The sequence below is a fragment of the Haliotis cracherodii genome, unplaced genomic scaffold (genome assembly GCF_022045235.1).
Source record: "Haliotis cracherodii isolate W230 unplaced genomic scaffold, xgHalCrac1.p SCAF_19, whole genome shotgun sequence".
Classification (NCBI taxonomy): Eukaryota; Metazoa; Mollusca; class Gastropoda; order Lepetellida; family Haliotidae; genus Haliotis; species Haliotis cracherodii.
Genome location: NW_027266274.1, coordinates 4,617,397 through 4,689,485, shown reverse-complemented (window position 1 = coordinate 4,689,485; position 72,089 = coordinate 4,617,397). Strand labels below are relative to the sequence as shown.

The following is a 72,089-nucleotide window of genomic DNA, read 5'->3' as shown; positions in this document are numbered from 1 at the left end:
ACTACTTCCGCAGTAGGCCATTTAGTTTGTTTCAATCCTTTTAACGTCTGACCTGATATGACTAGTCTTCGGGAGACATTATCGTATATGTCCAGGTTAAACGTGAAATGTCTGCTTGATTTAACAAGCAAGGTTTACGACGTGAAGGTATTTAGCAGGGTTCATTATTCAACGTTAACGTGGAGATCTTTTGAACAGTTAAGTCGACAAATACACGTCTACCTTATCTTTCCGTAACAAACGGAAACACTTCAAAGCTTACATGTATGAATCGGCTACAGTGGATTTATTTCTAACGCGTGTGGTCTACACTGAATACAACAGTCTATCGGTCTCTGTACATCGCGTCTGTATATAAAGCGATTGTGTTGCCTTGTGGTTTAAGTGTTCGAACACTCGGGTTCTATTCCCCACACGTTCAATGTGGTGTTTCCCCGACTTGATATGGCTGGATTATATGCCTTAACTTTGTGTAATTTCTAGCTATTTGATTGGCCTACGAGAACAACTCGTGAATCGGTAGGATGAGTTGATTATGGGACTTTTAACCGCCTAGCGCCGTATAGGCAGCTTGGGTGTCTATTCCCCAAATTATGACACAGTAAAGGAAGTCATCGAGCAGCACCTAAAGGCTGAAAGACCTAAGATAACACGTGACCTAACGTGTCACCAGCTACCTACTAACATCTCACCTCACATCACGTCACACTGCCCACGTGATTATTTACGGTAATTTGTGGTAGAACCAGAAAATGAACGGTTATGATAGACTACTTTTTCTGACGATGTTTGTAAAGTGAAACCTTCGTTATCCGAATATTGCTGTTTACAGTGATGTCCTTTCATAAAACCCATGTACAGATTAAAGAAGCATGGACATGTAGTAATGTCCCTTTGTAAACACGAACAGTCGAAACAGTTAGAGTTCTGAAATTGAGATTTCCGGATAAACGAGGTGTCACAGAACAAGGGCTTGACTGTCGATCTTCAGGTCTTGTCGGTCATTGCGATATGTAAATGACTAAGCTTAGTGAACAGTTGTGTGGGATTGATGTGAAACCTCATCACTGAGGACCCCGTTAATCGTGAAACCCCTCCGTCCAGGTTGGGAACGTCTAATTACATGTCACATTGACCTGACCTTGTCCCGGTGTTAATCCAGTCTAATGCTTGCACTTGCACTTGCTTCAAACAAACACTGTATCTCGCGAAGGCGATCTTATCGATAATCAAGATCTATACTGTTATAAAACGGGTCTTACCTCGCGAAGTGCATCAAATCACTTGAGCACCTTGATTAGAAACATGAAAAGATTTACAAAAAATATCTGTCGACGCCGAGTTGGCGGTAAACTGCTTTGCAAATCCTGCAGTCGACCGAAATCTGCACGTTGAAATCCATGTTGTTTACGAACCGGATGTCTCGTTCATTACGCGATTTTGATTGGACTGTGAATGGACTCATTAGTCCAGCCAAACTGTAACTCTGGACTTTCAGCCTAGTTCGGCAAGGGTGGAAACTGGGCTTTTGCTGTCAGTTAACTCCCTTGCCTCGGGAAGATGTGTTGAGTTGTGTTGGCCTGCTATGTAAGTCATCGCTGCTCATTTCATTTACAAAGTAACCAGACGGGTAACAGATGAGTAACACTGTGGTTAAACTGCTCGCTTGTCACACCGACCTGGTTTTAATATTAAGGTGAATGAATGTTGTTTTACACCTCCTAGGCCAGGCAATACACAGCATGAACATATGCAACGGTCCACGACCTCGGGGTCTCTTAATCAGCCTGGTCACCACATGACTTCAAAACGTCAACGTCAGAGAACAACTATCTCGACAAAGATATAGTGATGAAGATTATATGAATGGATCACTGAAAATCAGCGATGACTGGACCACCCCTACCGGCCCACATATTGGGAGTTAGGGCGGATATGGGATATTGGGGACCTATGGAGACATCCGGGTGATCGCTCAGCATGTGAGACTCGTGTGACTTGAAAAGATGAGCGCATTGATGTAACCAGCATTATGCTGAAAGCGGCGTCAACCTCATCTCACTCACTCACTCACCGCGGGGCGACTGGACACCAACTAGAGATTAAGAAGACACAGTGTCATCAAGCCCACATAGATATTTTCTCAATTTCTCTCATCATATTTTACGTCACTGAGATAGGAAACAAAAATTTACCGGCATACGATCGTCTAAAATGTGGTGAATTAGCGACTGAGTTACCCACCATTCACATTTGAGTTGAAACCTTCGCATGAATGCACGTTAATCCGAGCCCCGTTAGTCCGAGTTTCGTACTATTACAGTTGGAATTCCAATTTGTGGCACATTACCATGGTTCGTTAACTCGGGTACTCCTTAATCCGGACGTTCGTTAATTCGGAATGTCGTTAATCCGGACATGTGTTTACCCGGAAAACTGTTAATTCTGACATATGGTAATCTGGACATTGTTAACCCGTGCATATGCTAATATGAACATTTGTTTATACGGATATCTCAGTTGGTTTTATTCTATGTTTATTTATTCCATTGAAAATAACTTTTCTGACATCAGCATTGAAAGAATAATTAATTATTTTTTAATTTTTAAAATATATTTTAATTTAAAACTTTAACATTGCAAAATAATTTGCATAATACACATCTGCTACTGGGTATCTAAACTCAATAACAATGTTTTTTTCGGCACACATTTACATTTCAAACACGGTAGGGTCATGTGGTTGCAAATTCATTTCTAACCCCAATCTTCATTGAACCAATTTAATTTCACAAAAGCATTACCCAGCCAGGTTGCTCTTTACAAACTGTTGCAGGTATGAATGTTGGTCAAATAGAAACAAGAGTTTGCCACTAACGTGGCTATATCCCCCGCCCCTGTTGCAGGATTTATGACATAATTAAATCTAAACAAACCCTAACCTTTTTTAACCTAGGTGGAACTTGTTGTCATGGAAATTGTAAAAAAAGAAGATTTTGCCACTAACGTGGCCAAGTCTCCTGCCCAGCAAATGAAGCGTATATTATGTCAACAATAGTGAAATTTGATCACACAAACACATACATTTTAAAATATCTCAAATTTTGTAAGGTGTAAAAGGCAGCAGGGGAGCATCTACTTGATGTCAATGCAAAATATCCTGAAGAAACAAAATAAAATGTGTAGGCACACAAAAAACCCTTTATTATGACTTATAAGATTCCTTAAACAGGTTAAATGGGTATGTAGTTTAATCTTTTGTTATTTAAAAGAAGAATTCATTAATTTCTAAAAGTTAAACTTGTTGCCATGGAAAAATATAAAAAGTTATAAATTTCTAACATTTCTAAATAGCAAAAGGCACCAGTTCAGCATGTACCTGTCAGACCTGCAAAGTTTCATGAAAAAATATTGAACGGTTTATGAGTTATGCTCCGGAAACGAACCCTACCGTCACAGAATCTAAGTCCATCTTTTTGCCATGGAAACGTAAAAAAATATAAAAAATCGAAAATTTATAAATAGCAAAAGGCACCAGTTCAGCATGTACCTGACAGACATGTAAAGTTTAATGAAAAAATATTTAACGGTCTCTGAGTTATGCTCCGGAAACAGTTCTACAGTTCTTTCAGTTTCAGTTACATAAAAAAACAGACTCGATATACTTTCTTTTTCCCTTCAGTTTGTATTAATTTGGACATTCGTTAACCCGGACATTCGTTAATCCGAAAATATGTTAATCTGGGCATATTTTAACCCGGACATGTGTTAACCTGGACATTTGTTACTCCGGACCATCCTTAATCTGCATATTCGTTAACCCGGACATTTGTTAATCCGGACATGAGTTATTCCAGACGACTGTACTCGGCAAGGTACAGTCCGCATTGATGGAGTCACACTGTGTATGAATTTTTCTTATAACTGACGTCATTTCGTTTAGTTGCGGCTTTCAAAGAAGTACCTATGATCACACCTCGTTCAATGAACAACCTTTACTCCAGAGGTCGGAAGGGAGTTCCCTAAAACAGCGGAGCTTCACCTCGAGTCTGTTTGATGGAACGGTCGTCGCCGGGATGTGCGACTGCGACGACGACGGGTAGGTTTAGATTCAACATCTGTTCATCTGCAAAGAACCGCGCGTCTCTGGTCGTAGTTTGGTCTACTAACGACACCTTTAATCTAACCTCTCTCCCCAACGTTTGTCATATATCAAAGACTATTGAATGACGCCTCGCGGCATATTACATTTTATCTGTGTCGCTGAGAAACGCCAGTTCACTTATCTTCCTGGCTTTCATTTCTCGTGTAGTCAGTGAGATACAGTGTTCAATGTGTCTGGGGAGATGCTTACCGGCATTGTCTACATCATGATCAGGCGGAACGTTTTGTACAAGTTGCTCTTTCGGTAACTCCATATGGAGTGATCATGTGTAAGTTCTTCAGCTCGGTAACTTTAGAAGTAACAGCAGATTGTTAGGGCCCTTCACAAGTAACAACGGATTGTCCGGCAACTTCAGAAGTTACAGCAGATTGTTAGGTAACTTCACAAGTAACAACAGATTGTCCGGCAACTTCAGAAGTAACAGAAGATTGTTAGGTCACTTCACAAGTTAAAACAGATTGTTAGGTAATTTCACAAGTAACAATATATTTTCCGGCAACTTCAGAAGTAACAGCAGATTGTTAGGTAACTTCACAAGTAACAACAGATTGTCCGGCAACATCAGAAGTTACGGCTGATTGTTAGGTCACTTCACAAGTAACAACAGATTGTCCGGCAACTTCAGAAGTAACAGCAGATTGTTACGTCACTTCACAAGTAACAACAGATTGTCCGGCAACTTCAGAAGTAACAGCAGATTGTTAGGTAACTTCACAAGTAACAACAGATTGTCCGGCAACTTCAGAAGTAACAGCAGATTGTTACGTCACTTCACAAGTAACAACATATTGTCCGGCAACTTCAGAAGTAACAGCAGATTGTTAGGTCACTTCACAAGTAACAACAGATTGTCCGGCAACTTCAGAAGTTACAGCTGATTGTTAGGTCACTTCACAAGTAACAACAGATTGCCCGGAAACTTCAGAAGTAACAGCAGATTGTTACGTCACTTCACAAGTAAATCCTGATTGTTAGGTAACTTCACAAGTAACAACAGATTGTCCGGCAACTTCAGAGGTAACAGCATATTATTAGGTAACTTCACAAGTAACAACAGATTGTCCGGCAACTTCAAAGGTAACAGCTGATTGTTAGGTCACTTCACAAGTAACAACAGATTGTCCGGCAACTTCAGAAGTAACAGCAGATTGTTAGGTAACTTCACAAGTAACAACAGATTGTCCGGCAACTTCAGAAGTAACAACAGATTGTTAGGTAACTTCACAAGTAACAACAGATTGTCCGGCAACTTCAGAAGTAACAGCAGATTGTTAGGTCACTTCACAAGTAACAACAGATTGTCCGGCAACTTCAGAAGTAACAGCAGATTGTTAGGTAACTTCACAAGTAACAACAGATTGTCCGGCAACATCAGAAGTTACAGCTGATTGTTAGGTCACTTGACAAGTAACAACAGATTGTCCGGCAACTTCAGAAGTAACAGCAGATTGTTAGGTAACTTCACAAGTAACAACAGATTGTCCGGCAACTTCAGAAGTAACAGCAGATTGTTAGGTCACTTCACAAGTAACAACAGATTGTCCGGCAACTTCAGAAGTAACAGCAGATTGTTACGTCACTTCACAAGTAAATCCTGATTGTTAGGTAACTTTACAAGTAACAACAGATTGTCCGGCAACTTCAGAAGTAACAGCAGATTGTTACGTCACTTCACAAGTAAATCCTGATTGTTAGGTCACTTCACAAGTAACAACAGATTGTCCGGCAACTTCAGAAGTAACAGCAGATTGTTAGGTCACTTCACAAGTAACAACATATTGTCTGGCAACTTCAGAAGTAACAGCAGATTGTTACGTCACTTCACAAGTAAATCCTGATTGTTAGGTAACTTCACAAGTAACAACAGATTGTCCGGCAACTTCAGAAGTAACAGCAGATTGTTAGGTAGCTTCACAAGTAACAACAGATTGTCCGGCAACTTCAAAGGTAACAGCCCATTGTTAGGTAACTTCATAAGTAACAACAGATTGTCCAGTAATTTCAGAAGTAACAACAGATTGTTAGGTCACTTCACAAGTAACAACATATTGTCCGGCAACTTCAGAAGTAACAGCAGATTGTTAGGTCACTTCACAAGTAACAACAGATTGTTAGGTCACTTCACAAGTAGCAACAGATTGTCCGGCAACTTCAGAAGTAACAGCAGATTGTTACGTCACTTCACAAGTAAATCCTGATTGTTAGGTAACTTCACAAGTAGATCCTGATTGTTAGGTAACTTCACAAGTAACAACAGATTGTCCGGCAACTTCAGAAGTAACAGCATATTGTTACGTCACTTCACAAGTAACAACAGATTGTCCGGCAACTTCAGAAGTAACAGCAGATTGTTACGTCACTTCACAAGTAAATCCTGATTGTTAGGTCACTTCACAAGTAACAACAGATTGTCCGGCAACTTCAGAAGTAACAGCAGATTGTTACGTCACTTCAGAAGTAAATCCTGATTGTTAGGTAACTTCACAAGTAACAACATATAGTCCGGCAACTTCAGAAGTAACAGCAGATTGTTACGTCACTTCACAAGTAACAACAGATTGTTAGGTCACTTCACAAGTAACAACAGATTGTCCGGCAACTTCAGAAGTAACAGCAGATTGTTACGTCACTTCACAAGTAAATCCTGATTGTTAGGTAACTTCACAAGTAACAACAGATTGTCCGGCAACTTCAGAAGTAACAGCAGATTGTTACGTCACTTCACAAGTAAATCCTGATTGTTAGGTCACTTCACAAGTAACAACAGATTGTCCGGCAACTTCAGAAGTAACAGCAGATTGTTACGTCACTTCACAAGTAGATCCTGATTGTTAGGTCACTTCACAAGTAACAACAGATTGTCCGGCAACTTCAGATGTACCAGCAGATTGTTACGTCACTTCACAAGTAACAACATATTGTCCGGCAACTTCAGAAGTAACAGCAGATTGTTACGTCACTTCACAAGTAGATCCTGATTGTTAGGTCACTTCACAAGTAACAACAGATTGTCCGGCAACTTCAGATGTACCAGCAGATTGTTACGTCACTTCACAAGTAACAACATATTGTCCGGCAACTTCAGAAGTAACAACAGGTTGTTATGTCACTTCACAAGTAAATCCTGATTGTTAGGTCACTTCACAAGTAACAACAGATTGTCCGGCAACTTCAGAAGTAACAGCAGATTGTTACGTCACTTCACAAGTAACAACAGATTGTCCGGCAACTTCAGAAGTAACAGCAGATTGTTAGGTAACTTCACAAGTAACAACAGATTGTCCGGCAACTTCAGAAGTAACAGCAGATTGTTACGTCACTTCACAAGTAACAACATATTGTCCGGCAACTTCAGAAGTAACAGCAGATTGTTAGGTCACTTCACAAGTAACAACAGATTGTCCGGCAACTTCAGAAGTTACAGCTGATTGTTAGGTCACTTCACAAGTAACAACAGATTGCCCGGAAACTTCAGAAGTAACAGCAGATTGTTACGTCACTTCACAAGTAAATCCTGATTGTTAGGTAACTTCACAAGTAACAACAGATTGTCCGGCAACTTCAGAGGTAACAGCATATTATTAGGTAACTTCACAAGTAACAACAGATTGTCCGGCAACTTCAAAGGTAACAGCTGATTGTTAGGTCACTTCACAAGTAACAACAGATTGTCCGGCAACTTCAGAAGTAACAGCAGATTGTTAGGTAACTTCACAAGTAACAACAGATTGTCCGGCAACTTCAGAAGTAACAACAGATTGTTAGGTAACTTCACAAGTAACAACAGATTGTCCGGCAACTTCAGAAGTAACAGCAGATTGTTAGGTCACTTCACAAGTAACAACAGATTGTCCGGCAACTTCAGAAGTAACAGCAGATTGTTAGGTAACTTCACAAGTAACAACAGATTGTCCGGCAACATCAGAAGTTACAGCTGATTGTTAGGTCACTTGACAAGTAACAACAGATTGTCCGGCAACTTCAGAAGTAACAGCAGATTGTTAGGTAACTTCACAAGTAACAACAGATTGTCCGGCAACTTCAGAAGTAACAGCAGATTGTTAGGTCACTTCACAAGTAACAACATATTGTCCGGCAACTTCAGAAGTAACAGCAGATTGTTACGTCACTTCACAAGTAAATCCTGATTGTTAGGTAACTTTACAAGTAACAACAGATTGTCCGGCAACTTCAGAAGTAACAGCAGATTGTTACGTCACTTCACAAGTAAATCCTGATTGTTAGGTCACTTCACAAGTAACAACAGATTGTCCGGCAACTTCAGAAGTAACAGCAGATTGTTAGGTCACTTCACAAGTAACAACATATTGTCTGGCAACTTCAGAAGTAACAGCAGATTGTTACGTCACTTCACAAGTAAATCCTGATTGTTAGGTAACTTCACAAGTAACAACAGATTGTCCGGCAACTTCAGAAGTAACAGCAGATTGTTAGGTAACTTCACAAGTAACAACAGATTGTCCGGCAACTTCAAAGGTAACAGCCCATTGTTAGGTAACTTCATAAGTAACAACAGATTGTCCAGTAATTTCAGAAGTAACAACAGATTGTTAGGTCACTTCACAAGTAACAACATATTGTCCGGCAACTTCAGAAGTAACAGCAGATTGTTAGGTCACTTCACAAGTAACAGCAGATTGTTAGGTCACTTCACAAGTAACAACAGATTGTTAGGTCACTTCACAAGTAGCAACAGATTGTCCGGCAACTTCAGAAGTAACAGCAGATTGTTACGTCACTTCACAAGTAAATCCTGATTGTTAGGTAACTTCACAAGTAGATCCTGATTGTTAGGTAACTTCACAAGTAACAACAGATTGTCCGGCAACTTCAGAAGTAACAGCATATTGTTACGTCACTTCACAAGTAACAACAGATTGTCCGGCAACTTCAGAAGTAACAGCAGATTGTTACGTCACTTCACAAGTAAATCCTGATTGTTAGGTCACTTCACAAGTAACAACAGATTGTCCGGCAACTTCAGAAGTAACAGCAGATTGTTACGTCACTTCAGAAGTAAATCCTGATTGTTAGGTAACTTCACAAGTAACAACATATAGTCCGGCAACTTCAGAAGTAACAGCAGATTGTTACGTCACTTCACAAGTAACAACAGATTGTTAGGTCACTTCACAAGTAACAACAGATTGTCCGGCAACTTCAGAAGTAACAGCAGATTGTTACGTCACTTCACAAGTAAATCCTGATTGTTAGGTAACTTCACAAGTAACAACAGATTGTCCGGCAACTTCAGAAGTAACAGCAGATTGTTACGTCACTTCACAAGTAAATCCTGATTGTTAGGTCACTTCACAAGTAACAACAGATTGTCCGGCAACTTCAGAAGTAACAGCAGATTGTTACGTCACTTCACAAGTAGATCCTGATTGTTAGGTCACTTCACAAGTAACAACAGATTGTCCGGCAACTTCAGATGTACCAGCAGATTGTTACGTCACTTCACAAGTAACAACATATTGTCCGGCAACTTCAGAAGTAACAGCAGATTGTTACGTCACTTCACAAGTAGATCCTGATTGTTAGGTCACTTCACAAGTAACAACAGATTGTCCGGCAACTTCAGATGTACCAGCAGATTGTTACGTCACTTCACAAGTAACAACATATTGTCCGGCAACTTCAGAAGTAACAACAGGTTGTTACGTCACTTCACAAGTAAATCCTGATTGTTAGGTCACTTCACAAGTAACAACAGATTGTCCGGCAACTTCAGAAGTAACAGCAGATTGTTACGTCACATCACAAGTAAATCCTGATTGTTAGGTAACTTTACAAGTAACAACAGATTGTCCGGCAACTTCAGAAGTAACAGCAGATTGTTACGTCACTCCACAAGTAAAAAGAGATTGTCCTGCACAAGTAATTCTTGATTGTTAGGTCGGTTCACAAGTAACAAGAGATTGTAACTACATATTGTCTGGTAACTTCAAAAGCAACTGATTGTCCGGTAACTTCATATGTAACTGATTACACGGTAACTTTCCAAGAAGAACAGATTGTCCGGGAACTTCATATGTAACTGAATACACGGTAACCTCTCAAAAAGAAATGATTGTCCGGTAACTTCATATGTAACTGATTACACGGTAACTTCCCAAGAAGAACAGATTGTCCGGTAACTTCATAAGTAACTATATATTGCCTGGTAACTTCAAAAGCATCTAATGGTCAGGTAACTTCAGAAGTAACTTCCGATTGTCTGGTAGCTTTATAAGTAACTGATTACACGGTAACTTCCCAAGCAGAACAGATTGTCCGGCAACTTCATAAGTAACTATATATTGTCAGGTAACTTCAAAAGCAACTGATTGTCCGGTAACTTCATATGTAACTGATTACACGGTAACTTCCCAAGGAGGCGTGATTGTCCGGCAACTTCATAAGTAAGTATATATTGTCTGGTACCTTCAAAAGCAACTGATTGTCCAGTAACTTCATAAGTAACTGATTACACGGTAACTTCCCAAGAAAGCGTGAATTGTTCCGGGAACTTTATAAGTAACTGATTACACGGTAACTTCCCAAGAAGAACAGATTGTCCGGCAACTTCATAAGTAACTACATATTGTCTGGTAACTTCAAAAGCAACTGATTGTCCGGTAACTTCATATTAATTCCCGATTGTCTGGTAGCTTCATATGTAACTGATTGTCCGGTAACTTCATATGTAACCGATTAAACGGTAACTTCCCAAGAAGGCGTGATTGTCCGGGAACTTCATATGTAACTGATTACACGGTAACTTCCCAAGAAGAACAGATTGTCCGGCAACTTCATAAGTAAGTATATATTGTCTGGTAATTTCAAAAGCAACTGATTGTCCGGTAACTTCATAAGTAACTGATTACACGGTAACTTCCCAAGAAGAACTGATTGTCCGGTAACTTCATAAGTAACTCCCGATTGTCTGGTAGCTTTATAAGTAGCTGATTACATGATAACCGCTCAAAAAGAACTGATTGTCCGCTAACTTCATAAGTAACTGATTACACGGTAACTTCCCAAGTAACTGCTTCTTTATCAACAGCTGGTGTGTATGTAATTTCCTACTGTGTAACTGATAGTTCGGCAACTTCATACTGACTTTATAAGTAACTGCTTCTGTATCAACATCTGGTGTGTATGTAATTTCCTACTGTGTAACTGATAGTTCGGCAACTTCATACTGACTTTATAAGTAACTGCTTCTGTATGAATAGCTGGTGTGTATGTAATTTCCTACTGTGTAACTGATAGTTCGGTAACTTCATACTGACTTTATAAGTAACTGCTTCTGTATCAACATCTGGTGTGTATGTAATTTCCTACTGTGTAACTGATAGTTCGGTAACTTCATACTGACTTTATAAGTAACTGCTTCTGTATGAATAGCTGGTGTGTATGTAATTTCCTACTGTGTAACTGATAGTTCGGCAACTTCATACTGACTTTATAAGTAACTGCTTCTGTATCAACATCTGGTGTGTATGTAATTTCCTACTGTGTAACTGATAGTTCGGCAACTTCATACTGACTTTATAAGTAACTGCTTCTGTATCAACATCTGGTGTGTATGTAATTTCCTACTGTGTAACTGATAGTTCGGTAACTTCATACTGACTTTATAAGTAACTGCTTCTGTATCAACATCTGGTGTGTATGTAATTTCCTACTGTGTAACTGATAGTTCGGTAACTTCATACTGACTTTATAAGTAACTGCTTCTGTATGAATAGCTGGTGTGTATGTAATTTCCTACTGTGTAACTGATAGTTCGGCAACTTCATACTGACTTTATAAGTAACTGCTTCTGTATCAACATCTGGTCTGTATGTAATTTCCTACTGTGTAACTGATAGTTCGGTAACTTCATACTGACTTTATAAGTAACTGCTTCTGTATCAACATCTGGTGTGTATATAATTTCCTACTGTGTAACTGATAGTTCGGTAACTTCATACTGACTTTATAAGTAACTGCTTCTGTATCAACATCTGGTGTGTATGTAATTTCCTACTGTGTAACTGATAGTTCGGCAACTTCATACTGACTTTTTAAGTAACTGCTTCTGTATCAACATCTGGTGTGTATGTAATTCCCTACTGTTTAACTGATAGTTCGGCAACTTCATACTGACTTTATAAGTAACTGCTTCTGTATCAACATCTGGTGTGTATGTAATTTCCTACTGTGTAACTGATAGTTCGGCAACTTCATACTGACTTTTTAAGTAACTGCTTCTGTATCAACATCTGGTGTGTATGTAATTTCCTACTGTGTAACTGATAGTTCGGCAACTTCATACTGACTTTTTAAGTAACTGCTTCTGTATCAACATCTGGTGTGTATGTAATTTCCTACGGTGTAACTGATAGTTCGGTAACTTCATACTGACTTTATAAGTAACTGCTTCTGTATCAACAGCTGGTGTGTATATAATTTCCTACTGTGTAACTGATAGTTCGGCAACTTCATACTGACTTTATAAGTAACTGCTTCTGTATCAACAGCTGGTGTGTATGTAATTTCCTACTGTGTAACTGATAGTTCGGCAACTTCATACTGACTTTATAAGTAACTGCTTCTGTATCAACAGCTGGTGTGTATGTAATTTCCTACTGTGTAACTGATAGTTCGGTAACTTCATACTGACTTTATAAGTAACTGCTTCTGTATCAACATCTGGTGTGTATGTAATTTCCTACTGTGTAACTCATAGTTCGGCAACTTCATACTGACTTTATAAGTAACTGCTTCTGTATTAACATCTGGTGTGTATGTAATTTCCTACTGTGTAACTGATAGTTCGGCAACTTCATACTGACTTTATAAGTAACTGCTTCTGTATCAACAGCTGGTGTGTATGTAATTTCCTACGGTGTAACTGATAGTTCGCTAACTTGAAAGATTCTAATTCCGGACATTCGAAAACATATATATGCCATTGTTGTTTGTTACTTCACGAGTAGCTGTTACTTTTGAAACATATTGCTGGAATACTGCAGATTGCAGCTTTGAGAAACATTCCGCACGGTACAATGTATTCATCTGCTAATACATAACTTCACCGGGTACCATTTCTACCTATCGGACTGGCACCAGGTCGTACAGAGATGTGACCACTGGTGCTAAGTAATCGAAGACTGGACAGAAGCAGTAATCCACATATACCACATATTTGTGTTGCTTTGTTTGCTGTTTGTAAATAATCGAGTCTGGACCAGCCAATCCAGGGATTGCCATCGTGAGCATCGATCTAAGCATTTGACATGCATCAACCAAGTCAGCGAACGTGACCACCCGGTTCAGTAAGTCGCCTCTTACAAGCACATGTAGCACTTGGGTAATTACTTTGATCGAAATATGTAAATCATCTAGCGCCTCATAGTTAGCTTGGCTTGTATACTCCCCAGGGAGCTGAAAATAAAACTCGAGTGTCCACTGATCCATTGACAGGGGTAATGATGTAGCGCTTTGAGCGTGCTATAGCTAGGTTTTGGATTTGGCACATTATAAATATGACAATATTATGATTATGATGATGATTATTATTATTAATGATACGAAATACATTGTGTTTGATTATGAAGTGCCAAACCAAATCTCACCTAAACTATAAATGTACAGTTTTAAAAGGCTTCAAAATCTAACAACGCATATGAGGTAACTTCATGGAAGATCTGCAAAACTGATTAAAGCTCGTCAGACATTACGCCAGCCGACCTTGACCCTGGAGGTTAACTTAAGGTAAAGGTCACAGACAATAAACGTCAAAGTAAGTCCTGAGAGTGTCGTTCACAACATTATCCTGAGTTTTCTTTGATAATTAGTCCCAATCGCCGATTTGGGGCACCTTCAAGTATTCCGTCCCCAGAGAGAGTGAGGCCACGGCCCAAATTCTTCTTTTGATGTTTCCGACAATTCTACCTTTTCCTTACTGAGGTGGTATGATGAACTCATAACACCTTCTCGGCGTGCGGAGGGTCGAGTTGGCAGACCCACAAACACCCGAGTCGTTACTTATAACTCGCCAACTGACTGTACACAAGAACAATAGAAGGATCATCTTTCTTCTTCTTTTGATAAGAAGATTATCACTTTTAGAACTGCACAGTTCAAAGGACACTCATGGTAAAACGAGAGAACCTGGCTTAAAGTCCGGCCAATTTCAAGCCCTGCTATTATTTGTAGTCGGCAGGATAAGCTGTTCACCTGTCGTGTAGTATTCTCCCTGCTAACACGGAAGCGAGTACAGCCTAAACAGCTAACGCTGTTTCTTTAGGTTTTATCAGTAGTAGAGACGCTGAACCTAAGAGACCCTCCACCCCACCCCTCAATCCCCCGCCACCCCCCAACCTCCTCCCTATATCCCACAGCTCGTCTGTCTGTGAAGTTTGTAATATCGCTACTCATATACAGTAGCACAGTATTTGAAAGTGGGGTGTTGTGATCGGTTTTGTCGATCAAGCAGTAGACTTCTTAAGATAGCGACTTGAGAAAAAGAACCAGTATCAAAGACTACAGCAAGGGACAGTGGCGGAACCCCGGCAGTGGATGTACAGTGACTGTTTACACGTCTATTGTCATGGCCTGCTTGCCTGTAGCTATCGACTGTAGAGTGTCTAATACATTTGATAATATCAGTTTCAGAGGCTCAGTCCTACTGTTCTACAGAGTTTGACTACACGAATTGCTTGGCCTTTATTTTGAAGTGGGGAGCGAATTCGGCCGTATGATGTACATGAGGACAGAGATAAGACTCGATAACCCGGAGCAAATCCCGCTATGGGAGGCTCCTCTGGTATACTTGACACGCACTTTGATGATGGGAAAATCTATCGAGAAATAGACAGACTAAGACGCAAGCCGGGGGATTCAAATACAAATAAGGAATCGCGACACAAAGGAGCGAGAAGGTAAACCGAGTTTAAAACATGAGTCGCTCGGCCGCTACGCGTCAGAAATTGTCGATGTGAATGATAGAAACAAATCGCCTATCCCCACCGTGACTTGTTTGTGAAGGAAAAAATTGGAGGACCTGATTGGGGGTAAGTTTGGAGGAGGGATACTCCCCGTCAGTGTTGATCCCGCCCTGCGTTACACGAGGTACCCGATACACACACCGCATGATGGACATTTTACCTCGCTTTGCTTACTGTCGTCTGTCACTTGTAGATGTGCACGAGACGAGCGCGCGCGGAACTTGAGTTGCCTAGAGTGACCGTTCTTGGATAGGAGAGCAGACGACACTTTGATGAAGCGGATCGTTTTCGGAGCAAATTTGTAAAATACATTTGAACAAATGTTGTTTCTTTGTGGAAGTGAAGTATGGATTTCAAGGAATGACACTTAAGCACAAACGATATTGGATGTAGCAGTATTTGAATCTGAATATTTGCATGTGATTATATTTTTTCTCCATGTGAACGCACATATACTTTGTTTTGAATTTTACATACTTGTACAAACGGACGATGTGTATACGGACTTTGATTTGTTTAAAACTTCTCTTATCTCCTCTACTTGTTTCGTTTTCGATCGGAGAGGCATTTATTGACCGTCTCGAGCAATGCGAACCTATAAAAATCCCGCAGTGCCGTTCTATGCCTTACAATATGACGCGCATGCCGAACCTGCTTCACCACAGCAGTCAGGAAAATGCAAGGCTCGCCTTTGAACAATTTGAGATGCTCTTAAACAAAAACTGCAGTGAAGCATTGTTGTTTTTCCTATGCTCCATATATGTGCCAATATGCACAGTCTCTTTCCAACCCGACCCAATCCCTCCGTGTAAGGGGGTTTGCGAAAAGGCGAGGGCAGGGTGTGAGCCCGTCATGAACGCTTATAATGTGTCGTGGCCTGAGGCCCTGGACTGCTCACGACTCCCCCGATATGAACGGGGGGTATGTGTGTCCCCCGAAGCCATTGTCTCCCCATCAAGGAGAAAAGGTAAGTTAATTTCTCATCTTCTCAAAAGCTTGACAACTTTTGATATTGATATCGGTTTTTCATAATGCTACATTATTTTATGTTACCCATGTTCCTTATTACACCATAAAACTTTGTTTAGTATGCATTAAACATGTCATATTAAGTATATTGACGACTGAGGTATTTTAAAATCATTTTATGAAACTATTAATCATACATAAACTTGTACAAAGCAACGTATCTTTTTTTTAAAAATGCTCAAGTTCAAACCAAAATGAAAGACACACTACCTATTATTTACATTTTTTTTATCATTATGTCTCCAGTTATTCGATATGGCACAGGCAATTTCTACTAATGGGAGATTCATACGTCGGTACATTATTGTTCTGGGAAAGCATTGTCGCTTAATCATGATGTTTTCTATACACGCGAGTACATGAAAACCATATTAGGCGGACATGCTCCTTTAATTCTCGCCGCGTGTTTTGATGACCTCTTGTAGAGATGACCCGAAATCCTTTGATCTTTCGCTTTGATCATTTGCGATTAAGGTAAACTGGGCCCTATCACGGTCCCCTAGGAATCCAGCGATTCACCAGCGCCCCGACAGAGTGTTCCCGTAATGGCGGTGTTTACATATTGTCCCACAGAACACGTGTTGAGCTCTCGGAAACAAACACTCCCAGCGAGTGATTGGAAAATCTAGAATGTGTGCACTGCCCGCTGATCGTAATATTTGCATGTTAGTGTACAAAAGGGATTGATACCAATTACCTTGACACGTTGATTTGGGATTTAAAGCTGTTACGCCTTTTTTACCATTCATAATTCGAAGTTATTGGAAAGACTATTTGGGATCCTTTTAATGTGACGGGTGGTTTGTAAACTGTCATTCATTTCATGCCACGTCTCAGTAACGTCTCGCTACGTTTGTGAAAGTGGATGAATAGTGGTCAGGGTGTATGATGGCGTCACATGTTTTTGTTTTTTATTGTAACTGAAGGACGCGATTTTCAACATTATACAGGTTACATTTACGTACATTGCGTTTCAACTTTATCATGAAAAAGCACGAGACACAATTTGTTTTCCTGTCATATCTAACTAATTCGTGCATGTAATTACACAGACACACGTACGTCTCGCGTACGTCTCACAATCGGTAAAACCCAGAATGCATTTGTTAGTTTGTTTGACAGTAACAGCAAAGGTGTGATGCATCCCCCCTGACGTATCCCAGTTTCCTAAAGTCGAACACGTCCATGTTTTCCTTCCTGAACCACCCGGAACATCCACTTTCTAAGGCAACAGTATCTAGGCTATTATCTGTAGCAGTTTGGTTACCCAAGTATTAGTGTTGGTGAGAAGTTATAACATATTAAGTACCAAAACGTCAAACATGATTTTGAGGTTCACCAAACCAGTAAGGATAAGGTCGACAGAGTGTGTTTAATGCCCAGTGGAATCTCGTTCGGGGGATAATCCAGACCCGTTATTCTCCGGCGCTGGCGTTTTATATTATATTGTAATAGTCAGGTCAAATAGTGAAGCTGTAACGTATTGTGTTCTGACAAGGTATCATCAGTCTATATAACAACACGTATTATATCGTTAACAGCAAAGTGCAATCTCAATGAGATGACGCATAAGAGGCGACAGTATCCATATGGAGAAGTACTATGGCTGAAATAACATCTGTGATGACCTAACTGTATGGAACTCAGAGCTCCAGATAAGCTTTTGGTGTTGTGGGTATTTTACCCATGCATTTTAAAATCATTGGGTATCAGTAATTCTGTCTGCGTATTCAAATTTCTGTTACCCACTAGTTTTTACACATGTGGGTATTTAAGTTAAATATTTTAAAACACTATTCATCTAGTCCCTGCAAACTGGTGTCGTGTGGGTTCGAGAGCTTTATAGGACTCAAAAATACCAGGATACTTCCACAAGAAAGTGTGATGGCAAATGATCATGATGTAACTGTCATCGTGGAGTTTGGCAAGGTTGAGGGAATGCCCGTTTTTTTCAAAATAGGTTGCTGATTTGCTAATCGAATACGCAGGGTTACTTCACAATATTTTGATGATACGCACAAGTTTTATTTTTGTAGCGTATCTGTAATGTTCGTTGCGTATTTGATACGCTTGGATTATATTTTACTGTGTATTTCTGCATTTATGATGCGTATTTTACGCAGTTACGCAGCTTATCTGGAGCTCTGGGAACTATGTGAGGATAAACTTCTAGACGTATATACGACTGTATATAGTCTACATAGCATCATGTGTTAAACGAAGATTTTGTCTCTGCGTCATTAAGGTATCTCCCCCCCCCCCCCCCCCCCCCCCCACACACACACACACACACTGCAAGACATACATGTGTAACAAACTTGGAGACAGCACACACGAACGTTATATGACTAACGTTATAATTCGTTTATCCCTGTCTTTTTTAGTGTTCATATACAAACTTCAAATTGTAGGTATCATTAAAAATACACATCCAAAACAAATACTGTTCCTGTTTTACTACTTTCATCTAAACCTAGTTCTCTTTGAAGACAAACACCAGCATCGACTGTTTCGTCAGCGTGAATTCTACCCACTCATATGTCTATCACGTTATCATTATACACATAGTTCTGTATGATGAGACGATGCCAGCTATTGTGTATCTTGCTGTATGCTTATAACCCAGGCTCGGCAGAATTGGTCTGTGTCCATTCCAAAGCGCTCAGCATGCCTCGGGCTTGTGTGGGGTAAGAGGCGAGATTTCTTGTACTGCTTACGACAATTCTAGAAATCCACGGAATAAGTAGTATTTGCATCAAAGAGAAAAAGATTAAACGAATTGGTTTGTAAACATTGAAAAGACCGAGAACAATGTCAAACTAGAATACTGTCAATACTCCTAAATTTACCTCTTGGAGATCTAAGGAACCGTTTCCCGTCTTGGGCATAGCTACTTCTGTCGTCATCGTATATGGGGAAATGTTGTATCGCATAGACCCTTTACTTGAAGGGAATATTTGTAGAACAAAGTAAGAAACATTCAGATTTGGCTAACTTAATAATGCCTGTAACGTATAGACCACGCGGTTATTATCGAAGCAAAGGCAGACATGAAACGTTGCCGTATATGTTTCTAAGTCGTAGAACAGAGTCAAAGACCATTCCCAATTACATCAATGAGAAAGCTGAACTCGGAAATATTTTTAACAATGACAGGGGGGAAAGCAAAAATAATAAGAATTTGGGCGTGGTTAACGAGTCATAGATATGTTGACAATATGGAAGGTAAATCAGGTTCTCTTGTTGGTCAAACAAAACTGTTTTCTGGACAAGAATAATGTGCTTGAACGAAAACCCGACCCAAGATTTGATCATTTGAATGAGTGTGGGGTACACTCGATATCATCATTGACTGTGTGTGTGTGCATGTGAGCGTTCAGTCGTCCAATTTACGGGGACAGGTGTAATGCAGGCCGTGGCTGCCATATTCCCATTCAGTATGCGTAGATCTGTAAAACACTTGTAGCATCGTATAAGAATTGTGTCAAGTACGAACCGATTATAACTCCACAAAGTATACAATTTCTGCTCTGGTGTAAACACTCATAGAGCCATTTGTATGAATGTTTTGAATATCTGACGCTCACCTGCTGACCTAAGTTCACAATGCATACCCAATTTACAAATAGGATACATATGACAAACTTTAATAGTCTGACGTCAAACGGAAAGCACTTTCCTGAGTGTGTAGGTACAGTCGGGATGATAACGCTGACTGGGCTATCACCAACGGTGTGCCTATTTTCTCTCCAGCTATTTGTTTTCAATAACGTGTCTTTATGGGTAGTATATTATGTACACCTATTAACCCTTGACGTGGCGCTCCATCACACAGTGCAGTATAACCCTCCCCAGCATCAGTGCTGGGTCCTAGCCCGCATTTATATTTCTCCAGCATTTCTCCTCCATTTTTCCATTCAAAATACCTTTTGAATTTGGCTGCCGTCCCAAGCAAAGAGAAAGCTTTTCCATGTAAGCCTTTTTCTAGCCTAAACATATATCTGTATCGCTGACGCATTTATTACAAACCTTTTTAAAATGTGCTTTTCTTCAAATGGGGTCCTGTGATAGTGTTTCTATGTATTGATGCTGTGCTCTCATTCCTAAGTGGGCAAGGCCTGCCTTCCACTTTGTACGTCAAATAAATAGTTAGATGTTTTTTTATTGATTACGGAACATAAGCTATGGGTGGATTTCGCCATGTTAGTTTGTAATGTTTAGAAATTATTCACAATAGTCTTTGTTTTTAACATGCCCGTCCTTTTCAACAATAATGAGTGATATTTTGTTTAGTTACTTGTAAGTACGTACTTTTTTGTAAGTACGTAATCAACCTCCTTAAACCAGACAGTCAATATGAGTGGGGGTGAGAGACACTAAACATTAGCACTGAATCAATTTCACGCAAGTCATCGTATTCTAGCTATATGACGGCGGCCTCTAAACAATCTAGTGATTGATATTGTGAGCAACTATCCACGCCGTCTGGGTACCGATCCATTTGATCGTCACTTACGACCAGTATAAGCTGTCGTGGGTTAATTCGTAGACAGCTGTAGACTAGTCGCTCAATTGACATGTTTTGAGTGAATGTTGCTTGTTTGTATGTGTTTATGTAGTTTTGTGTCTGTCTATTCTATGTTTTGTGTTGTTTTTAAGGGGTGGAGTGGGATGGGGTGAGTCAACGTTAAAAAAGCTTATGTCAAATTATTGATATTTGAAAGGACAATTAACGAAACGACACATTAATTGGATTACTTTTTTCGCTGTGTGATAGGATTTATTGGAATCGCGTTCCATTTAAAGCAGTTTATCAATGTTTGATCTGTCTGGTTGTGTCATCGTTCCAAAACGTTGAATGGTGTTCATTCTATCACTCACCGGTTTGTCTAGCCCGAACACAACTCCTTACACTCCGCTGTGATGAAGCAGTACTGTTGTGTAAGCCAACATTACACCAAGTCTTTGAAAGACATTTAGAAGTGATACACATAAGGAAGAGAATTTATGGAGTCAACTTCTTTAGGAGTTCAACGTTTAGGAGTATATATTTACTCCTTAATGAGGTGAATGAAACTACATAATCCGAAACGTTGTGTTCCTCATAATAAAAAAAGGTTGACATCCATAAAATCTCTTACCTAACAGGGGCGTTCAGGTAGCCAAGTGGTTGAAGCGTTCTTTCTTCACGCCGAAGACCCGGGTTCGATTCCTGACATGGGTACAATGTGTGAAGCCCATTTCTGGTGTCCCCCGCCGTGATATTGCTGGAATATTGCTAAAAGCGGCGTAAAACCGTACTCACTCACTCACTCACTCTTACCTAACAGGGGCGTTCAGGTAGCCAAGTGGTTGAAGCGTTCGTTCTTCACGCCGAAGACCCGGGTTCGATTCCTGACATGGGTGCAATGTGTGAAGCCCATTACTGGTGTCCCCCGCCGTGATATTGCTGCAATAGTGCTAAAAGCGGCGTAAAACGTCACTTACTCACTCACTCACATTACACCAGCTATTGTTTAACGCCGCACTCAAAAATATCCCAGCTATATGTAATCAAGTCTGAACCAGATAATCATGAGATACTAGTAAGTACCAAGACCTACTGTATCACTGTATAATAGTGTCACACATCCGGAATGAAATGAGCGGCATCCCTGTATTCAGTGGCGCTGCCCCTATAGCGAATCTATACCTTCACACGTGTCGGGCGAATATTGCCGAGGGCACTACATGTACTTCTTGTCAATCAATCGCGATTCAAAAAATGCCTTTGTTCCACCAAAACGGTTTCAGAGTAAAGTACGTTTTTGGAAATTACCATATTGATGACGTACGTGACGATGTTTGATATATATCACCGGTATCGTAGTGTACCTGGTGCAGGGAGGCGACAGATGTCGAGAAACCACATTTATGCTTATTTCTCGGGACCACTACGGAAATGGGGAAGTGAAATTCAGATAATCTGTGAGTCCCAACACGTGTTTGACGGTTGTCTAAGCGGATTATCACGAAGTCATACAGTCCTTACATATTCTGTTATCAACACATCTCATACCAGAGAAGTCGATCTAAACAATATGGAAGCATTAAATGTTGAGATCTTGAACGGAAGGCGTGAAATGTGGTCTTATCTACCCATTACAGTGTAAGCTAATCCTTGTGCGCACGCAGTAATGTAGTAACAGATTGGAGAGGTGCGTGCAACGTTTACTTAATCGTCATGCCTTGCACCGTCCGTCAAGTCCGCTCCCGTCTTGAGTAATGGCTTATTTCCAGTGCCATCCAACAGAAAGGTGACTTTTTGGTAGCATTCCCTTGGGCCAAGGATTTTCATTCATGAGTGTAGTTCTGTCAGAGTTATCTAGTGGGCGTTTGAGATATCACTTCGGCAAGTCTTTGAAGTGGAGATTAACTTGAGCAGGTAGTGTGTCGCACAGAGGTTAGAGTGCGTTGTGATTTAGCGCACGTGGCGCTGTTAACAGATCCAGTTCCTAATTAGGTTATTGGTGATTGGTCTTTAATCGCTTTCATGTGTGAATAAAACACTTTATGTAAACTTCATGTTTGATGTTATCTGGATTTGTAAGGACCTTGCCTCAACAAAAAGATCATATTTTCATTGCTTTGATAAGAAAGGGCAGAGCTTCAGTACATACTTAAACTGACACAAAGCCGATGAAATGTAAGACTAATTATCTGTAGAAGTCGTCCTGTACGGTACAACTGTCGTGTAAAGACTTCTGTATAAGCCAGTCCTTGGGTCAATATCGCCCTGATCCGGACACAAAACATCACATTAGGAACAATATCCAAATTCAAAAGCGGTGTACATGAGCCATGATTGATCGTGTTACAGTGCACGTGAACTCTGCGTTCTGTAACCTGCAACACGATGGAGTAACGGGGTCTACCTACTTGTCCAGCAGTTCTTGGTATAGGTAAAATTCCCCCGAACGCGGTGATAGCAAAGTGTTCTTAAGGTACCCTCCCAATAGAAAGCTGCCTCAGGGTGATATTGGGATAATCCAGTTGACACGAAGACCGGGTTGGAGATCAAAATTATTTATTGTAGCAATGAACGTTTCTATGAAGGGTTCTATTTAGGATTTTACCATGTTACATGATGTATATTTATAACAAAACATAAATAAATTGTACATGAAGAACTAATTTTGTTCAATTTGTTCCACCCAACAAAGTCCACCCAAGGCGAGGTAGGTGGCCAACAGCGTCCGGGAACTCGAGTGGAGTCATCTGTCCTTGTTCTTTAGTCAAGCACGATGGTTGCCAATTTCGTTGCGGTTTGGTCATGCATTTCCAAAGTTGGAAAATAGCACACGTTTGGCCTTTTCCACCGAGCTCAATCGTCTTTATTACTTCAATGACGAGATGGACGTTTGGATGGTTGTGTGGCAAGGAACAGTTCTATCGGCTATGAAGTCCTTACAGGTTGTTGTATGTCCGATGTCATTCGGTCCAGTAGTGGTTCCACATTGGCAATAGGATCGGGTTTCGTAATCTACCCATGTATTCACAACGTAATCGTTGAATTCCACGGCATAGTCGACATCTGGTGACAAGATCTATCCTTGCCTTTTGGACAAGGTGGTAGGAAGCAGTGCCAGACCAACATCTCTTTTACATCACACCTCACCACGGGGTCTTCCTTGTATGGCACCGGAAGTCCAAGGTTCTGAAATTCGACAGGAGTGAAAGAAGCTGCACTTGATGACAACTTGGAGCAATTCGATCTCAATGGCAAAGTCTTCAGCTTGTTCAAAGTCTGTCGGGGCTAGGGGTCTGCTGGGCCTCTGCTGAACTTCTGTCTTGAGTAGACGAAACAGTCTGGTACATGTTGTTGCTCGGAAAAGGACGAAGAGAAGAGGATAGGTGCTTGAGCATGTGTATGATGTACACGTGGCCCCGTAACCCGGGACATGCGGTGAAAGTGATATCCTCCATGTAGACAGTCTCAGCAATCGGTAGGTCTTGCTGCTGTTCTAGGGGTGAGAAGGCAATTTTTTGTCCTCAGCAGTAGTTTGTACAGGTTCCTTCAAGATCTACCACTGATCGAGACTGAGGTTGGACAGGTATGGTCTTGCGACGGTGACTTTGTAGGGCACTTCTGATGCTGGGGAAGGAGGGTAACAGGGGAAGATACGCATCCTCTTCTTCTGTAACGTGGTCTTCACACAATGTGTGCATCTGTGTTGTTTCATCTCTTGTTCATTTGCGCAGTGTGCTGCTATACTTCACTTTGTTGATATCGGGTGGTTGTGTTCAGACAGGTTTCGAAGAACGTTTTTGCACAGAAGTGCATTTACCGTCGCAGGTCTTGACTTCACGTCTCCAGTGAGTACAAGTTTGTCTTTCACGATTCAATTTGAACAGGTAGCCACCTGCAAGCATTTGTAGAGATCCCCGCGACGTGATACTAGTATATACTATGCTGATGACGCTTACCAACTGCAACATCATTTGTATACCATAAAGGGTGGCTAGCCTCGGGTAAATTAGCAGTCCTAGCATTTTTGGACTCGAGTCATTCAACGCTCACCTTGTCTAGATTGATGTAAACCAATCCAGCCGTCACAAATTACAAAGGGAGTCTGTCTCAGTATCACACAGGGCATTAGTTACCCCGCCTAGACCTACATATGGGTATCAGGTCCTATCGCATAGTATATCTTGTGAGGACAGAAGAAGGATATTCCTACACAAACCTTTTACAAAAGTTAAGCCCCCCTTGAACAAATTTAGAACCCTGTATTCGAAACTTACTTTCCAATAACAGTGAGTGAGTCAGTATGAATTTATGCCATTTAGCAACATTCCAGCAATTGGGTTGTCTGGGCTGTGTGTAGAGGGGGCAACGACCCTAATAATAATAATAATAATAATAATAATAATAATAACAACAACAACACATGGGGTACTTTCGGGACCACCGCGATATATCGTTTAATGTTTTTCTATCCTCAATCTCCCACTCAACACATATCACAAACATTGTTGGCTAGGTGGAGCTCTTTTTCATTCACTCACTCACTCTCGAGATGACACCGCAACGACGGGACGGGCGATTCCTTGCCTTTGAACTCTAAAATAGCCTTAACTTTGCTTTAATTGGAAAGTAGGCCCTTTATCACTGAAATCTCACACCGCTGCAACTCTTGGTTGTGTTGTGCTGGCATTGAGGACACGTCTGATCCTTGTTGAGATCACCCCTTAGACAAACTGTTATATGTCAAAAGTGTGATTTTTAGCACAGGTCTTAAGTTCTGTGTCAAGGGTCCTATCTATTTCTTCCTTTGGTTACTTAAAGATCAAACGCTCGTCAGTGTTTTAAGACACCACCTTCCAAAACACGACCAACGAGCCACGAGGACAAGCATACTAATGTTGGGCTGCAGAATCACTCGTTGGTGTCTTTACGTCAGAGCTGTGTTGATCTTAACGTGCGCCTCTGAGTTGCGTGGGCGAATAGGCGTGTTTAGTCATCATTATTCAAGCTAATAATCTGTCTGGAGCTGACATATTTGAGTTTTGTTAAAGTGGAATACGAAGATGTAAAGACGTTTCAATTTTGTTCTGGGTAGATCAAAGTTAGGACTTTGTTTTGTTAGTCTAACAATTTGTATTTATTGCACGTAGTATAAATGTGTTGCTGTATAAAGAACACCCACACTGCAAGTGTGTATTAACTATATCACAGGTTGGGAAATGCTTTGAGCAAAGTTGTTATTCGTTGTTCAAACAACACATTTTGTAAGACAAATTACGTAAACCTTTGAAGCCGACCCTATATCATTTCGCAACATGTTGACGAATGTAAATTGAATCCCACTTTTTGAGTCTCCAGTTGTGGGCGATGGATTGTTAGCGTTAAAATGACACTGTCATGAAAACTTTCAAGGCACGTTCTCCTTAGCAAATGAAGTCCCATTCTGCAACTGTGAAACACCCCCACTTACAAGGCCATGCACGACTCTGTTAGGTCTGAATTTGGTAAATGCAATAGAGTCAACTTTAAAAAGCGTTATTAATCTTTAAGATGTTTATTATCAATAATACGGAGGAGAGAATATATTTTGAGAAGAACAGACTATGTGTTAAATAGTCGATAACAGTCCACCCGTTTGATCTGTATTGAATTGTGTTAGGATGGGTAATTGGTGGTATTCTCGAAAAGGCTTGTTCTGTTTCGACGTCTTGACATTTTTGACTTACCACGCAGGTAGTATGATATTGCCAGAGGAATACATCACTCATTTCCTTATCATGCTGTATCACACATTTTCTTGTTGCCGAAAATGGCCAAACATGATTTACCAATTTTTCCCAAACCTGTCTATCTGTTTGTCCGGAAAATAGCCACGCTTACACCTGAGTGAAATCCAACTTTAATGCTGGTGAAAGATAATTTTATCAAATCTCTCTTTTTTCACTCATTTTAAATTTGTCTGTCTCTTTCTTTCTCCGTTATATGTATTTTGTCTTTATTTACTTTAGTTTTAATTTGTTCAGTTTTTTTATCATCATTATTATGTAAATATGGCTATACATATCCTTTTTAACACCACCACTCTATTCTTTTAACATCTGTGCACTTAAGGCCTTGTGTTGTTTGTAGTAGTTTTAATAGACGCCGCACAGTCTTTCAACAGTAAACAACATACTCTATGATAAAATATCATTCCCTCTATATATAATTTGGAAATACAGACTTTACTTACAGTAATATGTATAAATGTAAGAAGCAAAATATCATTAAATTGCTGCGAAATTATATACATATGTAATTCTAGTCCAGCAACGAATTACAACCAGCGTTAGTTCAAAGCTAAACATCTTTTGAAACAAGCGGACAACTATGAGTGTATGTAAGTCATACTTCATTGTATTGTAAGCTATTCTGGAGAGGGGATGAGCGATCAAAGTAAGTATTTCGCCTGAATTATTATGATTATCTCTGCACTGCTTTTGGATTGATAGTTTCCATTGGGGGGGGAGCTTGCGGAGAGTACAAGTTGCCTGGTTTCTCAAGGGAATTTACCCCTCGCCGTCAGACGCTGTAACGGTATGTGCGAGGGAGTGCAAGGGCAGATTTCAACGATCTATCATACAGAGTATTGTTGAAAACACCCTACCGCCTATAATCACATATCGTTCTTCTTATCTGATGTCAAATCGCATTGTGTCTTCAGCGCCCGTCTTCAGTAGATAGGCTCCCCTTTTTTTCAAATTCTCGAAATTTATCGATAAGGATAATCACACTGTGAACCGGCAAAAAACATAACACCGTATAGATCGACGGTCGCTTATTAGGATTGTCTAGATTAGGAGCTTTGAGACGACGAATAAGATACCCGTGTCTTGCGAGGTTCACACAACATCAAAGTGCCGACATATTGGCGGTGCCTTTGATGTGACAATCACGCTCCTCCCAAAACAGGTGTTTTGTCTGCATGACACGTGCGGCTTATCTGTATCAACAGCGTCTGAATCAAAAGGTGTTTAAGCATCATCTGTTAAGAACCTTTCGTAGCCGTCGGGTTGAAGGCACAAGCATCTGAGTTGGGGGATGCTGATAGTGAGTGTGTGTTTACCCAACACGGGGGACATTTGTGGTGGGTTGAAGACCGCAGATCAGCGTAACACTGAGACGTTAGCAAATATATTAACATCGTATCAACATCACACCCTTGTAAAGGAGACTTGCTGTACGATGATGCGTCCTCGTTCGGTAGCTGTATGTGTTGGGATATAGACTGTGTTAGACAGCTTTCGCAACCTGTAGACGCAGGCAACATGATACGATAATTGTACGGTGTCGGGTTGTGGCCATCCACCATTATAGATGTATATATGTAAGTGGGTATATATATAGTTTTTTTAGAAAAATGTAATACATATGTAGATAAGTCTATAGTATAGCCACGAAGTCCGCTTACGACAGGCACTTGTCACAGCTGGCGTCAGCAGTATTTCATAGGATTTGTATTGGTTAATCTGTTTTAATAAATGTGTATTTTACTACAGAGAGCAGTAGGGTAGGGACCTTGGTGATCACAATGAAACCCATAGCGTGCGTCACTGATGTCAGTATTGTGCTTGGTGGGGTCGCTGACATGATGGTACCAGATTATAGATTATCGCTGTCCACTCGATAATCCGGAAACCTCTCTTTTACGGAGTGTAATCTGTTAGATACGTCGATGTATTTACAAAGGAATAGAGTCCGTAGCCATGGGTGGTTACTCCGGAAATATGTTAATCCGGACGCGCTTACAGTGGACATGCCGTCCTGATTAACGGGGTTCACTGTATATACGCCGGACACTAATACTCACAGGTGTTTGACACGATAGTTGCATTAAGGTGGGGCTTGTATTGTTATTTAAATCGGGGTTTACTGTAGCCCAGTAGTATATGCCCCTGTTTCTCACGCACATAATTCGGGTTTGATTAATAACTTGGGTAAAGCCAGTCCTTGCTGTAATTGTCGTGGTATGCTTATACTAGTAGTTATATAGGAAATTATAATTCACTTATGTAGATATTTTTAATCATTCGAAACAGTAGAAAACCTATTGTGAGATTCCGGAATTCTGGTGTTAATGTTTGATTGAATGAGTGAGTGAGTAGGGTTTTACGCAACGTTATACACTACTCCAGCAATGTGACAACATAGTGTAGTTATGGTGTGGAATCGAACCCATACGGGCGTGATGAGCGAACACTTTGACCATTAGTTTATCACCGCCCTTTATATTTTTAATTACGTATCTGCATCTACTAAACTTGTCAATAAATGTTTCTTACTGTTGTCTGCCAGTACTTACAACCAGACGAAAACATCAGAGTTCCTTGACTATATACTAACGGCATCTTCTCGTGGGAAGGGCGTGAACTGACTGTAATGGTCCCGTTTCCACCTTTGCCGAACTAGGCTGGAATTCCGGAGTTATATTTTGGTTGGACTGACGAGTCCATGCATAGTCCAATCAAAATTGCATAACGAAATCGACACCGGTTCGTAAACAACATGGATTTCAACGTGCACATTCCGGTCGACTGCAGGATTTGCAAAGGATGTGTACCGTAAACTGGGCGTCGACAGATATTTTCCAAATCTTTTCATGTTTTTAATCAAGCGATGTGATGCACTTTGCAAGGAAAGACCCGTTTTATTAAAATAAAGATCTTGATCCTCGTTTAGATCGCCTTGACTAGGCGCCGCCATTTTGTTTGCAGCAAATACAGGTGATATGAGAGGGCTAATTCTGACTGGTCAATAGGAGGGACATAGAAGAGCCATAACTCGTAATAGCCACGGGTGGGCCCAGAATTTCCACCCTAGTTCGGCAAGGGTGGAAGCTGGACCTTCACAGACAGTTAACTACGAAGGATGTGTACACTGCTGTCCATGCCCACGGGCTGCATTTAGACCGACCACACAACCAGGCAACATGTCTGCATAAATGTGACCAGTATTCACTGTTGATGAAAGTGGACAAATTTGCCTTCTGTACTGTCATCAAGTATCCCCGACTGAAAGGACTAACTCTAACAGCAATCCACGCAGATATGGTGTCACCTTTAGGGGATAATGTACCTTCTTTTGCTAATGTTACGAAGTTTGCAGAGGAGTTCAAGAGAAAACCAGTCATGTTCCCGAGGCAAGAACGTCAACAGACTATAAAAGTCCTGTTTCCACCCTTGCCGAAATACGTGTGCGAAATACGCTACAGTCGGAAAGCGCACGTTAAATCTCCTATATCAGTCAGTCAGTCCTTGCCGACTAGGTCCATCAGTGGGTATTACGAGTTATGGCCCTTCTATGTTCCTTCTATTGACCAATCAGATTCAATCATTCATATCAGTTGCATTTGCTTCCAACAAAATGGCGGCTTCTTGTCAAAACGATCTGATCGATAAACAAGATCTATATTGTCTTCAGCAACCCAGGCTCGTAGATTTGGTTGATGCATGTCATCGTGTCCCAATTGCGTGGATCGATGCTCATGATGTGAATCTCTTGTTTAGGCTCCATTATTTACAGACCGCCGTCATACAGCAGGAATATTGCTGAGTGCGGCTTTAAAAAAACAAACAAACAAACACTACATTTGGCACGATCAGATTTCCACCTGAAGAAACAGGCAAGTATGGTGAAAATATCGATGACGTCATTTCCACTGTGGAGGACTTATTCACCATCAAGAAGAAGCTTTCTTTACCAGGGGGTTCCAGGCACTCCAGCATCGTGGACAGACGTGTGTGTACCGCAGAGGGGATTATGTTGAAACACAATTAGCCACCAACCACGCAGTCTATCATAGTTGGGCTCAAAACATTTCAGCCACACCTTGTACATATTAGTATCAGTCAATGCACTTCTAATCTACTGATTATCTATTGAACCAACCAACCAAACAAACACAATCGCTTAAAATTGTCTGATTATCAATTAACCCATCAATATATTTTCCGTCATCTGCCGTGTGACCATCTTATAAAACCAGTCCATATATTTATGTGGAGTCCGGGCACAAGAGGTCACCAGCACACCATGCTTGTAATATCAGCAGATAAAAATGCACGATCGCGGTCAGACAACGTAGACCGTTTCTGGCTGAGTGTCACCATACTCCGACGACGTTGGTCGTTGCTGGCATTGTCTAGATCGTCCATGGCCCATTCTCGATTTGACTCGCCGTGAAGTAGCTATATTATTCCCTACTGCGGCGTAAAACAACCCTTTCTTCTTCAATATGATCTCATGATATAACACAAGGTCAATATATACTCGGCACACTTGTCTCTTTGTACAGTCTTAGAATGTGAATAAAATCCTGTCATTTGTCTTTCGCTTGGAAAATTTACGGACGGCCACACTAGGCAAAAATATAGTACATAGAATATGGAACAAAGAAATAATAGATAAAGGTCATAAGTGGGGAGAAATATAGAAAGATGAAAGATCTAAATGCTCTACAATCCTACTTCACATATTCAACTAATATTTCCATGAAAGTTTTGCTACTTTCTCCAAAAAATAAATTTATCTATCAACAGATACATACATGATTACTCGTGGGGCACTAGCTCGTATAGAAACAGTGTTGTATACTGTTGTAAGATGCTGTATTGCGGTGTATAGGCATAGCAGCATGGGGTCTGTCTACCTACACACAGCCACAGGTACTTTGCGCCTATGATAGCTTTTACTTCAAGAACATTAACAGGAAATGTGTGTTTTTCGCGCAACGCCAGTGACACAGAAGTGTATCTTTCACGTCTTGAATTGGTATCAACAAAGCCCTGTCATTGATAGAGTCCCATTGCTCTTCGCCAAGGGTCATATCTAAGTCATGCTGGAAGGAGGTGTTTACAAGATCCTTTGATCGTGGTAAGAAGTATTCACTATGTTCTTTTTCCCAGACAGGATCATTGGAACCTCAAACGAATTAGCTTTTGTTTAATGACGTTTTTAATGATGCACGAAACATAATGTTTCTTGTGGTTCATATATCAAAGGTTTTTTAATATACAAGTGTCACCAGGCTAGAGTGTACATTAGGTATTATTTGTCGGGTTAATATGCGGGTTGGCGTAGATTACATGCGGGGATGACAGGGCCCTCAGTCAGCTTTGTGTCCCGTCAGAGTGACGCAGTAGATCGCTACGGGGCAAATGAGTCAACTTTCGAACTGCCTTTACATTATATTCATAAAACTATTTGATATAAGACTTCAAACGCCGATATGTCACTCCGAGTCTGTTCATCCTGTTGGAATTTCCAGCGTCTAATATGTGTTCATACCTATAGCTAGACCCCTTCACCGTTTCATCCAATATTCCCGTCAACAGACATATAGACATTTTTGAAAATAGTTTTCTCCTTTTCTAAAATGTCCTTTGTTATTGGACATACTGATTGCTGCTTGAGAAACTTTGTAAGGATTCCGCTTATACGTTTGTTACATAAAAGGAAAATATTGATATCGTTTTTGAAATTAGAAAATCAATTCTTTGAAATTATGTGTACTTCGGTGGGTTGGATTTAACGCCGAGTTGGGCAGCTTTTCAGTTACAACGTCGTGTGTCAGCCGAACGTTAAAGAACAGCAGTGAACCGGGTGACAGGTGAAACCCACAAGCACGGGTATGGTGCTGACAACCAAGGATCGTAGGGCGAATCCGAATGCTTAACAAAGGACAAAGACTACCACCTTGTATAATACCTACCCACAATGCCTCCCTGTTCCTACTGATTAAAACATTATGCTTGGTATATCAGAATCATGTTTCAGAGTGAAATTGTGAATAGTATAAGAAATTGTCAGCAGAAATATCTTTAAGTAGGCTAAATATCGAACGACAAAAACTATCACCCTGCCACACACCTACATGATATCGCAAGTTTGTGTGTGTAAGGATTAGTTTTCTTCTTTGAAAAGTAAAGTAATGGCATGAATCGTTATTGTATTGGATGTAGAATATTATACTTGAACGAATGACCGAAACGTTTGTCACCTTGTGTCATATCTACTGTAATATTGCTTATTTTCCAATTTAGAACAAACTGTTTCAGACATTATGAATTATATCTGTTATCTGGGATACTAAAAAAGTTACAAGTTTTATTAGCACAGATGTTTGCAGCTAGCGTTATCTTATATAAGGTGAATGCATCATGTCCCCATGTACTTGATCGCTGTCATAAACGACGATATATTTCATAAATGTGTAACCTCTTCAACCATACTAGAAAACGATACACGCTAACTGTAAGTAAACGTTTTTACCTTCAACACAGCGCTTTTATGTGTCACGACTCCCCGCATACAATAAGTGTTCCATGTTGCATTTTAATCAAATTATCATGCGAGAAATTCATTTTAATCTCTCTCGCATTGACTCCACAAGTAGGGAAGTTCATGTTCCTTTGAAGTTTACCGACATTGTGTACCTTGCTTGCTGTACAAGGCGCTCTATTGTCGTGAAGGATGAACAAAACCACAGGTAGCCCACCTTCATTCAGAAATGTACGGAGATAAAGCACCAGGCAATATCTTCCATCGGGCCAGCGCGTTGGCGAAGGCTACAGTTTTATTGGAAAGAAAGCTTAAAGGAGTCGAGTCATTGATAACCCGTACGCTAATGCAAACATATGATTTCTCGTATTAGCCGACGCTCCTTTGAGACAGGAGAAGTTAAGTACGGGTTGACCTTATGATCAGATGCCAGGGCAGTGTTTGACCCGAGATGCTAATGTTCTGAGTTCGTATCCCGGAACTTTGACTCCACCCGAAATGAAGTTGGTGCTATTACAATGCGCCTTTTGTTGAGACGAGATTTAACTTTTTGACGGATAGGATAAGTACAGGAAACACGAATGCCTGTTATTAATCTAAGACGATGCTTGTTCCTTTGCCAGCTTATGTACTCTGCCTCAAAACTATTGATAAAAGTGATGTACTTTGTATTTCCCTACAACCCACTTGGAATATTTAGGATAATTTGTTTTGACATACTTATAATTATTATTAATGCTAAGACATTTCGATAAAATGTCCGTGGTATTTGGCAGTGGTCGTCTTGGCGACTCGTTCAGGAATCACCAGTGCCTCAAGCTTGTCGTACTCGCCGACTACACTGGGTATCGGATGGCCAGGCTCTGTGACTTGGGTGATTGGATGTCACCGCACCCAGACTGGTTTGACTGGTCTAATCTCGATTATTTACAGGCCATGATGTATGATGGGATATTCCACTGTGTATTTGCAACACCATTCACTCACCAACTGACCTTTGTTTCTGCTATTGTGACCATCCAGGAGAAAAGGGACTTTATGGGGAAACAATTGTGCTGTGACGTCATAAACAGGACGTTTGACGTCAACCTACTTCCGTCACTTCCGTGTGTGGACTGTACAAAAATATCTTATTTTTTTCTCTCGTAAGTTTGTAATGTGTTAAAAACATTATTTTAAAACATTTCAGCAGACACGTCAATTAATCCGACATTATATCTTAAAACTGCAATTATTACATAATTGTGTTTTGTGTTCTTAAGATACTATAGTTTTAGAATATAAAAATAAATGAGAAGTCAAAATATGATGTTTCACCCATAAGGTCCCTTATCTCATGGTTGGTCGCTACCTTAAGTTTATCAGATGCAGACTGTGATTATTTACATCCATAAGAAAGCGGGGATATATCTGACTGTGGTATTAAACAACATTCACTCACCTATTCCCCGTCTACACTATCCGTAATACATTCTCCGTAGTTTCACGTTGATGTTATCTTTGAAGACAGATTACACAAACTCTACCTTTCTTTAGTAGCCACACGTTTAGACCGGGAATATAAGCATCATCCTCGCGTATGTGCTAAACTCGGATTCGGAAAGAAACAAACGCACCATTGTAACCCACCTAAAAAATGTCAAATGTCCTACAAAACAAATGGCTGAAACACGACACTTCCTTTTGTGTTTACTCGTTATATCTGCACTAATGTTTCCCCCGTGGGGAACCCTGACAGAAATAACTATTCACTACCAATGTACCCTGATTCCGGACAAAGTAGGTTTTCAATACCCGTGCTTGTATTCTGACATTTGACCAATACCACCAAAGGATTCGACCCCACCCTACCCCGGCACAAGACAAGGTGAACACAACCCTACAGCATCAAGACTACTGTAAGCCTATGTAAAAGTAGGGGATTAAGATCATCTTAGCGCTAAGATCGCTTTGTGCAAGTGGGCCTTGTTGTAAGTAAATATTAACTTCCCCTTGTTAAGGTATATCATAAGATAGTATTCATGATGACCTGAAATGGGACATCTGTATTCCCATTTGGAATTTCACTGTGGACCAAATACCGGCCTCTGTACCGAGATGTAGACAGTGTACAGAAAGGCAGATGGCGCGCACGTACACATACATAAGTTCCACGAGGGCGTCCAAACCAAAAAAAGTCCCCTCATACGACACCAAGCATGAAATTAATGCAGTTTATATAAACTCCCTTGTCAACGAGCTACTCCCACTGCCAGTGCTTTTTTCAAAACTTATATCATAGGTATATTCAACAGGAAGCTGAAATAATAATCAACATATTTGACGTAACTAGTTGCAAGTATTCAAAACAGCAAATCCCAAGCGACTTGTTACATCTACAACACATGCCACCTGTCTGTCACTGTGGCACCCGACTGAATCAGGTACAACAACATGGAAGAAAGTCGAGTAGAAATGCTCCACAACTTGGAGGCACTTCACACGAACTGTAGAGTGTGGAATAGTATCTCTCTTTGATCTCGTCGCGTGAAAGGTCCCCAGTGAGATACTCTTTTACAGGTATGGATGCTCCTGGGGTTGGAAACAAACACTTCTTTAATGTACTGCTGTATGAAACGAACACCTCTTTAATTCACGGCATCCCTCAGAGATGGGGAGTCACGTGATTTTCACTCCCCCAGGGGGCCCTTTGCAATGAAAACCCATGGGAGGTAACTCATCATCGCCCGATCTGACGTCGAATTCAATACGGGTTTGAAACGCCGTTTTCTGACATCGAGTCCCATGGATTGCGTTGCCTCGTGATTTGCACAGTAACTCTATCCTCAGACGTCGAGAATGGGGGTTGTGTTCATTGCGACCCACCGCTAGGGCCCCTTGTTAATCGGACTAGCAACGCCTTTGATGTATATACAGGTAACCAACTTACCTGTCAATGCGACAACACAAATCGTCATTGGAGCGGCGCAGGCACGACTTGAGTGGCAGTAACGCGGTTGACCGACTCACCTCCACACCGCGCAGGAATACAATCGGTTTTCAAAGGTTCTTCTTGTATATTTTTTCACTCCAAGATAAACTGCGTTAATCCGCTAGTTTACATTTCTAGCATTGAAGTGACTGACGATTTTCATCTATGACAGATGATGAAACCCTCTAACATGGAGTCTTCTTTACCACCGGGATTGAGTGTTCACGTTGGGTTGATGCTGGGCCAGTGAGGTGCCAGTGCTGGGAACAGCTTTAATTGTAAGACATACTGATTCCCGGGAAACATCACGCTTTCCATGTATGGCAACATAGTGTGGATTGTCCCCGAGTGATATGTGATATGGTGGTCCGTGTGTTCAGCGTGATTCGCCCATGTCTGGTGCCACGAATGGAGTTCACATCTAACCAACAGTTTTATTGTAGTGTAATTGGTTATCGCCATGTTAACAAATCAATTCCGAAATTTACAGCTGTCTTGGACAGAGGTTTAATTTGTGTATATTTTCGAAGTACATTAAAGTATTTTCTAATGTACACTGCAAAGAGTGTGACTGCTCCTATACCCGATCTGACTGCTCCTATACCCAGTCTGACTGCTCCTATACCCGATCTGACTGCTGCTATACCCAGTCTGACTGCTGCTATACCCAATCTAACTGCTGCTATACCTAGTCTGACTGCTGCTATACCTAGTCTGACTGCTGCTATACCTATTCTGACTGCTCCTATACCCAGTCTGACTGCTGCTATACCCAATCTGTCTGCTGCTATACCCAGTCTGACTGCTGCTATACCTAGTCTGACTGCTGCTATACCTAGTCTGACTGCTGCTATACCCAATCTGTCTGCTGCTATACCCAGTCTGACTGCTGCTATACCTAGTCTGACTGCTCCTATACCCAATCTGACTGCTGCTATACCTAGTCTGACTGCTGCTATACCCAGTCTGACTGCTGCTATACCCAGTTTGACTTCTGCTATACTCAGTCTGACTTCTGTTTTAGTCATTGATCCAATGTTGACTGCTCCTCGATATGGTTAATTCACAACCCCACTGCACAGTCTGATGGTTTTTGTATACATAGACCTATTTGCACGGGAAACAAAATTTAATATCCGATCTCGACCCTGGACCAACATTGTGTAACGAGCCGACAATACATACAGGCAGGTATTTCCTAACTAGAATATAATCTGACTCAATGCTTCTCGTTATAGCTGATAAAATCGCTCCTTAAGATAGCAACATGCTTAACTGTTTGTGCGTCCCCCACTGTCAGCTGATACGTTTGAAGACTGTAACGCGAGTGATGGTTGAGGCCATGTCCCAGTCTGGCCGAGGACAGATCATAGGGAACCTAGTATATTAAGGATATTTGTAGATAGATTTGGTTGCCCGTTCCTTTAACGTCATTTAACCATCAAAGAGATCCGCTTTCCTTGCATCAATGATTAAGCCGGTGTGTAGAACAGTTTATTTCACTCCCCCGTGTAAGGATTCATGGCAATCACACAGACCTGTTGCTACACAAAGTGCACCCATAGTTAAGGTCAGCGTCTATCAGTTTTTTCTACAAGTATGAGTTTTGGAATTCCAAAATTTTTGATAGGTGTTTGGAATTCCTTTGTTGTTAGAATCTGGCTATTTTGGGGGGTCCCCGGGGACTTGAATGTTCATCATACACTAACACAGCTGAAGAGAGTTGGGCTTTATCAGGTTAGACGTGTTCTAGAATTCCTCCACAGCTTCCGTGTGTGGCACTGATGATAGTTCAGAAAAAGAATTGGCATATGTTTCAAGGAAGTGGCGCTAGCGGGCTGTTACTGGTCTGTCTTCCGGCATGTGTAAATCCAATGCTTGTCTGCTGTAATTAAATATATATTGCACAGTGTCTATGTACTCCTCTTGTTTCGGCCGATGCGTTCCCGTCATACAATGGAAGAGGAAAAACACATTCTATGTGATTCTAAGAAACAGTATTCCGACTGTAAACCTAGCATTACACAAGCAGATATATTTAATTTTCCTCTCCAAGAATTGCGTCAAGGGAAGTGGTATGAAATAAAGAGTCGCGTCTTTAATGAGGGACAGGTCAGCTACGTATCCTCATAACGTTTGAATACCATAACTTTTGCGAATCTAAGCGCTCTTCCACGTCACTTCCGGTATATCTAAGGACATTGCCAATGGAAAGCCCACGAGGACACGGCACTGTATTTAATAGACAGGCTAGGAACAATGTCCGTGTCTAAAGGTACTCTTAAATTAATCATGGCTGTGACTAAGTAAGCTGAAATAACAAGTTTCATGTCTTAAAGTAAGTTGAAATAAATAAGTTTCATGTCTTAAAGTAAGCTGAAATAAATCAGGGATGTGACTAAAAGTAAGATGGAATGAACCAAGGGTGTGTCTAAAAGTAAGATGGAATGAACCAAGGGTGTGACTAAAAGTAAGATGGAATGAACCAAGGGTGTGTCTAAAAGTAAGATGGAATGAACCAAGGGTGTGTCTAAAAGTAAGATGGAATGAACTAAGGGTGTGACTAAAAGTAAGATGGAATGAACCAAGGGTATGTCTAAAAGTAAGATGGAATGAACCAAGGGTGTGTCTAAAAGTAAGATGGAATGAATCAAGGGTGTGTCTAAAAGTAAGATGGAATGAACCAAGGGTGTGTCTAAAAGTAAGATGGAATGAACCAAGGGTGTGACTAAAAGTAAGATGGAATGAACCAAGGGTGTGTCTAAAAGTAAGATGGAATGAACCAAGGGTGTGTCTAAAAGTAAGATGGAACGAACCATGGGTGTGTCTAAAGGTAAGATGGAATGAACCAAGGGGGTGTCTAAAAGTAAGATGGAATGAACCAAGGGTGTGTCTAAAAGTAAGATGGAATGAACCATGGGTGTGACTAAAAGTAAGATGGAATGAACCAAGGGTATGTCTAAAAGTAAGATGGAATGAACCAAGGGTATGACTAAAAGTAAGATGGAATGAACCATGGGTGTGACTAAAAGTAAGATGGAATGAACCAAGGGTGTGTCTAAAAGTAAGATGGAATGAACCAAGGGTGTGTCTAAAAGTAAGATGGAATGAACCAAGGGTGTGTCTAAAAGTAAGATGGAATGAACCATGGGTGTGACTAAAAGTAAGATGGAATGAATAAGGGCCCGGGTTCTTGAGGAAATACGGTAGTGTTTGTTGGTCATATTTATTCCACACTTAATGGTTGCGTCACTAGAATTAACATTTTAGTTTAATTGGTGTGTGCTTCAACTTGAAGCATGTTGTGGCTTCCAGGAACGTCGAGAGCCCTGTATATTTATCTGGTACGGCGACTGAAGGTGGTGTCTTGTGACATAAGAACCAATAAGACGGCTATCTGCAGGTGTGCACGCGATCCGACCATTCCTCACGTCCCAGTACAAATATTTATGGGCCAATAACAGTGCTCCATTCATTTGAAGCGATTCATTTATTTTCCGAGACGTTTCTGATTGTCTTTAAAGAAATGTGAGTTGGCTTTACATAAGATGGCGGACTGTAAGGCAAGGATATTCAATCAAGATGAACCATTGATAAGTTTATGCCGTGTCATGTCTGCAAATATACGTGCGTAAATCTTAATCAAATGGGGCTAGAAATAATGTAAGAGAGTAACACACTACATAGGCTAGAAACGGAATAAAGTGAGAGATTAACACACTGCAAGGCTTTGAACGGAATAATATGAGTTTCACATAAAACACAGGCATGGGACGGAATAATATGAGTTTCACATAAAACACAGGCTTGGGACGGAATAATATGAGTTTCACATAAAACACAGAGAAGGGACGGAATAATGTGAGAGTAACACACTGCACAGAGAAGGGACGGAATAATGTGAGAGTAACACCCTACACAGAGAAGGGACGGAATAATGTGAGAGTAACACCCTACACAGAGAAGGGACGGAATAATGTGAGAGTAACACCCTACACAGAGAAGGGACGGCATAATGAAAAAGTAATACACTACACAGAGACGGGACGGAATAATGTGAGAGTAACACCCTACACAGTGAAGGGACGGAATAATGTGAGAGTAACACCCTTCACAGAGAAGGGACGGCATAATGAAAAAGTAATACACTACACGGAGAAGGGACGGAATAATGTGAGAGTAATACACTACACAGAGAGGGACGGAATAATGTGAGAGTAACACCCTACACAGTGAAGGGACGGCATAATGAAAAAGTAATACACTACACGGAGAAGGGACGGAATAATGAAAAAGTAATACACTACACAGAGAGGGACGGAATAATGTGAGAGTAACACACTACACAGAGAAGGGACGGAATAATGTGAGAGTAACACCCTACACAGAGAAGGGACGGAATAATGAAAAAGTAATACACTACACGGAGAAGGGACGGAATAATGTGAGAGTAACACCATAGACAGAGGGGACGGAATAATGAAAACGTAACACACTAGACAGATAAGGGACGGAATAATGTGAGAGTAACACCCTACACAGAGAAGGGACGGAATAATGAAAAAGTAATACACTACACGGAGAAGGGACGGAATAATGTGAGAGTAACACCCTACACAGTGAAGGGACGGAATAATGTGAGAGTAACACCCTACACAGAGAAGGGACGGAATAATGAAAAAGTAATACACTACACGGAGAAGGGACGGAATAATGTGAGAGTAACACCATAGACAGAGGGGACGGAATAATGAAAACGTAACACACTAGACAGATAAGGGACGGAATAATGTGAGAGTAACACCATAGACAGAGGGGACGGAATAATGAAAACGTAACACACTACAAGGAGAAGGGACGGAATAATGTGAGAGTAACACCCTACACAGAGAAGGGACGGAATAATGAAAAAGTAATACACTACACGGAGAAGGGACGGAATAATGTGAGAGTAACACACTACACAGAGAAGGGACGGAATAATGTGAGAGTAATACACTACACGGAGAAGGGACGGAATAATGTGAGAGTAATACACTACACAGAGAAGGGACGGAATAATGTGAGAGTAATACACTGCACAGAGAAGGGACGAAATAATGTGAGAGTAATACACTGCACAGAGAAGGGACGGAATAATGAAAACGTAACACCCTAGACAGATAAGGGACGGAATAATGTGAGAGTAACACCCTAGACAGAGAAGGGACGGAATAATGTGAGAGTAACACCCTACACAGAGAAGGGGCGGAATAATGAAAACGTAACACCCTAGACAGATAAGGGACGGAATAATGTGAGAGTAACACCCTAGACAGATAAGGGACGGAATAATGAAAACGTAACACACTAGACAGATAAGGGACGGAATAATGTGAGAGTAACACCCTAGACAGAGAAGGGACGGAATAATGTGAGAGTAACACCCTAGACAGATAAGGGACGGAATAATGTGAGAGTAACACCCTAGACAGAGAAGGGACGGAATAATGAAAACGTAACACACTGCACAGAGAAGGGACGGAATAATGTGAGAGTAACACACTACACAGAGAAGGGACGGAATAATGAAAACGTAACACCCTACACAGAGAAGGGACGGAATAATGTGAGAGTAACACACTACACAGAGAAGGGACGGAATAATGTGAGAGTAACACCCTAGACAGAGAAGGGACGGAATAATGAAAACGTAACACACTGCACAGAGAAGGGACGGAATAATGTGAGAGTAACACACTACACAGAGAAGGGACGGAATAATGAAAACGTAACACCCTACACAGAGAAGGGACGGAATAATGTGAGAGTAACACACTACACAGAGAAGGGACGGAATAATGTGAGAGTAACACCCTACACAGAGAAGGGACGGAATAATGAAAAAGTAATACACTACACGGAGAAGGGACGGAATAATTTGAGAGTAACACCATAGACAGAAGGGACGGAATAATGAAAACGTAACACCCTAGACAGATAAGGGACGGAATAATGTGAGAGTAATACACTGCACAGAGAAGGGACGGAATAATGTGAGAGTAACACCCTAGACAGATAAGGGACGGAATAATGAAAACGTAACACCCTAGACAGATAAGGGACGGAATAATGTGAGAGTAACACCCTAGACAGAGAAGGGACGGAATAATGTGAGAGTAACACCCTACACAGATAAGGGACGGAATAATGAAAACGTAACACACTAGACAGATAAGGGACGGAATAATGTGAGAGTAACACCCTAGACAGAGAAGGGACGGAATAATGTGAGAGTAACACCCCAGACAGATAAGGGACGGAATAATGTGAGAGTAACACCCTAGACAGAGAAGGGACGGAATAATGTGAGAGTAACACACTGCACAGAGAAGGGACGGAATAATGTGAGAGTAACACACTACACAGAGAAGGGACGGAATAATGAAAACGTAACACCCTACACAGAGAAGGGACGGAATAATGTGAGAGTAACACACTACACAGAGAAGGGACGGAATAATGTGAGAGTAACACCCTACACAGAGAAGGGACGGAATAATGAAAAAGTAATACACTACACGGAGAAGGGACGGAATAATGTGAGAGTAACACCATAGACAGAAGGGACGGAATAATGAAAACGTAACACCCTAGACAGATAAGGGACGGAATAATGTGAGAGTAATACACTGCACAGAGAAGGGACGGAATAATGTGAGAGTAACACCCTAGACAGATAAGGGACGGAATAATGAAAACGTAACACCCTAGACAGATAAGGGACGGAATAATGTGAGAGTAACACCCTAGACAGAGAAGGGACGGAATAATGTGAGAGTAACACCCTACACAGAGAAGGGACGGAATAATGTGAGAGTAACACCCTACACAGAGAATGGCACACTACTCAGGCTTGTGACGGAATAATGTGAGAGAGAGTGACACACTACACAGACTAGGGACGGAATGATGTAAGAAAGAGTAACACACTACACAGGCTTGGGACGGAATAATGTGAGAGAGTAACACACTACTATGATACCGGCTTGGGACGGAATAATGTAAGAGAGAGGGAGAGAGTATCACACTACACCGGTACCTGTTCGGGACAGAATAATGTAAGAGAGAGGGAGAGAGTATCACACTACACCGGTACCGGCTTGGGACGGAATAATGTAAGAGAGAGGGAGAGAGTATCACACTACACCGGTACCGGCTTGGGACGGAATAATGTAAGAGAGAGGGAGAGAGTATCACACTACACCGGTACCTGTTCGGGACAGAATAATGTAAGAGAGAGGGAGAGAGTATCACACTACACCGGTACCTGTTCGGGACAGAATAATGTAAGAGAGAGGGAGAGAGTATCACACTGCACCGGTACCGGCTTGGGACGGAATAATTTAAGAGAGAGGGAGAGAGTATCACACTGCACCGGTACCGGCTTGGGACGGAATAATTTAAGAGAGAGGGAGAGAGTATCACACTGCACCGGTACCGGCTTGGGACGGAATAATGTAAGAGAGAGGGAGAGAGTATCACACTGCACCGGTACCGGCTTGGGACGGAATAATGTAAGAGAGAGGGAGAGAGTATCACACTGCACCGGTACCGGCTTGGGACGGAATAATGTAAGAGAGAGGGAGAGAGTAACACACTACACCGGTACCGGCTCAGGACGGAAAAATGTAAGAGAGAGGGAGAGAGTAACACACTGCAATCTTGAGACGGAATAATCTGTGAGAGACTAACACACTGCGCATGCCAGGGTCGGGATTACTGTGGCACTGCACGGGTGGATTGTTCAGAAGTGAAATCGTAGAAATCCGTATTTAGAGCAACATTACTGTAACTCACAAAGAAACTGAACGTATGATATATCAATAAAACCCTAGTGGCTCGTGCTTTAATGTTATATTCACAATGTTTCTGTGACTGTAGTTGGATGGTAATATGCTCGGGTATGTTCGTAAAAGTTGTTTTTTATTTGAGCTAAAACACAAACCTTCCAATGTACCATGTATTTTACTGCGCTTAATATTTTTCAGATTGCAAATGCAGAAAACGTCTTCGTCCAAAATGGCGGAGTTACAGAAAGCATCACTATGATTATGGTAAGTAGGCGGTGTGTAACTGACGGTGTGAAGAGCTAGTTAGTGAGTGAGTGAGTGAATGTATAACGCCGTTTTGAACAGCAATTCAGTTATATCACGGCACATGAAGGGTAAGCCCAAAGTGGCATTTGCCTCAACCTTAATCGCTATAGACTCACAAACATTGTTACGGTGCTTGCATATGTTACAAACCAAGGGTCAACTCACGACCAGGAGCAGATCCTGGCACGGCATGGGGACACGACTCTGCAAATTACAGCGCCTTAGATTAGTGTGACAAACGTGCCTCTTCAAATGTGCTAGACTAACATCTAGTCTCTGAAATGAACATATCGTACTGAAAAAGACCAGTTGTTAAATTATCTTTAAAAAATAATAAAAAGGAGCCCAGAGACTCTCTTCACTTTCAGATACTGCAGAAATCTAGACTTGCCAAACATTATCGACGTGTATGGGCTGTATTTGATATATTTGTATGAGGGTCTGTATGACAGACTACAAATGTGCGTGAACTTGGGCTCAAGGCAACTGGTCTCAGTTATAACCCGTCGTATCAGCTGTGGGAGTAAGGCCCGAATTGATGCAGGATTTCGATGCTGACAATGAAAACCTAGAAACATGATAACAGCAACTCTGCAATTCGAATGAATGATCATAGGTTTCTGGTACGCAAATATCGGAGCCTTAGATGACTGGGCCACGCGTGCCTTTTTACGGAAGAAAAGTATGGATAGGTCTGACACAATCAGCCCCCCACCCCCCACAGCGTTGTTTCCGAGGGTATCCCGAGTCAGAAAATGACCCAGGTACCCCAAACTCGCCCTGCACGAAAACCCTATTCACTCACTCACTCATCCCTTTATCCTTCAGCAATCAGAGCTCGCGTGGTCCGGAAGAAGTTAAACAGTGGCGGTCAGATGAAGGTCCGGGTGCAAGTGACCAATGTGATACACTGCGGCAAGGTGGGACTGACCAGCGAGGTGGACCTGTGGAGCAACTCCAGCTGCCTGTGCCCCTCCGTCAAGAGGGGGAGGGAGTACCTCATCCTGGGCCACGAGGACAAGCGCCTGAACAGACTCCTTCTGCTGCCTAACACTATAGCCGCCAAATGGAAGGACAAGTGGATCAAGAAGATACAGGTAAGAACCCAGGTTCAGAAGGACGACGTTCCCCCACCCCCACATAAACCCCACCCCCACATAAACCCCACCCCACCCCGTTCCTTCACTGTATAGAAATGTCTTAATGATGTAGCTGCCACTTGTCCATAAAGTGAGTGAGTGAGTTGGGTTTAACGCCGCTTTTAACATTATTCCAATTACATCGCGGCGTGTCAGCTTAATGTGGGAGGAAAGCCCGAAGTGATGCAGGTCTCAGACGTTTACCACTTCGGTGAAACCCAGGAGCACGGGTATGGTGCTGACAAACCTAGAAACATAATCGGGGCGAACCGGGGTTCGAACCCACAATCATAGGTTTCTGTCCTGCCCAAGGGGCGCAACTCTGCACAGCGAATCGCGCCGCCTTAGACGACTGGGCCACCTGTGCCCCCTGTCCATAAAGCATTTAAGTTCAGGTAATAACACATTTGGGAAATAATTTGGCGCGATAAGTCCTGAGTAGTTTCCCGTAGCCTTACCAGGACTCGTTCGAATCTCCGGATAACGCCAACTATAATTACTCTTAGTTTGTACCTCCTCCGTGGTCTAGTGGTAGAGCGTCCGCCCGAAGAGCGGAAGCATCGGGGTTCGATTCCCGGTCGCGTCATACCAAAAGACGTTTAAAGATGGTACTTGTTGTTACCCTGTCTGGCGCTCGGCATTAAGAGGCTAAAATAAGGACTGGTCGGCTCGGAGTCAGTATGCTGTGTCTGAGTGGGGTATGCATGTTAAAACTGCAGTATGGTATCTCAGTGAGCTAGCACTATAATTCGGCATCAGTCCGGACTAGTACAAGCAGCCACACATGGATGCACGTTGGTATGAAAGTGTAAGAATTTGACGCTACGTTAAACCCCATTTCACATCACCATGCTGGTCTATGATCAACATCAGGCTGGCCCCCCTCCTCCATTACCTTGACACACCGTGGGATCACTGAAACACTACGCAATGCAACGTAAACCCACTCACTCACTCTCCGTCAACACCATACCCGTTCTCATTGGATTAACTTTGTTTGTTTGTTTGTTGTTCAACGCCGCACTATTCCAGCTATATGACGGTGGTCTGAAAATTATCGAGTCTGGACCAGACAATCCAGTGATTGACGCCATGAGCATCGATCTACACAATTGGGATACGATGACATGCACCAACCAAGTCAGCGAGCCTGACCATCCGATCCCGTTTGTCGCCTCTCACGACAAGCATAGTCGCCTGTTACGGCAAGCATGGGTTGCTGAAGACCTGTTCTACCCCGGATCACGCGTCTTGGATTCTCTAAAACTCGTCGTTTAAGTCTTTCCTACAACCGTGAAACAAAAAATAAATTAAAAGCGGCGTCAAAGTAAACTCACTCACCCATCACCAGACAACTTTAATGCCTGGATTTACTGGTAAATGATGTAATGGATTTCTCAGTAAATTGTAAAACGCAAGGTTATCTGTCTTAATATGATAGCCTTATCTTCGTGAGTGTTTTGTCGGACTAGTCAAGTGCCGTGTGCCCTGATATGCCTCTCTACAAACGTTATCGGGGTCTGTGTGTATGACACTCTAAAACACATCTCCTTCTCGTTAGCGTTGCTGCTTGGAGACGCTCAGATCCCCTTGAAGATAGGATGCCCGATTAACTTAAGGCACCGAACACATCTTTCAGCAATGACAACGTATTGTCATAATTTTGCTTCTTTTCATTTTCTGAATACTCGATTATAACACAACATCATAAAAACTATCATCATGAACATCTCTTGTTTTCAAATCTTGTTTTCGAGTCAGAGTGGTAATACGTCAAATCCAAGCTGGAGTAACAATGAATCTTTATTTTATAGAAATGGGACCGGCGACTTCACCGACCACCATCACCGGGACGCCGACGTAAAAATGGCGTCCATAAAGGTAGAACTAGTCTAAAGAAAACAAACAAGATTGGAAAGCGCAAGAAGACAGCCCTAAAACGGAAAAGGTATGAACGAAATATAAAGATGCATACAGCGTTCTCTGAAATTAAGCCGTAGTGGGGTGTGAGGTTGGGTAGGGGATGGGGGGGGGGGGGGGGGATGTGTAGCCTATTAATTCACGCCTTCGCCTGTAACGACGAAGATCCTGGTTTGATTCATCACGGCTACCTTACCCATCCATTCACTCTGATACAAACTTACACACCTACTCACACAAACACCAACTTACCCACCCACCAACTCAAACACCGACAGACCCACTCAGTCAATCAAACACTAACTAAAGCACACACTGACTCACTCACTCAAACACCGACTTACCCACTCCGTCAATCAAACACTAACTTACACACTAAACAACTCAAACACCGACAGACCCACTCAGTCGATCAAACACCAACTTACATACCCTCCAACTCAAACACCGACAGACCCACTCCGTCAATTAAACACTAACTTACACACTAACTGACTCACTCACTCAAACACCGACAGAGCCACTCCGTCAATCAAACACTAACTTACACACCCACCGACTCAAACACCGACAGACCCACTCAGTCAATTGAACACTAACTTACACACTAACTGACTCACTCACTCAAACACCGACTTACCCACTCCGTCAATTAAACACCAACTTACACACCCACCGACTCAAACACCGACAGACCCACTCAGTCAATTGAACACTAACTTACACACCCACCAACTCAAACACCGACAGACCCACTCCGTCAATTAAACACTAACTTACACACCAAACAACTCAAACACCGACAGACCCACTCAGTCGATCAAACACCAACTTACATACCCTCCAACTCAAACACCGACAGACCCACTCCGTCAATTAAACACTAACTTACACACTAACTGACTCACTCACTCAAACACCGACAGAGCCACTCCGTCAATCAAACACTAACTTACACACCCACCGACTCAAACACCGACAGACCCACTCAGTCAATTGAACACTAACTTACACACTAACTGACTCACTCACTCAAACACCGACTTACCCACTCCGTCAATTAAACACTAACTTACACACCCACCGACTCAAACACCGACAGACCCACTCCGTCAATCAAATACTAACTTACACACTAACTGACTCACTCACTCAAACACCGACTTACCCACTCCGTCAATTAAACACTAACTTACACACCCACCGACTCAAACACCGACAGACCCACTCAGTCAATTGAACACTAACTTACACACCCACCAACTCAAACACCGACAGACCCACTCCGTCAATTAAACACTAACTTACACACCCACCAACTCAAACACCGACAGACCCACTCCGTCAATTAAACACTAACTTACACACTAACTGACTCACTCACTCAAACACCGACAGACCCACTCCGTCAATTAAACACTAACTTACACACCCACCGACTCAAACACCGACAGACCCACTCCGTCAATTAAACACCAACTTACACACCCACCAACTCAAACACCGACAGACCCACTCCGTCAATTAAACACTAACTTACACACTAACTGACTCACTCACTCAAACACCGACAGAGCCACTCCGTCAATCAAACACTAACTTACACACTAACTGACTCACTCACTCAAACACCGACAGAGCCACTCCGTCAATCAAACACTAACTTACACACTAACTGACTCACTCACTCAAACACCGACAGAGCCACTCCGTCAATCAAACGCTAACTTACACACTAACTGACTCACTCACTCAAACACCGACAGAGCCACTCTGTCAATCAAACACTAACTTACACTCTAACTGACTCACTCACTCAAACACCGACAGACCCACTCCGTCAATCAAACACCAACTCAAACACCCACCAACTCAAACACCGACTTACCCTATCCGTCAATTAAACACCAACTTACCCAACCAACTCAAACACCGACAGACCCACTTCGTCAATCAAACACTAACTTACACACCCACCAACTCAAACACCAACCAAGACACCCACTCACTTAAGCACCTCTTTACCCACCCACCCACTCACTCACTCAAATACCACTTTCGCACCCACTCACTCACTCACTCAAACACTAAGGTACCCTCCACTCACTCACTCAAACACCAACTTACTCATCAACTCACTCACTCACCAACTTGTCACTGTCCAACTGTCTACTCACTTTCGGAAAGATCCATCTGCCACTAAGTTCAGTATATGAAGATGCGCCACTAGATTATTCAATGCTTAAACAGTGTTATATGATACAAGACAGGCGAGCTAGATTAGAGTGATCACTAACCCGACACGACACGGAATAACGGACTGGAAGAACGTTGCATGGCAGACGGATGAGGAGGAACTGATTGTCTGTGAACTGGCTCATCTATGCTGTGTCCTACCAATCTTCCCGTTACAAATCGTGATGGCTGTCGACTGCATAGTAGGGCCTGCATTCCCACGCTCCCACAAGATACGTATGTTCATATGAGATTTCATGTGTCCTCAATTCGATGATGTTACAATCTCTTATATAATTTCTTATTTTTCAGAAAGCGGATGAATAGGAGGAAATCTCGATTATCGCAGTGAACGACAGTGTTTGAAGCGGATTTAAAATCCTAAGGATAGATCTATGTTGCTTAGACAATGTGAGTTGTCTCCCTTACAATGTAACTTCATCGCTTGTACAGGTTTTCACGGTGTAAATATCTTCATAGCGGTACGGAGATGAAAATACTTTTGTTCATTCATTCAGCAACTCAGTGAATTAGAGCTTTGTAAGTTTAGAATAGTTGACGAGTGGGTTCGGAGCGATGACAGAAGTGTGTTTCAAGCTATTAAAGTTTTTTAAGTCACACAAAGCTTTAAGTGTCGACATAGGTCAACAATTCGTCTCTCCTCGATGTTCATATTTGTTTTTTTGTGAATCCAATGTAAATGTTGCTTTTCCTTTGTCCATTGTTTACTTGATTCCTATTTGGAAAGTACAGTGAACCCTCGTCAGTCCGAACTACGTTAATCCGGAAACCCCACGCCCGGACGATTACTGTTGTGAACGTCTCGTATGCACAGTGTGTTAACGATATAACTTAATTAATCCAGTCTTTGGTGATTTCACCGGTTACATTACCATCCGGATTAACGAGGTTTCACTTAATACCAAGCTGTGAAGTAAGCTCCAACAAGTTAACCCCTCGCGATCGACACTTAGCGTTTTCATCATCTCTCTCTCTCTCTCTCTCTCTCTCTCTCTCTCTCTCTCTCTCTCTCTCTCTCTCTCTCTCTCTCTCTCTCTCTTAGCTGGTTTAGCTCTTATACATACTCCATACACCCCTTTAATATTGTAAAGTAAATCAATTCACGTACTCCTTAGAATATCAACAGTGATACCCCGTTCAGTTTCAGTGATTTCGTTTGGATTAATAAATGTCAATTCTAAGTGACTACTGGTACATCGTAAAGCTCCCTCAATTAAGATATTCCTATTAGAAGTCGCCCGGGAGGCGGAGGTTCCGGACTACCGGGGATTCACTGTAAAAAGTATGTGATGAAAATATAAAAAATACTATTTTCATCAGAATGTTGTTATTCACTCAAGTGAAAATATGTGTGTTAAACTTGTACTGTTACTGTAGCGGTGTTTCAATGTACGCCATGTCCGGATTATGCGGTGTTGTGATTGAAGGTCACAATCAAGTCAAACCCACGTTGAGGGGTAGGAATGCATCCTTATCCTTGAATGCTTGCGTGTTCATTTTACATTTTCCTCTTGTTGCCATTGTTACGGTCACATCCCTGGCTTATCACACTGTAAATACGTTGTTTATGTTATCCGTGCAGTTGCTTTTTTATGTTTGAAACGAGAAAGGCATTTATGATTTATATATTTTTGTGATATGATTTTGTGCGAGACGTATGTATATTTTAGTTTTTGCTTCGATACCAACTAGACTTGAACATTTTATATTTTAAAGATGGTAGATATTTAGTACGTATTTATAATTTCTGTACATATTGACATTGTAGCCAAGACGTTGTATATGCTATATTGCACAGTTCTGCAATCACCATTATCAAATATATCTAAACATCATGTGCTATGTTACGATCAGAACACGAAACGCTCAAAACCTGGCATCGCGTAAGTCTATGTACTGTACATTCACACTGGGTAAACGCTTAATCAACAAGCAGCCGCCATCTGATCGATCTTAGTCGGGCCGAATTCTGATTGAATTGAAGTTTACCTATTTGAAATTGTTTGATATATGACCAACACAGGGCCTTGTCCCTGAATTAAGCATACCATAAAACAGCCATAAATGATCAAAATACGGCAGTTGACTCGGTCGTAAAAGTCACAGATGCGTCAGTAAAATCATCGTCATTTCCCCTCTTCTTGGTGATCATCTCCAGCTGTGCCAAAATTGGTCCTTTTGTTTAAGGAATTTCTTGGCCGTTATGAAAAGAGACACGAGGCAAAATGAACTCCTCGTAATAATACTTTAGAGAAGAAAGCAAACATTATTAAACTGAAGCAATAATACTATCTATATTTGTTTTAAAATTAGGCACAATTTATGGGTCACAACGTTTTGTAATGTGTTATCCATAAATTGTGTCTACTTTGTCATCCGCCAACTTCAAAGAAAACCTATCAAAAATATATTTGTTTTAATGCTATTTTTTCTTTTGTAAAATGTAGTGAAGGCTTCTCTGTAAAACAAAAAACAACATGTAAAACAACATGAAAATGGCCTAATGATGACTGTTATTGCGGGGATAATTTATTCATTGTCGATATTGGTGTCATTGTTTCACACCCATGTCGATGTGGTCTATACTGGTCAGAGACGGAGGACAACAGTTGCTCGTTAATTCATTCATTCCCGCCCTACTAATCCTATATAGCAAATCTACCAGAATTCAAAACGCGAACCACTCCTTCCTACGTTATTGAGAATATGTCTTTACGCCGGTTAGAGCAATATTCATGCTAAATAACCACAGGGGATCCTGAGAATGGACTTCACACATTGTACATCCGGGTAGTCGAAACGTGGTGTTCGGCGTGGCGAACCAACGCTTGGCACCAAACCGCCTAAACCAGCGCATGATAAGATATTGTGAAGTTTAATTAAGTTAGCAACGACTGACTTGTGGTCGTTACATCTAAGGTAAATGCATTGATGCACTGGTGGACTAGATGGTGTAACCTCGTTGTTAATACATAACATGGTTGTGAAAACACGTCATGTGCGTGCAGTTGACAAAAATAAAGTTATGTATATTTGCTTAATATCGTCTTTGTGTTTTCTGTGAACGGATCAGTTGACGACATCAAGAGTGACGTTCCAATCAATCATAGCTGTATATATATATATATATATATTTAATTAATTTAATGCATTCTCTCGTTATCGTGTTTAATTACACCGAGTGAGTGAGTATGGTTTTACGCCGCTTTTAGCAATATTCCAGCAATATCACGGCGGGGGACACCAGAAATGGGCTTCACGCATTGTACCCATGTCGGGAATCGAACCCGGGTCTTCGGCGTGACGAGCGAACGCTTTAACCACTAGGCTACCTGACCGCCCCTTATTACACCGTGTCTATCCATCAGTTGAGGGACTGTTGTTCCTGCTTGTGTGACTGGAGGCGAGGTGTAGTCTCCCCCATCCAATACACAACAGAGAACGCCGTAAACAGACAACTCGAACTAAACAGAAAGAACAATATATTATTATTATTATCATTATTGTTTTTAATTCATTACCATTATCATATTGTACATTTATATACCGCAGGTATCCAAGTACTAGTATCTGCTCAAATGCGTTTTTTATTTGTTCCCCGACTAGTGGATCCGTTTGCATTCCAGTTATCGTTCTCAACTCCCTGGGGAGTATATAACCAAAGCGGCTTACGGACGCTAGGTTTTGTTTACATCCATCTCACTTATCAGGTACCCATTCCCTGCTTGGTGAACAGAGGCACATATGAAATAAGTCACTTTCCCAGAGTGACACCACACATTTTGGCACTTGTGTTTCCTGTGTATGTACGTATGTACATTTATTTTGACCTTATTTGAGTGTCTATGGTATACAGCGACTTTTATCTATAGTCCAACAGTAACATTACTGTGGCCACCACAATAATTATATTCACACATGACACCACGTTGGGGATTCCCACCTAGTCTTCGGCGTGATGAACGAACTTCGGCATAACAAGTTTCTGAGTTCGAGTTAATGAGGTCTCAGTGTTTTAAGCAACTCACGAATTCGTAGAAACATTGGCCTTCGTTTCGAGTACTTTTAATTTGTGTCCTTACATCTATTTCTGCCGATTGATTCATATTTTATAATTGAACACTTTAAAAGGCATATTCTATTTTTTTTGGTAATATTTGACAAAATGTTCACATAAATCCAATTAATTATCTTGTTCTGTGTATTCAGGCATGTATAATCACAGACAACAATGTCGTCGTGCAGGGTGGAATGTCATACAATGTGTCTCGAGACGGACTTGAGCACAACAACACAACATGTGTGATGCTTGAAAACATGAACATGCTGGATACAATATGAGGAAATACAGTTTTAATCAAGCTTTAAAAGTGTTAAAACTAGGATTGTCTCTCCCTTTGAAAATACTTTAAAATATAGATTTCTACGGTTGTTTTTATACATGATTGATCACATTTCTGTATGACAAATCGTGTTAATTTGCAAAAGGTTACGATAACAGTAAGTGAAATATTGAAAAACAGACTCCATGTCTCTTATGGGCCACCTTAGATTTCAAATCAACATTAATGCTGACCTGCATAGCTCGAGATAAACTGCATGTCTGTGTAAACTGCGTAAATAAATGCAACATTACCCAGTTACTTTGGAGTTGGTTACGTACTAGATTCCCATGAAACACAATTGATATAACAACACAGTGCACAATAATTATTACTCAACATTGCCTTTTCAGTTTGCGTGCCTGTACTTTCTTGCATGCTCTTATGAACTGATCGAATGCAGACATCACCTGCACGAACCACGCTGGATTGAAGTATGCGGAAAAACACTTCTGTCCTGCCTTGTTGTAACATGGACATGTAGTGTTGATATCATGTTTGTTTGTTGTTCAACGCCGCTAAATGACAGCGGTTTGATAATAATCGAGTCTGGACCTGACAATCCAGTGATTGATATCATGAGCACCGATCCATGCAATTGGGATGCGATGACCAACCAAGTCAGCGAGCCTGACCACACGATCCCGTTAATCGGCTCTTACGACAAGCATAGTCGCCTTTTACCGCAAGCATGGGTTGCTAGAGACGTATTCTAACCTGGACCTTCACCGGTTGCTGATATGAACGTATGTGATATGTGACATACTCCGGTCAGCACGTGAACAAATGCAAATTAGGAAAAAAAAACACACACCAAAAAAACGTTTTAAGTAGAATTATAATTTTTTAATCTAATCATTGTTTTCAAATACACAATCTATTGGAGTAAACATTTATTGGATACCCACAGAAAAACATTCACACTGAGAATGATTTCATGTGAGTAATTACTATATGGGTCAAAATATTTTCTGGAGCACTGGACTTGGGGCATGGAATGCCATGAGGTCTATAAGGAGCCTCATATCACCGTGTAGAGTTCCGCCCCTTTGCCATAGAAGGATCTTCTTAATTATGATCCTCTGTCAGTCCACACCTTTTGAGATAAACGTCTACGACCTAACGAGTTCCATTCTCACAGTGGTACAAGTGTAAAGCCCATTTCTGGTGTGCCCGCCCTGATAATTCAGGAATATTGCTAAAAGCGGTGTAAAACCATACTCACTTACTCTACGACCTTACGTTTCTTTGTGTTTTCCAGAATTAAAACGTCATGTCATTATATAACTGAAATATTCAATCTTTTTCATACCCGTCTGCTATTTGACATCGATGTTAATTACTTTGAAGAGTTTGCCTGACGCCTGGCTTCTTGGACCACCAGCATTTCCAGCCTGCCAGCTAAAGCGACAAGAGTTACTTCCCCTTAGTTTAGTTTATTTGTTTGTTCCTCAACGCCGCACTCAGCAATATTCCAACTATATGACGGCGGTTTGTACATAATCAAGTCTGTACCAGACAATCCAGTGATTGACATCATGAGCATCGATCTACGCAACTGGGATACGATGACATGCATCAAACAAGTCGGCGAGTCTGACCACCGGATCCCGTTAGTCGCCTCGTACGACAAGCACATGTAGCTGTAGACCTATCCTAAACCAGATCTTCACGGGTAACTTTCCCTCAGTAGTATATGAACCCGCCCAACCTGCAGTCGAGCCCGCCAGTGTTGTGTACAAACGGCACAGAGTAGGGTAGAGATGACATTGCCAGGGTATTGATGTTTTATTACAGCTAGGTATTCGATCATGTTGTGGGTTTCACCACATTGAAGAACGTCAACAAGCTGCGTGACTGTCTTCACTGCATCATAAAGCTGAGACCCCGTGGCGTACTTTGTTCTCCAGATTCCCCAAGTGTTACACAAGTACGAGTAGTCTTATATATACCGTAACCACTATAAAACGTTTGTCGTGTTGCCTTACGTTGACGTTGTTCGCATGATGTTCGTTAGGACGCCTCCATAAACGCCCACGCCTATCCCGAAAGTACAGAGTTACTTCTGACTCCTGTGAAAACTTTACATGAGACCTTCGGCGATTCCCCCAGTTTCTACACCCTAAACACTATTGGCGTCTGGCTAGAATGTGTCGATTTGTTAACACGGGGTAGCCGAGCATCCATATTAGCTGCACACAGACGATGTCTAATCTTTGCCCAGTAACTAGAACTCCAGCCTCCCGGCACAACCGAACAGCGGTCTAATTGGCTGTTGGAGCCAGATTCCTTCAAGCCTGGAACACCATTGTTCCACCACCATGAATACCTTGTTCCACCACTATCAATACCTTGTTCCATCACTATCAATACCTTGTTCCACCACTTTCAATACAATGTTCTACCACTATCAATACCTTGTTCTACCACTATCAATACCTTGTTCCACCACTATCTAAGCCTTGTTCCACCACTATCAATATCTTGTTCCACCACTATCAATACCTTGTTCCACCACTATCAATACCTTGTTCCACCACTATCAATACAATGTTCCACCACTATCAATACCTTGTTCCACCACTATAAATACAATGTTCTACCACTATCAATACCTTGTTCCACCACTATCAATATCTTGTTCCACCACTATCAATACCTTGTTCCACCACTATCAATACAATGTTCCACCACTATCAATACCTTGTTCCACCACTATCAATATCTTGTTCCACCACTATCAATACCTTGTTCCACCACTATCAATACCTTGTTCAAACACTATCAATATCTTGTTCCAGCCCATCAATATCTTGTTCCACCACTATCAATACCTTGTTCCACCACTATCAATACCTTGTTCCACCACTATCAATATCTTGTTCCACCGCTATCTATACCTTGTTCCACCACTATCAATACAATGTTCTACCACTATCAATACCTTGTTCCACCACTATCAATACCTTGTTCCACCACTATCAATACCTTGTTCAAACACTATCAATACAATGTTCCAGCCCATCAATATCTTGTTCCACCACTATCAATACCTTGTTCCACCACTATCAATACCTTGTTCCACCACTATCTATACCTTGTTCCACCACTATCACTACAATATTCTACCACTATCAATACCTTGTTCCACCACTATCAATATCTTGTTCCACCACCATGAATACCTTGTTCAAACACTATCAATATCTTGTTCCAGCCCATCAATACCTTGTTCCACCACTATCAATATCTTGTACAACCACTATCAATATCTTGTTCCACCACTATCTATACCTTGTTCCACCACTATCAATACAATATTCTACCACTATCAATACCTTGTTCCACCACTATCAATATCTTGTTCCACCACCATGAATACCTTGTTCAAACACTATCAATATCTTGTTCCAGCCCATCAATACCTTGTTCCACCACTATCAATAACTTGTTCCACCACTATCAATACCTTGTTCCACCACTCTCTATACCTTGTTCCACCACTATCAATACAATATTCTACCACTATCAATACCTTGTTCCACCACTATCAATATCTTGTTCCAGCCCATCAATACCTTGTTCCATCACTATCTATACCTTGTTCCACCACTATCAATACAATATTCTACCACTATCAATACCTTGTTCCACCACTATCAATAACTTGTTCCACCACTATCAATACCTTGTTCCACCACTATCAATACCTTGTTCCACCACTATCAATATCTTGTTCCAGCCCATCAATACCTTGTTCCATCACTATCTATACCTTGTTCCACCACTATCAATACAATATTCTACCACTATCAATACCTTGTTCCACCACTATCAATATCTTGTTCCACCACCATGAATACCTTGTTCAAACACTATCAATACCTTGTTCCACCACTATCAATAACTTGTTCCACCACTATCAATACCTTGTTCCACCACTATCAATACCTTGTTCCACCACTATCAATATCTTGTTCCAGCCCATCAATACCTTGTTCCATCACTATCTATACCTTGTTCCACCACTATCAATACAATGTTCTACCACTATCAATACCTTGTTCCACCACTATCAATATCAATACCTTGTTCCACTACCATCAATTCCTTGTTCCATTATTATCAATACCTTGTTCGAGCACTATCAGCACCATTGTTCCACCATCAATACCTTATTCAACTACTATCAATTCCTTTTTCCAACACCTTATTCCACTAAAATCAACACCATTGTTCCACTATCAATACCTTGTTCCACTACTATCAATACCTTTTTCCAACACTACCAACAACTTGTTCCACTAATATCAACACCGTTGCCCCACCACTATCAGTACTCTTGTTCTACCACACCTTGTTCCTACTGCCCAAAGGGGACGCGGGTGGCCCAGTCGTCTAAGGCGCCGAGATTCGATGTGCAGTGCTGCGTCCCTTGGGAACGCCAGAAACCAATGATTGTGGGTTGGAATCCCGGTTCACCCCGATGATGTTTCTAGGTTTGTCAGCACCATGCCCGTGCTCGTGGGTTTCACCGAAGTGATAAACGTCTGAGACCTGCATCACTTCGGGATGTCCTCCCGCAATCACGCCGTGATATAACTGGAACAATGTTCAAAGCGGCGTTAAAAAACCCAACTCACTCACTCACTCCTAGTGCCCAAAGGACAATTAGCAGTTGGCCGGCACCCCGTTAGTGTTGCCAGCAGATTTGAGTTGTGAACGGTGTCGGAGACTGCTATACATGTAGTTGTGGTCACTCGTAGTGTCTTGCAACTTACCAACAATGAAGGGGTCTAACTTGAATACAGAAATGTAGACATTGTGACGTAAAAAGGGTTAACGTCGCGGTCAAGATTATTTATATATCGACGTGCATGCACCTGAGGATTTGCTGTATCAGGACTTGAAGGAACCTATGTAAATACTTCGAGTTATCCGAGATTCGACACAACCGAAAAGAAGGAATACGCAGGGAGCAAACTTATTCTTCGGGACAACCGCAAGTTCGACACTCTAAGGTTCGAAATAGCATACCGCAGTTTAACATGGATACCCGATTCACACACATTATACTGACTCCGAGCCAGCCAGTCCTTGTTTTAACCCTTTAACCAAGCGTCAGGCAGGGTAACAACAAATATCATCGTTTTGGTATTACGCGGCCAGGGGATCGAACTACGATCGTGTTTTATCGTACCCCGCCAGTGTGGTTCATGTTATCAACCACTGGTTTTCCCGTCTCAGACTCGATTAGTTACTTGCTACCGTGATGGATCTTGAACATAGCTCGTTGCTGGTTAACTCGCATTCAATCACACAAACACACACAAATATTTCAAGTGCAGATGGACTTGAAAAGTTGAAAATCCACAACTACCCATTACTTGCTGACCTATATTATCAAACAAAAGTAGATTGCGGCCCATGCTGACCTCAGTGGGTATGTTTGTTTTGCGAAGTTATATTTTTTCTGGGAGTGGCGTCCACATGAAACTGAAAACCTTATCGAACCGGATTTTCAAGTTCAGTACTCAATGAAGTAATTGAACAGACTCGGTCGGTGGGCAGAGGAAAGCGTCCTGTTTTTTCCATCTAATCCAACTTTCACGAAGTCAATCACGACTCGGACAAAACGGGTTTTGGAGACATTTTTCTCAATTATTTATTTATTGATAGAGTCGTCACTGAGCTGGACGCTAAAGTCCATTCTTTTGGGGTCAACCAGGAGCTAGGCAAGACTGCCATTATCACACTACGCCCACACATATACACACGTAGAGTCATTGAGTATATGGCTGTGACAATGCTGTTAACTTGACGACAGTGATAGGAAACACTCAGAAGGGTATATTTGAGTAGACTGACGCGCAAGGACACTTGTTTAAGGGTCTCTGATGTTCAATACCCGAGGTGGAATACTAGTATACGGCCATGGGATGTTTTACCAATGTTGTCTTCGTTGCGAGTATTGTCCTGCTTAGCACGTTACCCTCAAAACAACAAGGTAAGTCAATGTGGCGCAAGGTTCAGATCCGGTTTTCATGTGAAAATCCTGAAATTAGATCAACATTGAAGGTAATAATAGACATTGTAACCTTGTGAACCTAAAGTCCTTGAGACAATCGAATGTAAATACACAGACCATAACATATCTGTTGTCTCCAACCGTGATATGTCTGGAATATTGATAAAAGTGTTGTTAAGACATATCACCTCACTACCGCCATACCACTACTATTGTCTTAAGTGATTGGGTGGTTCAGTCGTCTTAGGCGCCGGAATTCGGTTCATCGGGCGTCTTTTGGGAGGGCCAGAACCTTGGATCGTAGGTTCGAATCCCGGATCGAGGTTTGTCCGCTCTGTACTCGTGCTCGTGGGATTCAGCAAAGCGATACACGTCTAAGATCTGAATCACTGCGGGATTTCCCCTACCATCAAGGTGACGCGACATGATAGAACTGAGACACTGTTGAAACTCACTCACTCACTGACTCGTAAGACCGATAACTTGGTTGATTGCATATCATCGTATCACAATTGCGTTGATTTATGCTCATAATGTCAAATACAGGATCTTCTGGTCCAGTGACGACTATTTGCAGACCGACGTCATATAGCTGTAGTGGAATATTGCTTGAGTGCGGCATTAAATACGAAACGAACAATTACTAAGTCTCGAAATGTAAATCACGAAAACACAAACATACTCACAATATTGAATGGACATGATTCAATCTAAACTGATGGCTTCATCTATGATCAAGTTTTTTTTATATTCGTTCTTTATTTAGGTAACGTTCGCAGCAGAAGAGCGACAGTGAGTACTTTACCCTACTTCCTGTGCACTTCCTCTCTACATAGACGTAAATCTGTAATTCCAGGTGAAGGAAAGGATACACCCATGTTTGCTGGTGGCTAAAATGAAACAAACAAGAAATGGTCCTTCGATGGTGATGTGTTAGATACGGGGATCATAGTTGTGTTTTGAGCTTAGGTCTGCAGTGTTTCGGCGACTGTAACAGCATGGTAACGTTGTAATGTTTTTGTCCAATCCAATTGCAGGACTCTTGCCTAGTGCGTCGTGAAACATTATTCGTTCGTGTCTAAAGCTAACTCACATAAAACGCCGATGCGGGTGTTATTGCCCTAAATGCTAATAATTATTTGTGGCACTTTGTGATGACTGTTAGGGTTAACATACGGAGGAACAAATATATACCCATGCGTGGGCCATCATTAAATATATCCCTGTACATGTATGGAACTGGAATTAGGGTATTTAACACGGTGAATCAAATTATAACATATGGACAGACGGTAATTTCGAAGTCTACTTGTAAAGTTTGAAAGAAGTAACTTAAAGCAATGCATTTGCACTGTTGAGGTTTACAACTGAACGAGATGTATTTCGGTCATATGCACATCATCGATGTTCATTCCCTGAGGTTAATACAATTACAGTTCGAACCATCGAGCCAAATATTACCAACAAAGGGCCGCAACCTTTGTGTCCAGAGGATTATATACGCAGCTAAATTATTGAAGGGTCACCTGTAAACTATCTGACAGAAAAACAATAAAAAGGCTTTGGCGCGATATTTTTGTCATCCATTGCCATCTGCTACCGAGACTTTTGTTGGAAACAACGTGTTCTTTGCATCAAGAGCAGATAATGTCTATTGGTTGTGTACGGTGTACGGCGTTGGTTAGGTTGAACGTAAGTGTTGCATCTGTGACATGATTGTCAATGTTTAACGGCTGCTCTATCAGATATATCCTTGTTTGCATATTGGTTCATTAATGCTGTCAAAAGCGTTCAGCATCATGTGGTCTTAAATGGGGATAGGTTTTGTATGGATAGCCAGGATGGCTCCAATTCTACCATAGATATCCATATGCTTGACCCTATAGGGATCGACCATTGGATATTCTGGGAGAAGTGTAGTGGGGTTATCGAAAGAATAAATTGTCCCCGAAATTTCTTGAAAATAATACTTAATTTTTGCTTGAGACTGTTGAAACATAAGAAAATGGTCCAGTTGTACGTTGCATTTGGCTTATTATACACAAAATATTTAGTCTCATAGGTCTAATTGTAAAAAAGAGGGCACGGGTGGCCCAGTCGTCTAAGGAAACGCGATTCGCTGTGCAGAACTGCGTTCCTTGGGCACGCCAGAAACCTATGATCGTGGGTTCGAATCCCAGTTCTCCCCGATTATGTTTCTAGGTTTGTCAGCACCATACCCGTGCTCGTGGGTTTCACCGAAGTGGTAAATGTCTGAGAACTGCATCACTTCGGGCTTTCCTCCCACATTAAGTTGACACGCCGCGATATAACTGGAATACAGTTAAAAGCGGCGTTAAACCAAACTCACTCACTCACTCACTGTAAAAAGAATTAAAATAAATGTCCCCGAATATATAGTTGCGTTGAGACTAGTTGCCTTCCCAGGCATGTGATGTCCGCTACTCCTCCCTACGGGCCGACCACACCATGTGTCTGACGGACAGTCCAGTCGCCACTCCAGTCACTCTCACCCCTCAGCAGCAGCAGGACATTGTGGACAGACATAACTACCATCGAGCCAACACGCCGGGAGCTTCCAGCATGCTCGCTGTTGTAAGTTGGGTGCAGTTTATAGGTAGATCTAGTTAAAGTGAGCAGGGGGCACAGTGGTCTACGGTGCCGCATTTCACTACATTTAAGTTCGTCCACTAGCCCTGCCAGGTTCCGGTGGTCCCGGAGCCGACCCGATTATGATTTGTGGTCTACGCCATATTCGTACGCGTTAGCTCTGTCTACCACGGCGAACAGTGAAAAGCTGCAATAGCTGCAAGATTGCTGGAGCGGTGTAAAGCAGTATTCACTTACTCGTCCACGACATGCGAATAGTTTACATGGATTTATAGAACTGAAACGCTGTTCAAATCACCATCAAACCCACTCACTCACTTTCGTTTAAAAGGCCTGATGTTCCCAATCACAATGTCCAAGGACGTGTGTTGACCCATGTAGCAGACATAAACCTTGGTAAGATTTCTAGGCATAACTAAAGGGTTTGATCACTTGATTTTATTTATGTTCATCGTGATGGGGATGACGACCCTTTATTTTCAAATCCGAATAATTCCAGACGAGAAGAGATTACAATCCTGACGGAGTCGATATACGTACATCTTTTCACTTTTTTCTGATGTTTTAGAATTCCCTTATTGGATAAAAAATAATTTGGGTGCATACTTTGTACGTCTTCCTGTGTAACTGTTCTCTGATCTCTTACTTCTCAATGAAGGGGCGGTGGGGTAGCCCAGTGGTTAAAGCGTTCGCTCGTCACGCCGAAGACCCGGGTTCCATTCCTGACATGGGTACATTGTGTGAAGCCCCTTTCTGGTATCGCCGCCGTGATATCAGCCATTTTGTTTTATATATATGTTTTTATTCTTTGCATAATCTGTGTGCATTTACCGCCATTGTAAACTCCTTCAGTTATCTGATCGTAAAGACATTTCTTGTTGTAATTTCACTGTCAATTTTAATCCTTTCGGCGATGAATGCTGCGCCGACTCAAGTGATGTCACCGATGTCGTCACTTGTATTTTGAGAGTCAGTTTAAAACATGTAAGGTTGTTCCATTTTCTCTGATTGTCTTCAAACCCGACTGTAACCCCTCATGTGAAAGGTATGGGATCACGTATGGCTTTATATCAACATGACACCAGTTAATGACAAATGTCATGTTATTGTAGGTTTGGGATGAGGAGATTGCTGTTGTAGCCGCCAAGTGGGCCAGGCAGTGCACAAATGGGCATGAAAGCACGCCTTTAAAACGAAGTATACCAAGTAAGTCTACAAGGAAGATACCGTTGAGAACGATCTTCACAAACAGTTTTTGCACTCCATACAAACAATGTTCCGACAATTCGTGAACAAATATTTACCATCTGCCTACACTAGTGATTACCGCTTTATAATGTATACATATTACAGGTATAAGACTGTACAATGCAATACTTAAATATTGTTATCGGCTCCAATCTTATACAATCAGATCTCTCGCTCTGATTCATTGTCCCCTCATCTGTCCATCCCTTTACCATTGGCCCCTTCTCAACAGCAAAACACAGCTCGCACAGTGCCGCCCCAGGCTGGCAGTGTTAAAATGAAGCCGACTCGTTTTACAAGCCTTATATCTTAAAGGTTCGAACCACTTGTATACCTAATATTGAACCACAGATCGCCCACACGACCCAACGTTATCTTCATTGGACAGTGTGTCAGACCTTAACAGAGGGAGGTATCGAATCGTTAAATATCCGATCGTTATCGGTTATCGGGCAACGTGTTACCACCTAACAACTGCGTCATCTTGAGTTTTCAACCAACATTAAAGGGCCAAGCCATGATGTGACGAAGCGACACATAATATAAAGACTGCTTTAAACCTCACTTCTGACGATGTGTTTGCGTAAAAATAATGAATACAATTCTTTCTTCTTGTTTTTTTCGTTTAACGCCACACTCACTAATATTCCAGGTATACGACGGCGGTCTGTAAATAATCAACTCTGGACCAGACAATCCAGTCATTGACATCACGAGCATCGATCCACGCAACTGGGATACGATGACATGCATCAACCAAGTTAGCAAGCCTGTGACCACCCGATCCCGTTAGTCGCCTGTAACATTTCTCAGTAGTGCATGCTCCTCTTTGACAACCCCCATGGGGACACTGGTTATACAAGGTCCCTAGAAACCTATACTGGCTGTAAGAGGCGACCAAACTGATCGGGTGGTCAGGCTCGGTGTATCGATTGATCGTGTGTCATCGTACCCCGTGGAACGTAGCTCACAATATCGACCACTGGGTTGCCTGGTCCAGACTGGATTATCTTCAGACCGCCGTCATGTAGCTGGAATATTGGTGAGTGCGGAGTTAAACAATAAACAAACAAACAAACAACCTACAACGGATTCGGCAAGGTACAACGAGTATTAGCTGGTTGGGAAAGACCAACCATTGTCTTATTCATCCGATATCACTGTTTCAACACAGATTATTACCGTTATAACATCACTTTCCCCCTCCAGACCTGCCGGGGATATCTCTGGGTCAGAACGTGGGGTCGGGCTGGCCATCCTTTTTGTCCCTCATCACAGATGGCTGGTACGCCGAGGTCGCCTGGTTCCGATATGGCGTCGGTTCCGTCAACGGCTCTGACGTCAGACATTACACCCAGGTACTCAGAGACGTTAGAACTTACCAGTACACACAAAATATCAATGTGTCCACTTTCCCTCTTTCCAATAGATGACCTTTTTACGTCGATAATACCCCTTGATTTTATTAAAAGGTGTTTAAAACCGGCGTTAAACCTAACGTCACAAAAAGGCCACTTTGGCCATACTGCCACAGGCTTCTACTGCCTCGTGGGTGAACCTACTGCATACCTCTGTTGAATGATAAACAATTCCAAAACCAGTGCTGATATGATACATTGTTTTCATATAATCGTGATGGCAGATTTACAACATTTCACAGATAACCAACGACTTCGTGTCAAGAATAGGGTGTGGGCAAGCTATGTGTAGCTTCCAAGGCTTCCAGACACCCTTCTATGTGTGTAACTACGCCAGAGGGTAAGTACGTTGTATCACCGAGCACAGGTATGCCCTGCGCGTTTCAAATTTATCCCCAATGCAAAGCCTTTTTGCTTATAAGTGGCGTCTTTATTTGGATAAGATGTGCTCGGTGATTGTGCTGAGTGCGTGTCATCGCACTCTGACGCCTGCCTTCCCTGACTTTCAGTGATCAATTCATACAAATGTAACGCCCAATAAAATCTGTTGCGGAAGATAATTAATACTCATCATTTTCTAGCGTTGACGTTTGATAATTACACTGTTTATTTCAATGACTGATTTGTTTCGCTGCAACTCAATTATTTAAGGACCGATATAAGTGGAATAATATTTATTTCGACAAACAAAACCTAGTATATAATAGTATACAAGTTGTTAGATATTACCTAGTTAACTATCTCGACAAGCATTTATTATTGAATTCAATCACAGTAAAGGTGTCGAATACCAAAAGAAGTGACAGTTTCAATGGAATGCTGGCGTTGTTGTCGTTGCAGACAAGGTTACAACGAGCTTTCCAAGCCGTACTGTTCTAGCAGTGACCCCACCGCTACCTGCCCCGTCTGTTTGTCTAGAACATCCCAAGGCCTTTGCGGTTAGTATTACGTCCTGTTAATTTTTGTTGACGTTGCTGATTTTATTCATTGTGCACTCTTAAAAAAGAAACACTTTGGCTAACTTTGAATATTTTTACTGTGTTCAATAAGATATGCATATTTCAGTTAAGTTGATTGACACAAGGTTGAAACTTAGCATGGTGAGAGTCACATGTTCTGTAGACAAAGTTGAAATACTGTCCTAGTCACAAGACACGTTCGTCCACGAGGAGGGCGTTCCGATCAGTAGTATTCAGTACCTGGTGTGACCACCCGGTGTGTCACTGCTCTCCACCTCTTTGGCACAGACTGAATAAGTCTACGCTTTCTGTCCTGTGAAACTCTCCATTCTTCAGGCAACCCGTTGGCCAATTGTGCAGATATCTGTGACGTAAGTTGACGTTGACGTCTATCAAGTTCACCCCACAGTTCATCTATCGCGTTCATATCCTGAAATCTGGAAGGCCATGGCAAGACATTGACGTTTGAATGATAAAGGAAGTCCAAAGCGACACGAGCTGTGTCTGGTGTAGCGTTGTCATGTTGAAACAACTCCTGTCGGTAGATAATCGGAAGACGGTGACGTTGAAGAATTTGGTCGATGTACCGATTTGCTGTCAGATTCCCCTGAACCACCACCAAGTCAGATCTCCGTGTGCAGAATATGGCTCCTCGCACCATCACACTTCCGACCTATTCTGCCGACCTGTCGAACGCAGTTCGGTGCATAACGTTCATTTCGACGTCGGTAGACAGATAGTCATGTAGGCGTTGGAGGGGAAATCATTATTTATCACTGAACCAGACTCGCCGCCAGTTTCTAAGAGTCTATGCCTGTACGGTGTTGCTCCATCGCATACGTTGTCATCGCATACCGGTCCGCTGGGTCTCATTCCCACCTCTCGCAGACGATTCCTGATTGTTTGGTCCGATACGCTCCTCTAACCAGGCACATGTCATGCAGTCTCGGTGACAGTAGCATGTCGATGACGTAGGTGAAAGACCCGGATGCAGTAATCTTGTTGAAGATGATGACTCTTGATCTACCACTTCTTGGATGATCTAGGGTTGAATTGAGGCGGGTATACCGATCCCAGAAACGAGATATGGTGGTCTGGTGTACATTGAATTGACGTGTAACTGCAGACTGGGACTCTCCAGCTTCAAGACGTCCCATGACGATGTTGCGATTGGAGGCATTCACTCTTGGCACGAAGCCAACAAACGTATGACAAAATGTCGTTTTGACAAACAAACATTTGAAAAATGACCTTTTATAGTCATTATCATATCATATCATAACAAATATTGCATTTGTATTGAATGTTTCATGAATAAACAAAATCAACGTTATCAGTATCTCCTTAGCATTTCTTTTATTGAAGAGTGTATATTCGTTGTAGTTCATGTTTTCTTTAATATATTTGGAGTTTGACCGTTGCTGACACAGCTAATCACAATTATTTCTATTTTAAGATTGTTCCGGGAAAGTGTGTATGAACTCTGGGAATCTAGACCAGTCGCGATGTCAGTGCCAGTGTCCAGCTAGCGGCTACTTTACAGGGGCTTCTTGTGAAACATGTGAGTGTAGGCAGTGTGCTGGTACTGTGGTAGAGAAGGGGCGTTGTTTGGCGGATTTGCACTGTGACAAAGACAGTATATGCCAAAAAGGGGCAATGCTTGACGGGTTTGTACGGCGATAAAGACAGTATATGCCAAAAAAGGGGAGTGCTTGACGGGTTGGTACTGTGATAAAGACAGTATATGCTTGGCGGGTTTGCACTGTTATAAAGATGGTATGTGTCAAGAATGGACAATGCTTGACAGGTGATACTTTAGTAAGGAAGGTATATGTCAAGAAGGGGCAATGCTTGAGAAGCGGTTCTTTAGTAAGGAGGGTATATGTCAAGAAGGGGCAATGCTTCACAAGTGATACTTTAGTAAGGAGCGTATATGTCAAGAAGGGGCAATGCTTGACAGGTGATACTTTAGTAAGGAGGGTATATGTCAAGAAGGGGCAATGCTTGACAAGCGATACTTTAGTGAGGAGGGTATATGTCAAGAAGGGGCAATGCTTGACAGGTGATACTTTAGTAAGGAAGGTATATGTCAAGAAGGGGCAATGCTTGACAAGTGATACTTTAGTAAGGAGGTTATATGTCAAGAGGGGGCAATGCTTGACAGGTGATACTTTAGTAAGGAGGGTATATGTCAAGAAGGGGCAATGCTTGACAGGTGATACTTTAGTAAGGAGGGCATCTGTCAATAAGGTGCAATGCTTGACAGGTGATACTTTAGTAAGGAGGGTATATGTCAAGAGGGGGCAATGCTTGACAAGTGATACTTTAGTAAGGAGCGTATATGTCAAGAAGGGGCAATGCTTGACAGGTGATACTTTAGTAAGGAGGGTATATGTCAAGAAGGGGCAATGCTTGACAAGCGATACTTTAGTGAGGAGGGTATATGTCAAGAAGGGGCAATGCTTGACAGGTGATACTTTAGTAAGGAAGGTATATGTCAAGAAGGGGCAATGCTTGACAAGTGATACTTTAGTAAGGAGGTTATATGTCAAGAGGGGGCAATGCTTGACAGGTGATACTTTAGTAAGGAGGGTATATTTCAAGAGAGGCAATGCTTGACAGGTGATACTTTAGTAAGGAGGGCATCTGTCAATAAGGTGCAATGCTTGACAGGTGATACTTTAGTAAGGAGGGTATATGTCAAGAAGGGGCAATGCTTGACAGGTGATACTTTCGTAAGGAGGGTATATGTCAAAAAGGGGCAATGCTTGACAGGTGATACTTTAGTAAGGAGGGTATATGTCAAGAAGGGGCAATGCTTGACAGGTGATACTTTAGTAAGGAGGGTGTATGTCAAGAAGGGGCAATGCTTGACAAGCGATACTTTAGTAAGGAGGGTATATGTCAAGAAGGGGCAATGCTTGACAGGTGATACTTTAGTAAGGAGGGTATATGTCAAGAAGGGGCAATGCTTGACAAGTGATACTTTAGTAAGGAGGTTATATGTCAAGAGGGGGCAATGCTTGACAGGTGATACTTTAGTAAGGAGGGCATCTGTCAATAAGGTGCAATGCTTGACAGGTGATACTTTAGTAAGGAGGTTATATGTCAAGAAGGGGCAATGCTTGACAAGCGATACTTTAGTAAGGAGGGTATATGTCAAGAAGGGGCAATGCTTGACGCATTGATGCAATGTCAAGGTGAAGACGTGATTGGTCCAGTGGGTGAAACTGAGACATTGTATGTGTGATTAGGGCAACCGGAAACTTCTTTAGACTCAAGAAACAAACAAACCCATGTTTAAAAGACTTGAACCAAACATACTGGAACTGCCATTAGCCTGAGGCCAGTCCCAGTTTAATGCTAATAAATATTACTCGAACTCGTGTATCATGTCTCTTTAAATACATCACATATAATAACATAATTATTTATCTCTAAAAATACAATTTTCACTTCACGGAAAAGTTAGACAGTGATGACCCTGTCCTATAATGGAAGTAATTAAATTTAATTGATTAACAAATCAAAACAAGAAACGCCAGGGATGAGATAATCGTTCCCGGACATGACATTCTCATGGTGTATTGTAATGCGTGTTCCATGTGTGTTCCAACCCAAGTGGCGTGTCCTTCTGTTGACCGGTCCTTCTGTAGCGACCCACGCCTGTGCGAGGTGTACACCAACTTCCCCTACGACTGCCCTAACCTGTGTGGGACGTGCCCGAGAAGTGAGTCCAAGTTTACATCGTCTGAAACTGTTTATGTATTGACTTTCAATTGAACTCAAGTGCAATCTCATTTCTATGAACACTAGTGCAACTTCGTTCTGTGTCATCTAAATTTGTATGTATTGGATGTATTTCAGCTTGTAATAAGGTATGTGAGAACGGAGGGACCCAGAACACCATGCCCTGCTTGTGTCACTGTCCACCTGGCTACACCGGGGATCTCTGTCAGACACCCGGTACGTATCTCTGTGTCCCTGTCAATCTGGCTACACCGGGGATCTCTGTCAGACGCCCGGTACGTATCTCTGTGTCACTGTCCATCTGGCTGCACCGGGGATCTCTGTCAGACACCTGGTATGTATGTCTGTGTCACTATCAATCTGGCTACACCGGGGATCTCTGCCAGACATCCGGTACGTATCTCTGTGTCACTGTCCACCTGGCTACACCGGGGATCGCTGTCGGACACCCAGTACGTATGTCTGTGTCACTGTCCACTCGGGATCTCCGTCAGACACCCATAACGTATGTCTGTGTCTCTGTCCACCTGGCTACATCGGGGATCCCTTTCAGACACCCAGGACGTATGCCTGTGTCACTGTCCACTCGGGATCTCCGTCAGACACCCATAACGTATGTCTGTGTCTCTGTCCTCCTGGCTACACCGGTGATCTCTGTCAGACACCCTGTACGTATGTCTGAGTCACTGTCCTGGCTACATCGGGGATCTCTGTCAGACACCCTGTGCGTATGTCTGTGTCATTGTCCTCCTGACTACACCGGAGATCTCTGTCAGACATCCATAACGTATGTCTGTGTCACTGTCCACTCGCGATCTCTGTCAGACACTCAGTATGGTGTCTGAGTCACTGTCCACCTGGCTACACCAGTGATCTCTGTCAGACACCAGGTACGTATGTCTGTGCCACTGTCCACTCGGGATCTCTGTCAGACACCCAGTATGTATGTCTGAGTCACTGTCAACCCGGGATCTCTGTCAGACATCCATAACGTATGTCTGTGTCACTGTCCACTCGGGATCTCTGTCAGACACCCAGTACGTATGTCTGTGTCTCTGTCCACCTGGCTACACCGGTGATCTCTGTCAGACACCCTGTACGTATGTCTGAGTCACTGTCAACCCGGGATCTCTGTCAGACACCCAGTATGTATGTCTGTGTCACTGTCCACTCGGGATCTCTGTCAGACACCCAGTACGTATGTCTGAGTCACTGTCAACCCGGGATCTCTGTCAGACACCCAGTATGTATGTCTGTGTCACTGTCCACCAGTGATCTCTGTCAGACACCCAGTATGTATGTCTGTGTCACTGTGAACCCGGGATCTCTGTCAGACACCCAGTACGTATGTCTGTGTCTCTGTCCACCTGGCTACACCGGTGATCTCTGTCAGACACCCTGTACGTATGTCTGAGTCACTGTCCTGGCTACATCGGGGATCTCTGTCAGACACCCTGTGCGTATGTCTGTGTCATTGTCCTCCTGACTACACCGGAGATCTCTGTCAGACATCCATAACGTATGTCTGTGTCACTGTCCACCCGGGATCTCTGTCAGACACCCAGTACGTATGTCTGTGTCACTGTCCACTCGTGATCTCTGTCAGACACCCAGTGTATCCACGGGGATCTCTGCCAATGTACTGTCCATATGTAAAAGAGTTTGAAATGTAGCATATTGAGGTTTCTTGTAATAATATGCAACAACGAGACAAACGTTCATGTTGTTGTTTAAGACGTCGCAATTCGCTTTTCAGAGCAACCATGGGCAACCAGAAACCTTAGATTGTGGGTTCGAATCCTTTCTAGGTTTGTCAGCATCGTACCCGTGCTTGTGTGTTTCACCAAAGTGGTAAACGTCTGAGACCTGCATCACTTCGGGCCGTGATCCCAACTCATTCACTCACTCTCTAACACTGTTTTGACTAGCTGATGAGAACTCATTTTAAAGCAACATACGGGCAATTCGGTAAACTACGAGATCAATAAATCTAATTACTTTTTCAACGTTCCGTGATGTATTGCTGTGATATATCTATTCAGGCATATATCAATATTCTGTTTATAGTATGTTCATTTAAGGTTTTTCTTTAAGTGAGTGTTGTTCCGATATATCACTAACTTTTCCCTGGATTGAAAAACAAAGATTCAGATGACTCTGACCTCATCTTCAGCATCTGCCGTGAACGGCGGATGGGGGGAGTGGGGGGCGTGGAACACGGCCTCTGTCCCCTGCCCTGTTACCTGCG

At 41.9% G+C, this 72,089-nt stretch overlaps 1 protein-coding gene across 1 annotated transcript; it reads left to right on the top strand.

Moving 5' to 3' along the window:
- The first annotated feature begins 14,876 nt into the window (after positions 1-14,876).
- LOC139467037 (secreted frizzled-related protein 3-like) lies at positions 14,877-52,420 on the top strand. Its single transcript, XM_071248747.1, has 5 exons — positions 14,877-16,135; positions 44,024-44,089; positions 44,960-45,228; positions 47,085-47,218; positions 49,738-52,420. Exons 1-5 carry the CDS (start codon positions 15,661-15,663, stop codon positions 49,775-49,777), a joined length of 984 nt encoding a protein of 327 aa, XP_071104848.1. The 5' UTR covers positions 14,877-15,660; the 3' UTR covers positions 49,778-52,420.
- The last annotated feature ends 19,669 nt before the right edge of the window (positions 52,421-72,089 follow it).

Bases quoted from the DNA above. Each gene is read 5' to 3' on its own strand.
- LOC139467037 (XM_071248747.1), top strand. From the start codon at position 15,661: ATGTGTATACGGACTTTGATTTGTTTAAAACTTCTCTTATCTCCTCTA. The intron at 44,090-44,959 runs GTAAGTAGGCGG...TTTATCCTTCAG, and splicing joins AAAGCATCACTATGATTATG to CAATCAGAGCTCGCGTGGTC. The intron at 47,219-49,737 runs GTATGAACGAAA...CTTATTTTTCAG, and splicing joins ACAGCCCTAAAACGGAAAAG to AAAGCGGATGAATAGGAGGA.